The 72089-nt window shown below is 39.7% G+C and overlaps 1 long non-coding RNA gene across 1 annotated transcript; it reads left to right on the top strand.

Moving 5' to 3' along the window:
• The first annotated feature begins 13757 nt into the window (after positions 1–13757).
• LOC118146689 (uncharacterized) lies at positions 13758–28650 on the top strand. The gene is made up of 4 exons (XR_004732529.3): positions 13758–14360; positions 14461–14630; positions 15416–15576; positions 16619–28650. It is a non-coding gene; the product is annotated as an uncharacterized LOC118146689 (long non-coding RNA).
• Positions 28651–72089: the final 43439 nt, after the last annotated feature.

Raw genomic sequence — 72089 nt, 5'->3', positions numbered from 1 at the left:
GTTTTTAAGGTGTTAGGTCTTATGTTTAAGTCTTTAATCCATCTGGAGTTAATTTTAGTGTAAGGTGACAGGAAGGGGTACAATTTCTGCTTTCTGCACATTGCTAGCCAGTTTTCCCAATACCATTTATTAAATATGGAGTCCTTTCCCCATTGCCTGTTTTTGTCAGGTTTGTCAAAGATCAGATATTTGTAGATGCATGGTGTTTCCTCCGAGGCCTCTGTTCTGTCCTATTGGTCTATATCTCTGTTTTGGTATTAGTACTATGCTATTTTCTTTACTGTATCCTTGGTATCGTTTGAAGTCCAGCAGTGTGATGCCTCCAGCTTTGTTCTTTTTGCTTAAGATTATCTTGGCTATGCAGCCTCTCTTGTGATTCCCTAAGAAGTTTAAGGTGGTCTTTTCCAATTCTGTGAAGAAGGCTGATGGCAGCTTGATGGGGATAGTATTGAATCTGTAAATTACTTTGGGCAGTACGGCCATTTTCACAATACTGATTCTTTCTAACCATGAGTGTGGGATGCTTTTCCATCTGTTTGTGTCCTCTCTTATTTTGTTGAGGAGTGGTTTGTAGTTCTCCTTAAAGAGGTACTTTACATCCTTTGTTAGTTGTGTTCCTAGGTATTTTGTTCTCTTTGTAGCAATTGTGAATGGGATTTCACTCTTGATTTGGCTATCTGTTTGTCTGCTATTGGTATATAAGAATGCTTGTGATTTCTGCACATTGATTTTCTATCCTGAGACTTTGCTGAAGTTGTTTATCAGTTCTAGGAGCTTTTGGCTGGGGAGCTTTTGAAGATGGGAACTTCTAAATATACAATCATGCCATCTGCAAAAAGAGAAAGTTCGACTTCCTCCTTTCCTAACTGAATACCCTTTATTCCTTTTTCTTGCCCGATTGCTCTGGCTAGAACTTCCAATACTATATTGAATAGGAGTGGTGAGAGAGGACATCCTTGTCTAGTGCCTGATTTCAAAGGGAATGCTTCCAGCTTTTGCCCATTCAGTATCATATTGGCTGTGGGTTTGTCATAAATAGCTTTTATTATTTTATGATATGTTGCATCAGTACCTAGTTTATTGAGAGTTTTTAGCATGAAGGGCTGTTGAATTTTGTCAAAGGACTTCTCTGCATCAGTTGAGATGATCATGTGGTCTTTGTCTTTTGTTCTGTTTATGTGATGGATTACATTTATGGACTTGCATAAGTTGAACCAGCTGTGCATCCCCGGGATGAAGCCTACTTGTTCGCGATGAGTAATCTTTTTGATGTGCTGTTGCAATTGGTTTATCAGTATTTTATTGAAGATTTTTGCATCTATGTTCCTCATGAATATTGGCCTAAAGTTTTCTTTTTTAGTTGAGTCTCTGCCTGGTTTTTGGTATCAAAAATGAATTAGGGAGGAGTCCCTCTTTTTCTATTGTTTGCAATAATTTCAGAAGGAATGGAACGAGCTCCTCTTTCTATGTCTGGTAGAATTTGGCTGTGAACCTGCCTGGACCTGGACTTTTTTTGGTTGGTAGGCTAGTGATTGCTGCCTCAACATCAGCCTTTGTTATTGGTCTATTCAGGGTTTCAGCATCTTCCTGGTTTAGTCTTGGTAGAGTGCAACTGTCCAGGAATTTATCCATTTCTTCCCGATTCACTGGTTTGTGTACATAGAGGCATTTGTAGTAATCTCTGATGGTAGTTTGTATTTCTGTGGAATCAATGGCTATATTCCCTTTCTCATTTTTTATTGCATCTATTTGATTCTTCTCCCTTTTCTTTTTTATTAATCTGGCTAGCAGCTGTCTGTCCATTTTGTTGATCTTTTCAAAAACCAGCTACTGGATTTATTGATTTTTTGAAGTTTTTTTGTGTGTCTCTATCTCCTTTAGTTCTGCTCCAATGTTAGTTATTTCTTGCCTTCTGCTAGCTTTTGAGTTTTTTAAATCTAGCTCCTCTAGCTGTTTAATTTTGATGATAGGGTGTTGATTTTAGATCTTTTCTTGTTTCTCATGTTGGCACATTTATTGCTATAAATTTCCCTCTAGACATGGCTTTAAATGTGTCCCAGAGATTCTGGTAAGTTGTGTCTTCATTCTGATTGGTTTTGAAGAACATCTTCATTTCTGCCTTCATTCCTTGTTCATCCAGTTGACACACAGAAGCGAGTTGTTCAGTTTCCTAGCAGTTGTGCGGACTTGAGTGAGTTTCTTAATCTTGAGTTCTAATCTGATTGCACTGTGGTCTGATAGACTGTTTGTTATGATTTCCGTTCTTTTGCATTTGCTGATAAGTAATTTGCTTCTAATTATGTGGTCAATTTTAGAGTAAGTGTGATATGGTGCTGAGAAGAATGTATATTCTGTGGATTTGGGGTGGAGCGTTCTGTATATGTCTATTAGGTCTGCTTGGTCAGCTATGCATTCAAGTACTGGATGTCCTTGTTAGTTTTCTGTGTCATTGATCTAATACTGACAGTGGAGTGTTGATGTCTCCAACTATTATTGTAAATCTCCTTTTAGGTTGTTAAGAACTTGCTCTATGTATCTGGGTTCTCCTGTATATATTTAGGATCACTAAGTGCATGAAATACTTAAGAAATCCAGGAAAAGAATAAGAGTTGTATAAGGGTAGCTGTCATATTTAATAATCTTCTCAAGGGATATGTATTTTTATCTAGTTTTGTAGATTAAAACAACTGAAGCCAGAGTTGTTACATTACACAGTCAGTAATGAAGCGTGAATTCAATTCAAGACTGCCTGACTGCATAGCCCAGATTCATTTAACTATTATTACTGTCTACATACCCAAAACACATATCCTTCAATAAATTGTTTTTATACTGTTAAAATCAATTCACCAGACATTATTTAACATCTGCCACATAGAAGTTCTGTGCAGTTGCAAGGCTATTTTCTCGAAGCACATCCTGTTGGGTTTGGGAATAAGAGGACAAGGTTCTGATAGGGAGGAATTAGAGGAAGTTTGTGGGCTCCATAAGAGGAACAAAGAGGGAATATTCTAATGTTATATTCATAGTACACGCTGAATTGAATTTGTTGAATTTATAAATTTGACTACAAAATAATTCTAATCCAATTAGAGCATGATGAGTAGAATATATGTACAAAAACAGTGCCATTGGACATGATTGGCTAGAGAACACTTTTGGCACTTCACTCAGATGTGGTGGGGAAGGGCTGGAGAATGAACTGGGATATCCGTTGATAAGGTGACACACATGCTGGCTTATGAAACTGATATGGTTTTCAGGGACCCATAGAGTGAAATAAGAGGTGCATGACAAGCAGAAAACAATTTGAGTAAAGACCAAGAGGCTGAAAGCAAAGTACACGTTCAGAAACATCAGGTCTATAAGTGAACTGTAGTAGAAAATAAGGCATAAAAGCTACTTTGGCACAATATTAAAGCAGGGCTTGGCAACAAGGCTGAGTTTAGATTTATTCTCTATGGCTTTTAGGGTTGACAAGAAGAGACTGATATGTTTGGACTAATGCCTGGGAAAAAGCTCTGATGCCTCAGTGGAGACCGGCATGGGGATGAGAGCAAGCAGGGAGCACAGGATGGATTGGGAGGCCACTGCAAGTCACCCAGGTGAAAAGCAGACTTGTTCCAGAAGGAAATACAGAAGATAATATGGGACATGTGACTTAGATATAGTAGCAATAAGATTTAATGACTGTATAACAGGAATAAAGGAGAGATGGGATTAAAAAATGAGTAAAGTTTCAGGTTGAGAACCCGGAAAAAGTCTAGTGCATATTACTGAGGAAAGAGGCAAAAGAAAGCAAAATCTCTTTTTCCTGAATTTTGGTAGAAACAGAAGTAGGGCCAGAGATGGTCATGAGCACCATTTTGGACACACTGAGTCAAGGTTCTATGCTGGCACCTGAGCGGAGATGCCCACAGCAGCTGGGAGCATTATGGACTCAAGAAGGCAGGACAGAGGCCAGTGATCGGGAGTCACAGAAGGGTGGCAGTCAATGGAGAGAAGATAAGCCCTCAGCCAAGAGGACCCAGAACAATTGAAGATGGAAACTCTGATTTCAACATGGAACTAAAGAGGGAAAACCAGCAAAAGAAACTCAGAAGGAACTATCATGGAGATAATATCAGGAAAAAAACGATCTTAGAAACCAATGGAAGAACATTGAGAACAAATATGAAAAATGGGATTAGGGGTGGGTGGAGAACAGGAAGGAAGAATGGATTATACCCATCACCACAAAGAAGCAGAGCAGAAGAGAAACCTCTAGGTTAGTGCAGTAAGACACTGCATAGAAAGAAAGTTGAATTTAAAAAATTTCTCCAATTGCATTAATTTAAGGGGAATATAGCGCAAAAGAACTTCACAAGTATGCTTTAATTACAAATGAATGTCTTTGAGGAAGACTTAAGCAGTTTTGAATGCCTTACGGCTTAACTCACAAGAATAATAGTACGAAGTATTTAAAAGTATAAATCGAAAGGACTGGCTAAGTCCTGTTTATTCTATTTACCTATCTTCCCCGTCAAAGCAGATCAATTTATGTACTAGATGTCTATTTACACTTTAATAACAATGTATGTTTTCACCACTCTCGGGGAACTCATTGTCAAAACACTGCAGCACTAGAGGAATAGTCCTGGGTTTTCATATTTTTCTTATTCTTTGGGAACTGATTGTTTATCCCTTTGAATTTTGAATACATTGAAAGAGTAAAAAGTTGGCAATTTGTCTGAAATAAGAGTGTGACTTAAAAAAAGAAAAGTCTCCCCAGAGAGCATTTTTGTATTATTGAGCATTTAGTAAGAAAGACATTAAAAAATAACCAACATCCATGGAACTGTGGACTCAGAAAATCTTCACTGAATTCCAAAGGAGAAAGAGGCTAAATCCATTAGATGATGCATTGCTTAATCTTGCCTTCTTAATCAACTTCAGCATTGAAAAATGCAGACATGATCATGAATTGCTGCTGATAGTCAAGTGTTCACAGCAGAGTTTGTTCTTAACTGTTTTTCTACTGCCAAGTAGCGCTCAGCTGCAGCACTTTAAATTATGTGCTCCATGATGAAATTGGATGTACTGCTTCTTGGGTTTTCATCCAGCTAAGATCATGTTTAGGGAGAAGCCAATTGTAGATGCAGTTTTCTGCCTATGAATTGGAAAATCCAAGTTAACTAAAGTTCAGGAAGTTTAGAAACTGATTACAGAGGCTAGACTTGTCTGTTCAGTGGCTCAGGGCATCCACAGGACACCCTAACCTCTGGGTCAGGTCAGCGGGCAGCATGATTTTTAGACGTTAATCGTCTGCTCCCATCAACGGGGCTTCATTTCCTTTCTCACAAAAGATCCTTAATAATACAGGTTAATTCAGTTCTGTCTTCTTATGATATTCCATGTTTTAGTTCCAAAAATCCTTATTTAATGAAGACAATTCTGAACAGTACTTTGACTTTTCAAAAACAAAAATTCTTTTTAAATTTTTATCTCTTGCTTCATTGTAGAAACACCTCTGTGAGGTGCGCCGGCTTATGGACTCCAATTACTATACCAGAAACCAAAAAAAAGCAAAAGGAACTAACTTCAAAAATTAAGAGTTATAGATAGTGAGGGTGTGTTTCCTGCATAGAAGCCTATGGCCAGGATGGATGGGTGGAACTAGAGAAAATCAATCTGCCACCACTTTCTTTTGTTCATACAGTTCTGTCCATCTGTATCATCTGGTTATCTAGTCCAGGAACCAACAAATTTTTTCTCTGAAAATATAAGTATTTTAATCCCAGTACTTTGGGAGGCCAATGTGGGTGGATCACCTGAGGTCAGGAGTTCAAAACCAGCCTGGCCAACATGGTGAAACCCCGTGTCTACTAAAAATACAAAAATTAGCCAGGTGTGGTGGCAGGTGCCTGTAATTCCAGCTACTTGGAAGGCTGAGGCAGGAGAATCACTTGAATCCTGGAAGCAGAGGTTGCAGTGACCTGAGATGTCATGCCACTGCACTCCATCCTGGGCAACAGAGTGAGAAAAGATATAAGTATTTTAGGGTTGGTGGGCCATATGACAGTAATGATTATGCTCTGCAATTGTGTAAAAGCAGTCATGGAAAATATGTCAACAAATGAGCCTGGCTGTATTCAGGTAAATTTTCTTTTTGAGAGAATTATGAGCATCAGGCCTACCTAGTATGTCCATCATTAAATCATTTACACATGCCTTTCAGGCACTAATCATTAACATCTTCATTATCAGGAACATCTTGAACTGAATTTGGGAGGATCTTTAGAATTGTTCAGCTTCATAAGTCTATAACATTGGGTTAAATCCTTATTGGAAGACCTAAAAAGTTGTGATTTTACAATTTTCCACTCAAATTTAACCTTTGTCAGAGATTCTTCTACAAAATATTTTTTTCTCAGTTTAAAAAAATGGAAATTCAGTCTCAATCAGCAAGGATCAAAGATTTGAAAGCAATCTTCCAAGTGTCTGGTTTCAGCCATGTTTCCAGATCTGTAATTTCTACAAAATCTAACTGCTTGTTTTAGAACAAGAACCAAATTACCTCATGGATTTCCGTAAATATGTATAACTGATTTTCTTACGATATAATAAAGGTCTGAGTTTGTTTACTGTGGACTTCTAGGTTTACACACTTTTCCTACAATTAAAAGAAAGAGAACTGATGAGGCCTAAAGGATTAGACTTGAGCTAGAGTACAAACTTTGGTTTTTGTTATTTCATAATTTTGTTTTCCTCTACAGTTCAACTATGTGTCAGATTATTGTACTTGATATTTTTCCGTAGTCCTTAAATCTTACATTGAAAATAGATTAAATATTTCTTGTCAGAAAATGATAATCCAAAATCAAGAATAATCCTGAAAATAAGAATTTAACATTCATAAATAGCTATCTCATGTCGATTAATCTTAACCAGCTAAATGCAATTATTGTTAGAGACTTGTATACACGAAAAAGAGAGCTGCAAAGCATGAAATAAGGTTCTCAGCATTTTAGAGCATGCACCTAGTATCAACTCCCACTGCTTCTATGAGAAATTAAGTTTATCAACAAAAATATAAACTTGCTTCCACTTATTTAATTCATACCTGAAAAGTCTATTCCTTCCATTTATAAGTCTAATGAATTGACTTCCCATTGATATCAAATATTGCTTTGGAAAGTTTTCTGAGGAATATATATATATTTTAACAAAAACACTCTATGTAAAGCATTATAATATCACCAAATCAGACATTTTATCTCTAACACATAACAGACTCAGACAATTAGAAACATCCTAAATTAGAGCACTGGCTTTTTTGGAAAGCTTTCAAACATACAGAAAGAAATGTATTTCTCAGAATGTGTCAGTTGTAACAAAATTTATGGTAAACCTTGTAATGTTTCTTATAACTTACAGATTTTTTAAGGATTGGAAATATAAATATATATTTTCAGAAGGTTCATTTGTAAAATAATTTGAGGAGGAAATCCTAAAGTATGTGTGATCTACCTCAAGTACCTAATTTCAAGCCATGTGTCTGTATTTCCTGCAGGTAAAACCCCGTTACTTTGTTGTGTTGACTGATTTCTTCCTACACAAATTTTCTCCTTTCAGGGATCTTTTCCTTCCAATGTCGATTGCAGAACAACATGATATGCAGGCACAAGTTTCATCCCTATGGATCCACACTGAGATGGAGCCATTTAGAGGGATGAGGTAGGGGAGGGGCACCAGATCCAGTGTCAGGCACCCTGAGTTCTAAGGATGCACTGCAGCCTCTTCCTACTTATGTCAACTTGGACAAGTACAATGTTTTGTACTTCAGTTTGTTTTTCTGTAAAACAAAGATCAAAATACCTACCTTGAAGAATTAGAATTGCAGTCACTCAAAGAGCAATTGGTATTTTCTCACTGATGTCCTGCCTCCACCACTTTCCTTCCTGTACTTCCCTAGTTTCTCTATATTTAGTTTCCTCATCTGTTATCTCTCATTGAGAGAGAGGATTAATGAGAGATGCAGGCAAAGCATTTCTAACAGTACTTGACAGATGGTAAAGACAGGAAATATCAAATATTTTTGTTACGATTACTATATTTAAAATATTCTTAATGGTGGCCAAGAGATAACTCTATATCAGGTTTATATACTGCTAGGAAAGGACAAAAAAATGACTGTGTTACTGTATGACTTGTGCTGTCAAAGTGAAGAGCAGGGCAAGGTGGAAGAAAATGTCCAGGGCAGAGTTGGAAATCTGGAAGAAACCCTCCTGATCTGAGACCTGGGACAAGCAGGAGCCTGCTAAACCCAGGTGGAGGGCGTGAGGGTGTATCACAGGCACAGACAGAACATATCAAACTGTCCATGGAGCCTAACACGATAGAGGAACTGAAAGGCATTTGATGTGCTTTAGCTGTGTCCTCACCCAAATCTCTTCTTGAATTGTAGCTCTCACAATTCCCACGTGTTTTGGGAGGGACTGGTGGGAGGTAATTGAAAGACGGGGGCAGGTCTTTCCCATGCTATTCTCATGATAGTGAACAAGTCTCACAAGATCTGATGGATTTATAAAGGGGAGTTTCCCTGCCCACATTCTATTCTCTTGTCTGCTGCCATGTGAGACATGCCTTTCATTTTCTGCCAAGATTGTGAGGCCTCCCCAGCTATGTGGAACTGTGAGTCCATTAAACCTCTATATTGGTAAATTTCCCAGCCTCAGGTATGTCTTTATCAGCAGTGTGAGAACAAACTGATACAGCATTCATTCAGTGAATTTGAAATGTGTTGTACAAGGGTTCAGGGTGAGGAGAAATGAAACTGGAAGGGTTGGTAGAGGCAGGCTCATGGAGGCCCTGCAAACCTTGTTAAAATGTTTGATATGTATCCTGACGGCAGTGGAGAGCTAGCAAAGAGATTTAAGCAGGAAACTAATGAATGTCCTTTGAGAAGCATCATTCTGGCTGCATGTGAAAGACTTCATTGGAAGAGCAAGCCTGGAGGCTGGGGGTGCAGACAGGAGGTAGAGATGTGTTCCCCTGTAGCCAGGTAACCAGGCATGGGGAAGAGTAGGTAGATTTGTGAAATATGGAGGCAGCGACCCACAGGATAGCTTCATTTGTACTGATCAGAAATATTCATTTATCCAACCCACTAAATTAGAGCTGTATAAAATGACTAAGTGGGGGAGGCATGATCTATTATGGTGTTATGTTACTGATAACAGTAAAGAAGCACAATACTTCACTTAATGCACAGAGAGCCCTGTGAATGATGAAGGTTCCAGTCAGTGATGTCTTTGCTGATATTTTTCTTCACCAAGATGCTCCTTGGGCCCCCTGCAAGGACTTAGGGAGAGGCTTGATATTCAGATCTCAAGAGGATGGGAGGCCCAGGGCTGGGGACTCTGCCAAGTAAAGGAGGCTGAGGAGGCCCTGAAGCTTATGATGTCTGTGGGAATAGGGCATGAAAGAGGGACAGGAAAATGAGAAGACCTGGGGCTGCTGAATGGAGCCAGGAGGCAATGTGTAGAACACCCTTGACATAAGTGACTCCATCTTGGAAAAGCACTCCATCTTACATTTCAAAAGGTGTCAAGCCAAAAGGGTCCAAATGTTCACCTAATCAATAGAGACAATACCCAACCAGATTAGGGTATAACCCTTCACTATCAGTCCTCACCAGAGGACTCAAAGGCTATCAAAAGAGCTGGAATTCACCAGCTAGACACAACCATCTTAACAGACACATTCCTGCTGTCACTTATGATCACTCTTCTTAAACTGGTTCATTAACCCTTTTTCCTGCACCCTTTTCTCTTGATGTTAAATTATGTTGACTGAAAGCTGTGTTGGAGCTCACATTAACTAGCTCTATGAAGTATTTCAACAGGTGAGTTTTGGATTTAAATGAGGCCCATCAATGATTTGCCATCTGATGACTGCAGTGCATGATCTGTAAAACTGTCACTCAGTGTGATGTGAGGTAATTCTCCATGGGTTTCTTGGGTTTCTGCACACCTCACTGATAGAAGCACTGACTGCTTTTTTATTGTGAGCTACTTTTCCCAGAATGTTTTCCTAGTGAACAGCCTTTGAAGATTGAGATCATGTTTTCCAGGAGCAATGGTCAATCATGGCTACAGCCCAGTGCCTAAGGTCAAATTCCCATCCTGGAATGCAACCAGTGTGTGTACTGCTATTATCCGGTCCTGTTTGGGTCACCCTAGAAGAACTGGGACTCAATGAGTGACAAAAGCTGGTTATCTGGGTATTGCCGTTTCTGTGAGTAATAAAGTCTTAGTTTCAGGCCTGGCAGTCTGTGTCTTCCACCAGCATCCATGAACCCGTGATCTGCTAAGTTGTTATCTCACAAATAGTGTAACACCTCAGACTTTTCACAGTTCTTAACAGACACTATACTCCTCGTTTGGGCAGCCACATGTGGTCAGAGAATTTATTGCCTGCAAAATTACTTTACTACCTTTCTTGACAAAATGATCTAATTTTTGAATTCAGATCACTGAATTATGCAACCCTCATGATTCTTATTGTTTGCCTTAGTTATAGAAAGCTCAACAGTAAATTAATGTTCAACAAAATAACTGTGTAAGCATAATTATCTTTCACTTGTCACATGCCGTCTTCATGTTAATATAGCTATTTTCTTCTGGTAAACTGGTAAGTAAGGGTAATAAAAGTCCATTTTCTTCTTCTTTTTTTTTTTTTTTTTTTTTGAGCAAAGTCTTGCTCTGTCACCCAGGCTGAAGTGCTGTGGCACAATCTTGGCTCACTGCAACCTCTGCCTCCTGGTTCAAGTAATTCTCATGCCTCAGCCTACCAAGTAGCTGGAATTACAGACATGCACTACCACATCTGGCTACATTTTCTATTTTTAGTAGAGACAGGGTTTTACCATGTTGGCCAGGCTGGTCTTGAACTGCTGACCTCAGGTGATCTGCCCACCTCAGCCTCCCAAAGTGCTGAGATTACTGGCTTGAGCCACCGCACTCGGACAAAGCCCATTTTCTTCTGATAAGTACCAAATGAACGACTAGTCCAGAATGTGGCCAACCTGGACTACCACAGTAACTAACTACTATTTAAACAGTCATTTCAGCTGGCTATGGTGGCTCACGCCTGTAATCCTAGCACTTTGGGAGGTCGTGGCGGTTGGATTACCTGAGGTCAGGAATTCAAGACCAGTCTGGCCAACATGGTGAAACTCGTCTCTATTAAAAATATAAAAATTAGCCTGGTGTGGTGGCAAGTGCCTGTAGTCCCAGCTTCACAAGAGGATGAGGCAGGAGAATTTCTTGAACCCAGAAGGCAGAGGTTGCAGTGAGCCAAGATCGTGTCACTGCACTCCAGCTTGGGCAACAGAGTGAGACTCCATCGCAAAACAAACAAACAAACCCCAACAAAATGTCATTTCTATTGAAAGATCCATCCCAAATGTTACAAGCTCTCTCACTTGAGAACAGGAACCCCCAGGGCTGCCAGAGTCTTCAGTGAATCCATGATGAAGGGTCAAGGGAGAGCCCAAATGATGACAGTGCCCTGTGGTGTGGAGGATCACTAGTGGCTCTCTGAAGCTATACTGGGGTGGAAGGTTACGGATGGTTCTCAGACAGGCGGGTGTCTGTGACTTCTTCCCTAGTGGAAGGGCTGGGTTCTTGGTGAGGTACCAGGCACAGATCCTGGTGTAGGAATAATGAGGGTAGAAGCTCTCAGGGAGGAGAGCTTTCAAACATGGACTTCAGCAAGGCCCACAGACATGGGCAAATGCTCCTGTAGCATCCTGAGTTGGGCTCCCTAGAAGTAGAAGCTGGCCATGGTTTTGAGAGTGTCTGATTTTTGAAGGAAGTCCTGTTCAAGGGAAGCAGGATAGGGCAGGGGAAAGGGTTGTTAAGAATGTGGTGTTGGCCGGGTACAGTGGATCACACCTGTAATCCCAGCAGTTTGGGAGGCTGAGGTGGGCACATCACCTGAGGTCAGGAGTTCGAGATTAGCCTGGCCAACATGGTGAAACCCCATCTCTACTAAAAATACAAAAATTAGCTGTGTGTGGTAGTGGGCACCTGTAATCCCAGCTACTCGGGAGGCTGAAGCAGGAGAATTGCTAGAACCTGGGAGGCAGAGATTGCAGTGAGCCAAAATTGTGCCATTGCACTCTAGCCTGGTGACAGAGTAAGACTCTATCTCAAAAAAGAAATATAGGATCTGATCTTCGGCTCCTTGGTGCTGGAGGTGGAGAGGAGAGATGGTATTACCTGTAATAAGGCATGTGTGCTAACTTTAGGGGAGATGTCCCCCAGCAGTGTGGTATCATTGGCTAAGGACTAGTTCTTCAGGAGCCAGCACTCATATCAGTGAGTGTGGGGTGGATGTCCCATCTCAGTAAAGGAGCCCGGGAAGGTACCAACAGCCTCCACCACTGCAGTGCTGACAGGGTGAAGGTGTCAGCCTGCAGTGACTGCACAGAGCATGTAGGGCTGTACTACAGGGCTGCCATAGCAGCTTTCCTGGCTGGAGACAAGAGCAGTTCATTACTAAGCTTGAGGTTGACCGTTTGTGGACTCTCTCCTAAGGATTAAAGTCAATTATCACCTTATCCCTTTTTTACGCTTTTTACAACTCTGGAATTCTAACTGAAATGGCATTGTACCATTTCCCTTCAAAAGGAACAGAAGTCACTGTTCTCTACAATCCAGGAGAACTTGCAGTCAGATCTTCTCATCAGGCACTGCAATGCCATTCACCACTGAACAGGGAAGGTTGAAAGGTGCCTACCAACTTTCTCCTACTGATGGAAAATACAGATTAAGAAATGATATTACCTCGTTACAAATTCAATACAAACGGAACAGCATTTCACTAAGTTTCTTGACCACATGGTTTATCTTTATAATTTTGTCCATAATGTAACCACCACCATGTCTCTGGAGAGGTCGTTTCTTCTTAGTCACACAGTTGTTTTCTTAGTGAGTTCTCAAGTGAAACTTGGCCTTCAATTTATACACACAAGACCTCTGGGAGTCTAAAGGAAGTAGCATTTTGCATGTCACAGGTCAAAAGTTCCATGTGAAGGGCAGTTGAGATTAAAGCCCAAACCATACAAGCAAAAACTTGCTTCTTTACATCCTGACATCCTTAGACAAGGGACTCACAAATAAGTCCCCATGGGATTGAGTTTCCTATGAGAAGTCACCATTCCCAGTGCCCTCCAATAAGTCCCTAATAATGGAATTTACTAATAATAAGTTTATGTTAATTGCCCACTTGATATTTTATAGCCGTATAAACAACATAGCATAATAGAGTAGATAGGCCAGCAACATCCTCAACCCACCTGGACCCTTCAAAATTAGACCAAAAAAGGGTCCGGTATGCAAATGATCATGTCCACAATACAGGTGGTACCCCTGAGTGACAATCAGGAAGTGTCACTGGGCCTAAAAGGCAGTGAGGGAGATCCCAGATGATCTGGAGATAAAAGATAGTTTTATGTGATTTTGAAATGTTTGGGTCTCACATTGGAAGTTTGTGTAATGCCTGCCACACCTTTATTGGTCTCCCTGTTCTCTCCTTGACTGTGTATCTCCCTATCATCCTAGTAAAAGAGGGGGTAAATCACTGGGCAGGTAAAGTTGAACACCTACTTCCTCTACAATAAAAGACAAACTATGTCCTCGAGAGGCCTATTAAAGGAATAAAATATTTTGTAAAGGAAAAAAGAAAAAAAAATAGTCCTTCTTTGTTATACTAGTTCTTATTTTATTTTCTATAAAGAGACAAACATTCATTATAGAATCACAAAATCTATATAGTAAGTGGTGCTGGTGCCCTGAAGGAAAATGTAAGGCACTGTAATTACACTTAGCAAGGGCATCAAATCCCATGAGGAGCACAGGGGAGTTTCACTAAGGAATGACTCCCAACCCCCAAACCTGGAGAATGAATGGAAGTTAGTGACACCCTGGGGCCTGCGGAGGAGTTCCGCAAAGGTCCTGAAGCCAGTTGAGAAAATGGAAGCCGGCTCGCAGGCGGGAGGACGGAGGGAGAGAAGGTCCACGCTGAGACAGAAAATGTGGCAGTTGCATCAGTCCTTATAGGATTTCACCCTTAACAGTGGAAAGAAAATGGAAAATTGGAAGCAAGAGGAACACATCATCAAATTTGAATCCACACCACGGCAGTTTGGAAACCAGAATAGTGAGGGAAAGAACAAATATGGAGACTACCTAGGCGGTAATTCAGGAAAACAGAAAACAGTGATTGGAGTTGGTGTAAGGTGGTGGCAATGAAGATGAAACTTTTAAAAAGCAGGCTGACCCAAGAGCTGTGCTACACTGGAGAGACCCTCGGTGAGAGAATCCAGTCTTCCTTATCTGTGTAGAAATTTCTACTTTAGGCCCAATAACTCCTTAAAGCTCTTGTTATTTACGTGTCTTTGTTTGACTACAGCTACTGGAGGGCAAGAGTCCTGTATATGGAGTCTGTATCCTCAGTCATTAGCACAGTCGTGTGGAACAAAGGGAGACTGGTGAATCTAGGTGAATGCAAATGAAAGAAGACCTGCTTCACCAGAAGAGCAACATGCAAAGCATCCACATGTTGGCCACAGTTGGGCAAAGGTAAGAGTAAAGCTGGCAGATGGAGATGGTGTCCAGAGAGAAGAAAGCATTGAAACTGAGGAGGCAAAAGTAACCCTACATTTTTTTCTTAATAATGTAGTTGTGTGGTACTGTGCTTGGTACCCCGAATTAACGTGATCATTCCCAGGAATGTTCCCTTTCACTGAATGTTATCTCAGAGCCACCTGCTCACAGTGGTGCATGTTATCATTCTTGGCCCTTGAGCAGAAATGTCAGAAAGAGTCATCATGCCCTTTGTTCAGGACAAAAAATAAAATGCTCTCAAGATGAGAGAGCTCACTCCCTTCCTTCCTCCCTCTGACATGTTTGACTCATTGGGCAATATCTGTGCCCGCAATTCTCTCTGAATACTTTAGCCAATGTGCAGACTCCTCGCCTGCATAGGAATTCCCAGTTCAATCTCTCCCTCTTATTGGCCCCTGTGACCTCTTGTGGTTAAGCAGCTCACAGATCCATGGACCTCAGAGTACAGGCATTGTCAGCTCCACTTGACTGCCAGTGCCTTCCAGGGACCAAGCCTGGATGAAGCTTCGCTGGCATACAGCCCGCACCATCTGCAGCAGTTGAGAGGTTTGGGCTTTTCTCTCCCAGAACTGGGGACAAGTCTCTTCTTGAAGCATCCTGTAGGCAGAACTGCGTTAACTGTATGAAGTCATGGGAGGGAGAGGGCTCCATATTAGGTCATTCTTGCATTGCGGGAAAGAAACACCTGAGACTGGGTAATTTATAAAGTACAGAGGTATAATTGGCTCATGGTTCTGCAGATTTTACAGGAAGCACGGCGCTGGCATCTGCTTGGCTGCTACAGAGGCCTCAGGAAGTTTGCGATCATGGCAGAAGATGAAGCCAGAGCAGGCGTGATGAAAGCAGAAGCAAGTGAGAGAGTGGGAAGGAGGCACTACACACTTTTAAATGACCAAATCTGGTAAGAACTCACTCACTGTCGCAAAGACAGCACCAAACCAAGAGGGATCACCCCATGACCCAAACACCTCCCACCAAGCCCCACCTCCAGCACTGGAGATTTCAATTCCACATGAGATTTGGGTGGGGACAAATATCCAAATTATATCAGAGGGGGCCTGCTATCTTGGGAAAGCTAGCATCCAAATTTATTAGATTTTTTTAATTTCCAGGAAAATCAAACTGGCATAATATACTGACAGGGATGTGTGTAATTGGCTGTATCAGCCACTTTTTTTATTCATGCGATGTTTTGGGGGTGGTCAGCTATGAAGAAGGAACACAGAACTTAGGGAGAATAAAGGCATCCATGGCCTTCTCTGTGATGGTCACAGCAATGTTTCAGCCATCCTGGGACTCTGTTCCAGGATCGCTTTGATGGAAGGGAAGGGTGGGGGCCAGTGAGGGGAGTCTAAGTCACCCCTGGTCACTCTCTTGGCCGCTTCCCCACCCCCATGCAGATGCTTTCTGCCTGCCTTCAGGCAGACTTCGGATGCTCCTCTTCACCCTCTACCTACTTCATCATCCTCGCCTCCACACCCTTGACACCAGCACATTCCCAGTCCCCAGTGGCGCTGGACACTTCCCATGTGGAAGTGACGCAGCCATGGCCTTCTAGAGGGTGGGAGCAATTTTAGAAAAGAGGCCTTAAAACTGCATCTGCAGAGGAAGTGTTTGGTCTTTCCTAGAGGGAAGGAAGGGTGAGGGAACGGAGGAGGATCTCTGGTCACCCTGGAACAATGCAGCTATCTTTGGGTGAGATATGGGTAGCATGTGGTCCATATTCCAGTGGGATTTCTGCCTGAACAGCAGGCTGAGGCCTCTAATTCCTAATGTGTATTAATTCCTAATAGCCAGCCCACCCAACTTCCTTCCTGGCCCATCTCCCCAGCTGAGGTGAATCTGGGCCCTGAACTGGTACAGTCAGCTGAGAGAAGTTTTGATTGATTGCTTTATTTCATTCATTCACTCCCTCAGTAGTAACTTGTTAATTTTTTCCTTAGGTGAGATGCTAGAGATACTAAAATGAACACGCAAAATCCTTTCCCTTCCTCGAGGAATCAACAGTGCAACTGGAGAGAGCTAAGTAAACAGTTCTGATGGAGGAAGACACATGCTCTGATAGAGATGGCCAGAGGGTGCTGGGGAGCCAGGGGGAGAAGCCCGACTCAGCTTTGGGGCCTCAGGAAAGAATTTCCAAAACTGTTGGTTTTCTAGACAAGCTCCCGTTACCTCCCATCCCAAAGGTGGGACCTTCCTTCTAGTACTCTCAGTGCCCTACTTCGTTTCTTAAGCATCCACTTCTGACATGATATAGAACATTGCTGTTATGGCTGAATGTTTGTGACTGCAACATCCATATGTTGAAACACTTCACCCTCAAGGAGGTGAGGTCTTTGGAAGGTGATTAGGATTAGATGAGGTCATTTGAGCTGAGACCCTATGAATGGGATCAGTGCCTTTTTAAGGGTCCCAAGAGAGCTTGCTTCACTCCGCTCTCTGCCATGTGAGGACACTGGGAAAGGGCTGCCGCCTGCAACTTGGAAAAGGGCCTACACAGAACCCACCATGCAGACACTCTGATCTCAGGCTTCCAGCCTCCAGAACCATCAGAAATGAATTTCTGGTATTGATAAACCACCCAGGCAATGGTAATTTACTGTAGTGCCCAAACTGACCAGGACACTGGCCATAGAAAATAATGCTTGCTGCGGTCAGATCACAGTCCATGGTCATCTTATTGTTAGAAGAGAGTTCTCCAAGAGGTGCACGTGTTTCCCCAGGGTGTGTAATCTGGAGAGCTGGGTGAAAGTATTCAAACCTTCCCTGTTTATGTTTATCTTTACCTAAGAATAGAAGTGGGTTAGGCTCTCCTCACACTAGTGTGTGGGCCACTTATTTCCACACTATTGAAAGGTGGCAGGGTGCATCCCTTCTAACTGGGTGCACCACACATGATGCACTGCAGGCTGCGTACGTGTGACCACAGCTTAATGATGATCTTATCTACACTCAACCTACCCAAAATCCAGAATAAACCATAGATCCAAGAAAATTCTCATCATACAAGTTCAACAGAACAAGAAAGTGAAGATGCTAACACGTCTACCAGCAGTCACATTTGCAGGCGAAAATAGTTATTTCATTTTACTGTTAACCTTTGTATGTTTCTTTTTTATTTGCATATTTTTGACATAGAGTTTCACTCTTTTCACCCAGGCTGGAGTCCAATGGCACGATTGTGGCTCACTGCAACTTCTGCCTCCCAAGTTCAAGTGATTCTCTTGGTCAGTCTCCCTAGTAGCTGAGATTACAGGCACTGACCACCATACCCAGCTAATTTTTGTATTTTCAGTAGAGATAGGCTTTCACCGTGTTGGCCAGGCTGGTCTTAAACTCCTGACTTCAGATGATCCACTTGCCTTGGCCTCCCAAAGTGCTGGGATTACAGGTGTGAGCCACTGCTCTGGACCTATTTGTATGAATGTATGGGGAACAAGTGTAATTTTGTTACATGCATAGATAGCACAGTGGTGAAATCAGGGCTTTTAGTGTATTCATCACCCAAATAATGTACATTGTACCCAGAAAGTAATTTCTCATCATCCATTTCCCTCCCACCCCTCACCCTTCTGAGTCTCCAAAGCCTATCATTCCACTCTCTACATCTTCGTGCTCCCATTGTGAATAGTGCTGCGATAAAGATAAACATACAAGTTCTGGTACCTTTCTGACATACTGACTTTTTTCCCTTGGGTAGTGCATGCACCTGCCAGTGGGAGACCTTTGCGCAATATTGGTCAGTCCAGCTCCGTCTAGGTTTGCCCCCGACCTCCAAGACACAGCATGGATCCAGGCTCCTGGGGGTCTCATGTCCCATAACCTTTATACATTTCTATTCTATTTTAAATGTAGAGTATGAAGAAACAAGCTGTAAAAGAGAATATTCACAAAAATATAAATACATACATTCACCAAATGCTTGTAGATCATTGATTTAGACTGTAAGCGTCCACCATAAGGGAGGCAGCTCATCTGTGCAGGCAGCTCCTCTTGCCCTGTTCAGCTGGCTTTTGCTTGCCTCTCCTTGACACCAGACCTCTGGTGTGTGCATATTCTGACTGCAGCCACGCTAGCAATGGAACAAGGGGACAAAAACAATGTTTAATTAAGTACATTGTGACAGTCCAGAAGAACATTTCTACTTTCTGACTGAAATCCCACACAGGAATGAAAGCGACAGAAAACTCTACCCCTCCCTGCATGTGGCCAGCCCCTGTGGACCCTGGTGACAGGCACTCTGCTCACCTTCTGCTCGGAAGTTTTGCCAAGCCCATGATGGTTTTATGAAATCCTTTCTTTGATTTGGCTCCTGGCAGTTTGCAGTTTGAAGTCATACCTTGTCCTGGATGGAAACCACGTAAAACTATTACATTCTATATTGTTCCCATCCTAGACTGTGAACTCATTGGGCTCCGTCCAACCCAAACCTCAGCACTGATTTCCTCAATATTTGGCCCACATTTATAAACCTCAAAGAACCTCCCAGCAAACCTGGCTTGAATCTAAAGTCTCTTTACCCGCATTTACACAGGCCTGCTTTTAAACCAGTAAGCCTGCAATAGACTGCCCTAGAACTTCATAGCTTCCTTCCAGCCATGTTATATATAACTTCAGTATAATTTGTTTAAAAAAAGCACAAGAAAGATTATTTGGAGATTCAAATTAAGTGTAATAGAACTGTAATGATTCTGGCAATCATTTTAGAAGCTGCAATAACTAATCATTGTAGATCTAACTATATATACTGGCAGACACATGGAGAATATTAACAGAATCTTCCCACAGGGCTGCTTTTAGAGCTTAGCACTGCAATTTGTTGAACAGTCTCCATCACTTTCTGTACAAAACCCCATGGTTCCTTTCTAAATAAGTACTCAAATGCTTCCTATATATTGCATTTGTAAAAAAATACATACATGTATGCGACATCCTAAATGGGAGCAATATTTGTATGCAACAATGTGTGACATGATTTGCATCCTGACATTGCAGTTAACACTGCCTGTGAAAAATGTTGAGTCTGCAATGAATGCTTATATTGTATGTACCATAGAAATATGCCACGTCTATTATACTCTATAAATGTAATACAGGAAATTAACATAAAGGTATTTGCAAAGTAAAAGTTTATATATCTTTATCTCACAGATGGTCACAAGACTTGCCTCTGTCCCCCAAACGCCAGGCAGGGCTGCTTTATAAACTCACGTGTAGACTCTTTCTCAGTCCTGTGAGGGAGGGAGCTGTATACACCCCAAACATGTGCAGAGAAAAAGGATCCATTTGTTTTCCTTTCCTAATATTTATTATAGTACCTGGTGCCCATAAGCAGGAGATGCCGGTGGTCAGACCTCCAGCCAGATTCAGAGACTGGGCCACAGGAAAGCATGTGTTGCCACCACTCCCTGTGTGCCAAGCCTAACAGAAGAAAGTGAGAGCAGTTCCACTGTGGCTTCTTGTGCTTGTACAGCTTACTGTGACACATTTGTAACTAATCCTTGCAGTTGAGTTTAGTCTGCAGTTTAGATTTACATGGATGGGATAAACAGAAAGGAGCAATGTGGTGGTAATTTTCGGTATCAGTGCCTACCAGGACATAAGGCCAAAGAAGGGAGGACTTAAACCATGTGCACGAAAAACGAGGGTAAGGTAAAACAACTATATGTATATTATAGGCTAAAAGCAAACACCTCTCTAAGATGAGGTTTAAAAACCAGAGTGAGAGTGGGTGCATGTCTTAAAATATTCAGGTTGTTTATGTAAACCCCCATCTTTTTCACTGCAAGTTACACAGTCTTCCACCTCACTTGCTGATGTAAACCATAGACGCAGATAGTCTGTCTGTTCCTCTGTGTGAAGTTCTCATAAGACCTTTGTCTTTATCAAGGCCGTTGTCTATTTTGAACCTGATGTTCTTATTCACAAATCAGACATAAAATTGAAATACTGATTCCTAAATTTAAGAAATTATCTCCTGGAAGAGGAAGGGTTTCGTCTCCTGGAAGATGAATTGGCATGTCTCATCGTTGATTCAGGGCCTTACCTCACAATCTTTATTTACTTAACAAGTGTGGTTGTTCATCAACTTTAAGACGTCATTGGTGGCTGGGTGCACACTTATTTTATGTATGTCTAAGAGAAAATATGCTGCCAATTACAACTGTAAGAGCCATCAATTGAAAGATGCACCCTGGTTTTAGGGCATTAAATGTGAAATTTCACACAACTCAAAATTGATGAAATAGTGTGTTCACTGTGTGCCTGCTGGGCACCAGATACTGTAGTTTTTGTTTTTTTTTTTCCTTTATTCATGGAATTTATTCCCTAATCAGGTGAGGCAAACTATGCCTGTAAGGCTTTCTATTTTTCTATAGGACTGGCTGCAAGGAAGTCAGACTCACTCTCTCACTCTCTCTCTCTCTCTCTCTCTCCCTCAGGTGTTTTATTTCAGAATGACATGTTAGTCCTATATACTCACTAGGTTTAAATATGAGAAAGCAAGTAAATAAAAAATAATGCCAGGTGTGGTGGCTCCCACCTATAGTCCTAGCACTTCGGGAAGCTGAAGCAGGTGGATTACCTGAGGTGAGGAGTTCGAGACCAGCCTGGCCAACATAGCAAAACCCCATCTCTACTTAAAATACAAATAATTAGCTAGGCCTGATGGTGTGTGTCTGTAGTCCCAGCTACTTGGGAGGCTGAGGCAGGAGAATTGCTTGAACCCGGGAGGTGGAGGTTGCAGTGAGCCGAGATCGAACCACTGCACTTCAGCCTGGGTGACAGAGTGAGGCTCTGTCTCAAAAAAAGAAAGAAGAAAGAAAAAGAAAGAAAGAAAGAAAGAAAGAAAGAAAGAAAGAAAGAAAGAAAGAAAGAAAGAAAGAAAGAAAGAAAGAAAGAAAGATACAGGACAGTACAAATCTTCAAAATGACAAGCACTTGAATTGCACAGCACTGGACACCTTATAGAACCTAATTGCAATGAATTCCCATCGATTCCTCTTTTGTTTGCAAACACATTCCTGTAGTTTTTTCTTGTGAATCAATAATGACAAATTAGTTCATTTCTAGAAAAATAAATCTATTCTGTCTCATAGAAGGCAGTACACTGTGGATGGAAAAGTCAAGGGTGCATATTGAGCAGAGTCCAGATGGGCTCACACACTTTGATGTCAAATTTTGAAACTAGATAATAAATCACCTATCTTCCTCAGAGAGAGGCCTAACCCAACTTGCTTTACAGATAGTGCTTGAAGGAAAGTTTTGTTTTGACTGGATTTGGTTGCCCTTTTTGCCCTGAAACCCACACCTTAAAGTAGTTAGAATAGTTATTTAAAATAGAACAAACTCTGTCTAGAGACTAAGCGGTTGGTGCACACATCCTGGAACGGGTGCCTGGGTACACACATGCCTCTGACCCCAGAGTCCCCGAAGGCTCCACATGGTGCCATTTATTTTAGTCACTGTTATGGCTTCTTAGTCTTTGAAACCCAAACTATTGTCAAGCCATCCAATGAAAAAGAATCAGTTTCTTTATCCCACTTCTCTCTCTCAGGAATACTTTTCTCATACACACAGATTTTAGCTTCATTGAATTCTTTGAAATTAATTTTCTCTATTAAGACTTTATAAAAGTCCTCAAGCTAAAAATGTCTCCTTAAAAATGATGTAACTGGTTGCTGCCATGCCCCACCTTAGTGAAAATAACTCCTTTGGAAAGCTTGTTTGGAGTATTTTGAGTAGTAAAACAGTCTGTAAACTAAACATATAATGTAAGCTCAAGGTGTCATGTCAACCTCCCTCCTGCAAAGCATTGGTTGGAATAGCTCCTTTTTAGTTGAATCCTAAGAATCCTAAGCTATATTTTTACATTTAGATTATTTCATTAGCTTTTAAAAAGCATATTCAATGATACTGGCATTGCAAAGTCAGAAGCTTACTGGATCTGTCTTTCCACAACGTAGTTCCTTTGGTACTCAGCCCGAGTGCTGGTCTTATTTCTCAAGATCAAGACTGGCTACCTTGTTTTAGCCTTTTTCTTTCTCTTTACATTATATATGACTAATAATGTCTTACATTTTTATTGTGCTTTGCAGTTCCCAAGACACTTTCTCATACATTATCATATTTGAAATTCACAAAAATCTTTGTTAAGTAACCCACCAAAGACTTTTATTTTAGGCATAAAATTTTTTGTTTTATTCCCTTCGGTAAGGAAAGGTAATATAGATTCATTAGTTGCTATTCCAGTCTATCTTCAAGTTTAACATGAAAAAACATAGGCTTAAATTTTACTTATCCCTATAAACATCATATAAACATTATGATCATGACACATTATAACATAAAGTCTCTTGTCCTTCAACTATGCAAATGACTAGAAATAAATTCCTTTCAAATGTCTAAAAGCAAAATATCAAAATAAAAAGTGATATTTAGAGTCTGAATGTGGTAGCATGAAGCTTAAATTTACATCTTTTTTATTGGAAACTACTTAATCATCAAGAGATTAAAACACAGAAATGCAAATTCTATTTCCAATGAAACTCAGAGAAACCTGGAACCTCAAACTTCAGACAAGACTTTTCAGCAGGGTCAGGTGGAGGTGCACATGCAGAGGATGCAGATCTCAGAAAGATCTGGCATTCAGAGATGAGGGGCCCTCAGGCAGCTGGCAAAAATATCAAACCATTTATAGACTTTTCCATAAGAACTAACACCTACAAAATCCTAAAAGAAAGGAAGTTCAATTCAAAGAAAAAATAAGAAATGGTAAAATAAAAATGACCACAGGCATAATTTAAATAAATAATTAAAATAAGCCTAAGAAACTATTTTCCTTTATTCTATGTAAATAAATTTAAAACTTAAATGAAATTTAAACTTCTTTAAGAAAACATAACATACCAAAATGAACTCTAATGAATGTAATTAGACCAATTACAAATATATAAAGTTTTTTCTTCATAAAGCATAGCCAGGTCAATGGCTTTCATAGGAAATTTCTACCATGCCTGTAAAGATCAAATGACTATGATGCTATTACAGAGCACAGAAAAGAAAAATAACTCTCAAATTATGTTGATGAAGTAGCATAAGACTGAACCTAAAACCTGACAGAAAACTACACACATAAATTTCTCACAATGCAGAAATTCTAAATCAGATATTCTCAGCAACACATTAAAAAATCAGCAGCACATTAAAAATTGACATGCTATGACCAGGGAGAGTTAATCTCAGGAATTAGATCATCCTTTAATATCAAAAAGCATATTAATATAATTAATCATTTTAATAGACCTAAGGTGAAAAAACATAGGATAATTCATAAGTTCAGTAAACATTTTAGTACAATTGAATTTAACTACTGCTAACAGAAATAGAATGAATTTTCTTATGTGCTAAAATAATCAGTCTCACCCCAAACATTGACTTCATGTGTAGTGGGGGGGAGAAATCCTATGGAGTTTATTAATATAATGACAATACATCAACACCATAATTTTATAACATTATTCAGGAGATCCTCACTGACACAATTAAATGACAGAAAGAAAATATTGTTATAATGATTAGAAAGGAGGTGGTAAATTATCACATTTGCATTTTAAAAATTGTGTACCTGAAAAATCCAATGGTCCAATATTTATTGCACTCACACAATAATGCACTAAGATACATGGGTACAAAGTTAATATGCAGAAAACAATAGCCTTCATGTATACCAACAGGAATGAATAGACAACACAATAGGAATAACTACCCAATTTATGGCATTAACAGATAAAATATTAAGAAATAAACTGGACAAAAATGTCAATATTCACATAAAGACAAAAGTTAAATATTTCTGAGGGAAACAAAGAAAAACTTGAAAAAATGGAAATGCATGCAATGTGCATTTCATAATTCATTCAACCACACTTTACTAAATACCGTTTATTACCATTTTCAGATATTCCTGATATTTTTGCCCTTTGGCACAGCAACTAGAATTACTTAACATGGTAGATGCTTTGCCAGCTGGGTCTCTGTGTGATTACAATGAGAAGAGCCTCTTGCTAACTAATGGAAGATATTATATGTAAGAACTAAATCTCTGTATTTTAGACTTCTCTGATGTGGTTTGTTATTGCAGCACAACCTAACCTCTCCCAACTAATATATTACCAGACGGTCTTAATTAATGTAGTGTTTTGTTTTGTTTCTTGAGACAGAGTCTTGCTCTGTCACCCAGGCTGGAGTGAAGTGGCATGAGATGGGCTCACATGCAACCTCACCTCCAGGGTTCAAGTAATTCTCCTGCCTCAGCCTCCTGAGTAACTGGGATTACAGATATATGCCATCATATTTAGCTAATGTATTGTGTTTTTAGTAGAGATGGGGTTTCACCATGTTGGCCAGGCTGATCTCAAACTGCTGACTTCAAGTGATCCTCCCACCTTGGCCTCCCCAAGGGCTGGGATTACAGGTGTGAGCCACCATGCCAAGACTAATGTATTTTTGTATTACATTCCAATACCTGATAGACCAAGTCCATGTGTTTGTACTTTAATTTTTGGAAATTTTAGCTAACTGTACCAGACATGAGTATTTTTTACATTGAAGTTCAGAACTTGTCCACTTTTCCCCAACATGAACTTCCCTTGTTGAAAATACAAGCCCTATTTCTCCCACTATACTCTCACAACTGGCTTCTGACACTAGATAGGTAGGGATTTCTCTTCAGCAGCAAGCAAGCAATCAACGCTACAGCAGAGAGCAGCTGGATGTACTCTAATTAAACCCAATTCTGATACTAGCTACATGCGGATAGCATCAGATCCCACATATTGAGGGTTCAGTCCCCAAAACTGTCCCCCCTGCCACTTTCAATGCCAGTTGAAAGCTGCCACTTCTGGCCAAATAGCTTTAAACTGGTTTCCCATGTCCTCCTCCTTGGGTTTAACTAACATGCTAGAGTGGCTCCCAGAACTCAGGGAAACAATAAAGTTTACTGGTTTAATGAAAGTGTATCACAAATGATATAAATGAGGAGATACATATGGCAAGGTATAAGGGAAGGGCACAGAGCTTCCATTTCCTCCCCAGCACACCACCCTCCAGGAATCTGTTAAGCTATCTGGAAGCTCTCAGAACCCAGTCCTTTTGTTTGTTTTCTTTCTTTTTATGGAAGCTTCATTACACAGGCATAATTCATGAAATCATTCACCATTGGTAATCATCTTAACCTTTAGCATTTCTCCTCTCCCCAGAGTTTGGGGTGAGGTTGGAAGTTTAAACCCTTTAATCATGCATTGGTCTTTCTGGTGACCACCCCTATCCTGAAGCTACCTGGGAGCTACCAGCAGGTAACTCACTAGCATACAAAATTAGCATAGAGATTCTAGGTATTTTAAGGTTTGTATACCAGGGAATGTGGTCAAAGACCAAGCATGTATTTTATAATATTCCACATGTACGACTGGTGCTTTTATGACCATCGCATTCAATTTATTCACCGAGAGAAAAATGGCATCTGTGTTATATTGAGTTTTCTCTGTCACAAAGGAATGAATTTTCAATTGATGGAACTCAGAAGACTTGCCTAGTACTAAGCTTTCTACTGATTAACAAAAGAAGCAGTAGAAATGCATGGCACAGTGATGTCTGGGAAGTCCCCATCCCACCCCTCACATTGGAAAGAATTCTGGATTTGAAGTGAATAGCTATGTGCAGCATAAATCAGTTACTTAATTTTAATGTCTCTCAAGGACATTAATGGTTCAGAAAGTCATTAAGTTTGGGTTTTTTAAAGAAAAGATCATGTATGTCCTGCTAAAAGGATGCTTTAGGTAAGAAATCATTACAAGGAAACACCCGTATTTATCCTGAAGTCATTAAATTCTAGTGGTATGTTCCCAAGGATCTAACTGAAGTAAAAATTAGGAGATAGGGACAGAGTTGCAAATCTACTATTAATTATTAATTACTATTTATAATTACTATTTACTTCCCAGAATCCAAAACTTCAAAGTTTTCTCTGTTTTGAGAATATTAGGTACTGACTTGCTATTTATTTCAATGATAAAATAGCACAATCAGAAAAAAGTTTCTTGTCTTCCCACCATCAAGTCTACTAAACTCCCCAAAATTCTACTTTGATTTCTTATAATGTCCTTATCTGGTATTGACATGAGATTACACATATAAAATAAAATTGAACACTCAAAATAAATTTGCAAGTATTCCCTCTATGTCTAGTCTCTGAGAAAGTTTTTATGAGATTGGAATTATCTCTTCCTTGAAAATTTTTGGAATTTACCCTGAAAGTTGGCTGGGGATATTGCTTTCTTATGATGTCTTAAATTGCTGATCCAAATCCTTCAGTGGTTACAAGACTACTTAATATTTGTTTCTTTTTGAGTGATTTTTGATAAAATATCTAAGTGTGGATAAAAAGAGAAAAATAAGCCTCATCTGTGTAATGCAAGCTCCTTTAAATTATCAAGTCCAGAAGGCATTGGAATGAGACAGCAGTCCTGTCACTCACTCCCCCTTGAGTTAAATAATTACCTCTTGAAGCAACTTGCTAGATGGACTCTAGATTCACTGACACCAAGAAGCCATATGCTGAATACTGTAACTCATACCCTGATGTTCAACAATCACTCATCAATGTTACCTCTGTAAACAGATGAGAATTCCTGAAGACAATTTTATATCAGCCCACTCCTTGTTCCCTTTTTCCTTGAAAAACTTGCTTGTAACAAAGGCTGACAGAGTACTCCCGGCAGCAACTTGGAAGGGTCTTGGGCAGCTGTCCTCAGGCTCAGGAGAACTCTTTTTTTTTTTTTTTTTTTTTTTTTTGAGACCCAGTTTTGCTCTTGTTGCCCAGGCTGGAGTAGAATGGCACGATCTCAGCTCACCGCAACCTCCACCTCCCAGTTTCAAGTGATTCTCCTGCCTTAGCCTCCCGAGTATCTGGGATTACAGGCATGCACTACCACGCCAGCTAATTTTGTATTTTTAGTAGAGATGGGGTTTCTCCATGTTGGTCAGCCTGGTCTCAAACTCCCAACCTCTGGTGATCCTCCTGCCTCCACCTCCCAAAATGCTGCAATTACAGTCATGAGCCATTGCACCTGGCCAAGAACACTGTAAACTATATTTTCCTCAGTCTCTTCCTTCTAGGTTGACATAAGAATTATCAAAGGCTTCAGGTTTATTGGTATAAATTTGTCAATTGAATTCATTTCTTATGTTTTGGTCTTTCATGTATCTCTGGTTGTGTCTTATTTTCATATCTAGTGCTTATTTATGCCTTCTCTCTTTCTCTCTCTCTTTTTTTCTACACCAGTCTAGCTGGAGCTATGTCTCTTGTAGTAATCCTCAAATACCCAACTTTTGTTTTTATTCTTGCTTTTCCTATCTTTGGTTGCTTTTTCTCTTTTCTGATTTTTGTTATTTCATTTCTTCTTATATCTTCAGATGTATCTATTTCTCTTTTTCTAATCTGTGAAGTTGTATGCTCATAAAAGAATAACAATATGATGATTAATTTCAAAAAAGTATTAATAGTTACTTTGTTTGAAATCTTTATATCTTGAGCAAATCTATTCAGCACAGTCACAGTAGTTAACCAAAATTCTCAGTTGTTCAGATTATAATTGTAAAAAAAATAAAGTAAAATTCTAGGAACTTCTAAATTTATTAGGCCAAGGAGGAACTGAAACCCTGGAAACTGAGTCACAGTATGCTTGCAACTTCTGCTTCTTATAGATCAACACTCTTCCCCCATTGGTCTTGTTCTATAAATGACTAGGAGACCTCCTTTCCTTCAAGTCACTGGCCTTTGTTATAGATTAACTCCTTCCTTGTTCTGTACCTACTTCAGGCCAGATGCCAAAAAGACCCTGTGACTAGCATATCTTCAGTTTAGGGTGTTAAATATACCTCTCCCAAAAGAAAAAGATTGCCTCAACAAATCAGATTATTTTAACTATGCATTAAAACTTATATGGAAATATGTTGAAATCCTGTTAGGCTTCCCTGAGCTTTGCCTGTACAAAGGATCCTGAACTTTTACACTTCCAATCACTGCCTTTCATTCTTTGGAACCTGCTTCCTGGGTAGGCTCCTCAAACTTTGCACTTGAATAAACTAGCTTTAAACTAGGTTCTGACCCTTTTGATTATTTATGATTGACATTTTGGTGACTCAGATGGGACCTAAAGTGAGCAGCCAGTGATCCCTGCCATTTTTCCAACAATCCAGGCCTTGGTACCAGCAAAACAATTTTTGTTCACCCAACCTTGCTGGAACTGGCAGGAGTCTATGGTGAGGTTCTTCTTGAGTTTCAAATCTCTGAATTTTGACTGAGATTCAGACTTTGTTCAAGTGAACCAATTCTACAGTTGACAGAACTGAAATTGAAGTTCTACTTTAAAAGATACAAGTTTCACTGGGCATGGTGGCTCACCCCTATAACCCCAACAGTTTGGGAGGCTGAGGCAGGTGGATCACGAGGTCAGGAGATCGAGACCAGCCTGGCAAACATAGTAAAACCCCATCTCTACTAAAAATACAAGAATTAGTTGGGTATGGTAGTGGGCGCCTGTAATTCCAGCTCCTCAGGAGGCTGAAGCAGGAGAATCACTTGAACCAGGGAGCCAGAGGTTGAAGTGAGCTGAGATTGCACCATTATACTCCAGCCTGGGAGCCTGCACAACAGAGTGAGACTTCGTCTCAAAAAAATAAAAAATAAAAAAGATACGAGTTTCACTTGTGTTTTCTAGAGATTCTCATGTCTGCAAATGCATGATTTTCACTTTGATTTGAGATGAATGGTTGTTTGTAGAACTACTTGTTAGAATTTGTCCAGCCTTTTCTCTTGTTCAAACTTTGGTCAGGGAAGAAAACAGTCTCTTTTTATTTTTTTAAAAAATATATATTTTATTGTGTTTTAGGTTTTGGGGTACATGTGAAGAACATGCAAGATTGTTACATAGGTACATACATGGCAATGTGGTTTACTGCCTTCCTCCCCATCAACTATATCTGGCATTTCTCCCCATGTTATCCCTCCCCAACTCCCCACCTCCTGCTTTCCCTCTCCTAGCTCCCCCCTACAGACCCCAGTGTGTGATGCTCCCCTCCCTGTGTCCATGTGTTCTCATTGTTCAACACCCGCCTATGAGTGAGAACATGTGGTGTTTGATTTTCTGTTCTTGTGTCAGTTTGCTGAGAATGATGGTTTCCAGGTTCACCCATGTCCCTACAAAGGACAGGAACCCATTGTTTTTTATGGCTGCAGAGTATTCCATGGTATATATGTGCCACATTTTCCCTGTCCACTCTCTTTTTCTGAATGTCTAAAGTCTGAAGCTTTGTTAATTTGGTATATCTAAAGTCCTTTATTCAGTGACCAACACCAATGGAAAGCTTTCTATAAGGACAAAGACAAATACTGAAGATAAAAGACACTGTTCCTTCCAACCAAAAGGCACTTTAGGTGAGTAAGGTCTTACAGGAATTTTTGAGCTCATTGCTCATGATGTATAATAGCCCCAGAGAAAAATCCTAGAAGAACACACAGGGACTCTTGCTTCACCCAGGGGGCACATACGAAGGGTTGATCTCCTATTGCCTTAAATGCTAGGATTACTGAGTTTCTCTGATATGCATAAGAGGAGAGAAGTGACTTGTGGGTGACATATCAAGGAGTAAAACCTGTTAAGTAACACACCAACTCCAAAACACCTTTACCTTTTAGTCTTTGTTTACTTAAAAGAAGAGCCCAAATTATGAGCAATTGCCCACCTCAGAGTCCTCCTCCTTAAGGAGAGATCTACATTTAGAAATTCTAGTTGGATTCATGTGCAGTACTGTGGTGCCACCTCCTATTAATGACTAGAAAAACAGTTTTATTTAAACTGTGAAGACCACAAACTACAATGGCCAAAATAGGGTATCACTGAAGTACCTAAATTAATTTATTTGTGTGCACAATTAGACAAATCCAAGTCTAAAATTAAAATACTTGGGAGAGTTACCTCCGATACTACTTAGAAGCCTCCAAAAGACACTGATGAAGTTGTTTCTCCAAAGGAAGAAAATAGAAAGCTCTCTAAAGCCACTAATAAATTAAGAAAAACTTCTGAAGCTGCTTCTCTTCCTTCAGCTTCCCCATGCCTTTAAACTCCCTGACTCAGACTTGCCTTCTTTTTCTACTCTTTCCCTTCCTTCCACTCCTGCTGTTTTAGCTCCATTATGTGACAGCCAGTATCTGGTAGTGAATAACCTGTTTTAGTTTATCAAGCATGATCAAAAGTAGAACTTAAAGGCATAATTTAAAAATTTCCTGATTCCCCACCATGACCCTACTGGATTGTCCAGGGAATTTGAACAAAATATTTATTTATTTATTTTTTTTTTTTAAAATTTTTTATTGGATTATAGGTTTTGGGTTACATGAGCAGAGCATGCAAGACAGTTGCGTAGGTACACACATGGCAGTGTGCTTTGCTTTTCTTCTCCCCTTCACCCACATTTGGCATTTCTCCCCAGGCTATCCCTCCCCACCTCCCCCTCCCACTGGCCCTCCCCTTTTCCCCCCAATAGACCCCAGTGTTTAGTACTCCCCTTTCTGTGTCCATGTGTTCTCATTTTTCATCACCCACCTATGAGTGAGAATATGCGGTGTTTCATTTTCTGTTCTTGTGTCAGTTTGCTGAGGATGATGTTTTCCAGATTCATCCATGTCCCTACAAACGACACGAACTCATCATTTCTGATTGCTGCATAATATTCCATGGTGTATATGTGCCACATTTTTCCAATCCAGTCTATTATCAATGGGCATTTGGGTTGATTCCAGGTCTTTGCTATTGTAAACAGTGCTGCAATGAACATTCGTGTACATGTGTCCTTATAGTAGAACGATTTATAGTCTTTTGGATATATACCCAGTAATGGGATTGCTGGGTCAAATGGAATTTCTATTTCTAAGGCCTTGAGGAATCGCCACACTGTCTTCCACAATGGTTGAACTAATTTACACTCCCACCAACAGTGTAAAAGTGTTCCTTTTTCTCCACATCCTCTCCAGCATCTGTTGTCTCCAGATTTTTTAATGATCGCCATTCTAACTGGCGTGAGATGGTATCTCAATGTGGTTTTGATTTGCATCTCTCTGATGACCAGTGACGATGAGCATTTTTTCATATGATTGTTGGCCTCATATATGTCTTCTTTCGTAAAGTATCTGTTCATATCCTTTGCCCACTTTTGAATGGGCTTGTTTGTTTTTTTCCTGTAAATCTGCTTGAGTTGTTTGTAAATTCTGGATATCAGCCCTTTGTCAGATGGGTAGACTGCGAAAATTTTTTCCCATTCTGTTGGTTGCCGATCCACTCTAGTGACTGTTTCTTTTGCCGTGCAGAAGCTGTGGAGTTTCATTAGGTCCCACTTGTCTATTTTGGCTTTTGTTGCCAATGCTCTTGGTGTTTTGTTCATGAAGTCCTTGCCTACTCCTATGTCCTGGATAGTTTTGCCTAGATTTCCTTCTAGGGTTTTTATGGTGCCAGGTCTTATGTTTAAGTCTTTAATCCATCTGGAGTTAATTTTAGTGTAAGGTGTCAGGAAGGGGTCCAGTTTCTGCTTTCTGCACATGGCTAGCCAGTTTTCCCAACACCATTTGTTAAACATGGAATCCTTGCACCATTGCTTGTTTTTGTCAGGTTTATCAAAGATTGTATAGTTGTATGTATGTTGTGTTGCCTCCGGTGCCTCTGTTTTGTTCCATTGGTCTATATCTCTGTTTTGGTACCAGTACCATGCTGTTTTGATTACTGTAGCCTTGTAGTATAGTTTGAAATCCGGTAGTGTGATGCCCCCCGCTGTGTTCTTTTTGCTTAGAATTGACTTGGCTATGCGGGCTCTCTTTTGGTTCCATATGAAGTTCATGGTGGTTTTTTCCAGTTCTGTGAAGAAAGTCAATGGTAGCTTGATGGGGATAGCGTTGATTCTGTAAATTACTTTGGGCAGTATAGCCATTTTCACGATATTAATTCTTCCTAACCATGAACATGGAATGTTTCTCCATCTGTTTGTGTCTTCTCTGATTTCGTTGAGCAGTGGTTTGTAGTTCTCCTTGAAGAGGTCCCTTACGTTCCTTGTGAGTTGTATTCCAAGGTATTTTATTCTTTTTGTAGCAATTGCGAATGGCAGTTCGCTCTTGATTTGGCTTTCTTTAAGTCTGTTATTGGTGTAGACGAATGCTTGTGATTTTTGCACATTGATTTTATATCCTGAGACTTTGCTGAAGTTGTTTATCAGTTTCAGGAGTTTTTGGGCTGAGGCGATGGGGTCTTCTAGGTATACTATCATGTCGTCTGCAAATAGAGACAATTTGGCTTCCACCTTTCCTATTTGAATACCCTTTATTTCTTTTTCTTGCCTGATTGCTCTGGCTAGAACTTCCAGTACTATATTGAATAGGAGTGGTGAGAGAGGGCATCCTTGTCTAGTACCAGATTTCAAAGGGAATGCTTCCAGTTTTTGCCCATTCAGTATGATATTGGCTGTTGGTTTGTCATAAATAGCTTTTATTACTTTGAGATACGTTCCATCGATACCGAGTTTATTGAGGGTTTTTAGCATAAAGGGCTGTTGAATTTTGTCAAATGCCTTCTCTGCGTCAATAGAGATAATCATGTGGTTTTTGTTTTTGGTTCTGTTTGTGTGGTGAATTACGTTGATAGACTTGCGTATGTTGAACCAGCCTTGCATCCCTGGGATGAATCCTACTTGATCATGATGAATAAGTTTTTTGATTTGCTGTTGCAATCGGCTTGCCAATATTTTATTGAAGATTTTTGCATCTATGTTCATCATGGATATTGGCCTGAAGTTTTCTTTTCTCGTTGGGTCTCTGCCGGGTTTTGGTATCAGGATGATGTTGGTCTCATAAAATGATTTGGGAAGGATTCCCTCTTTTTGGATTGTTTGAAATAGTTTTAGAAGGAATGGTACCAGCTCCTCCTTGTGTGTCTGGTAGAATTCGGCTGTGAACCCATCTGGACCTGGGCTTTTTTTGTGAGGTAGGCTCTTAATTGCTGCCTCAACTTCAGACCTTGTTATTGGTCTATTCATAGTTTCAGCTTCCTCCTGGTTTAGGCTTGGGAGGACACAGGAGTCCAGGAATTTATCCATTTCTTCCAGGTTTACTAGTTTATGTGCATAGAGTTGTTTGTAATATTCTCTGATGATGGTTTGAATTTCTGTGGAATCTGTGGTGATTTCCCCTTTATCATTTTTTATTGCATCTATTTGGTTGTTCTCTCTTTTATTTTTAATCAATCTGGCTAGTGGTCTGTCTATTTTGTTGATCTTTTCAAAAAACCAGCTCTTGGATTTATTGATTTTTTGAAGGGTTTTTCGTGTCTCAATCTCCTTCAGCTCAGCTCTGATCTTAGTAATTTCTTGTCTTCTGCTGGGTTTTGAGTTTTTTTGATCTTGCTCCTCTAGCTCTTTCAATTTTGACGATAGGGTGTCAATTTTGGATCTCTCCATTCTCCTCATATGGGCACTTATTGCTATATATTTTCCTCTAGAGACTGCTTTAAATGTGTCCCAGAGGTTCTGGCACGTTGTGTCTTCATTCTCATTGGTTTCGAAGAACTTCTTTATTTCTGCCTTCATTTCGTTGTTTACCCAGTCAACATTCAAGAGCCAGTTGTTCAGTTTCCATGAAGCTGTGCGGTTCTGGGTCGGTTTCTGAATTCTGAGTTCTAACTTGATTGCACTATGGTCTGAGAGGCTGTTTGTTATGATTTCAGTTGTTTTGCATTTGTTGAGCAGTGCTTTACTTCCAATTATGTGGTCAATTTTAGAGTAGGTGTGATGTGGTGCTGAGAAGAATGTGTATTCTGTGGATTTGGGGTGGAGAGTTCTGTAAATGTCCACCAGGTTTGCTTGCTCCAGGTCTGAGTTCAAGCCCTGGGTATCCTTGTTGATTTTCTGTCTGGTTGATCTGTCTAGTATTGACAGTGGAGTGTTAAAGTCTCCCACTATTATTGTGTGGGAGTCTAAGTCCTTTTGTAGGTCATTAAGAACTTGCCTTATGTATCTGGGTGCTCCTGTATTGGGTCCATATATGTTTAGGATCGTTAGCTCTTCTTGTTGTATCAATCCTTTTACCATTATGTAATGGCCTTCTTTGTCTCTTTTGATCTTTGTTGCTTTAAAGTCTATTTTATCAGAGATGAGAATTGCAACTCCTGCTTTTTTTTGCTTTCCATTAGCTTGGTAAATCTTCCTCCATCCCTTTATTTTGAGCCTTTGTGTGTCCTTGCATGTGAGATGGGTTTCCTGGATACAGCACACTGATGGGTTTTGGATTTTTATCCAATTTTCCAGTCTGTGTCTTTTGATTGGTGCATTTAGTCCATTTACATTTAGGGTTAATATTGTTATGTGTGAATTTGATACTGCCATTTTGATTCTAAGTGGCTGTTTTGCCTGTTAGTTGTTGTAGATTCTTCATTATGTTGAAGCTCTTTAGCATTCAGTGTGATTTTGGAATGGCTGGTACTGATTGATCCTTTCTATGTGTAGTGCCTCTTTTAGGAGCTCTTGTAAAGCAGGCCTGGTGGTGACAAAATCTCTGAGTACTTGCTTGTTCGCAAAGGATTTTATTCTTCCTTCACTTCTGAAGCTCAGTTTGGCTGGATATGAAATTCTGGGTTGAAAGTTCTTTTCTTTAAGAATGTTGAATATTGGCCCCCACTCTCTTCTGGCTTGTAGTGTTTCTGCTGAGAGATCTGCTGTGAGTCTGATGGGCTTCCCTTTGTGGGTGACCTGACCTTTCTCTCTGGCTGCCCTTAGTATTCTCTCCTTTATTTCAACCCTGTTGAATCTGACAATTATGTGCCTTGGGGTTGCTCTTCTTGCGGAATATCTTTGTGGTGTTCTCTGTATTTCCTGCAATTGAGTGTTGGCTTGTCTTGCTAGGTGGGGGAAATTTTCCTGGATGATGTCCTGAAGAGTATTTTCCAGCTGGGATTCATTCTCTTCGTCCCCTTCTGGTACACCTATCAAACGTAGGTTAGGTCTTTTCACATAGTCCCACATTTCTTGGAGACTTTGTTCGTTCCTTTTTGCGCTTTTTTCTCTGATCTTGGTTTCTCGTTTTATTTCATTGAGTTGGTCTTCGACTTCAGATATTCTTTCTTCTGCTTGGTCAATTCGGCTATTGAAACTTGCGTTTGCTTCGCGAAGTTCTCGTATTGTGTTTTTCAGCTCCTTTAATTCATTCATATTCCTCTCTAAGGTATCCATTCTTGTTATCATTTCCTCGAATCTTTTTTCAAATCTTTTTTCAAGGTTCTTAGTTTCTTTGCATTGATTTAATACATGATCTTTTAGCTCACAAAAGTTTCTCATTATCCATCTTCTGAAGTCTAATTCCGTCATTTCGTCACAGTCATTCTCCGTCCAGCTTTGTTCCCTTGCTGGTGAGGAGTTTTGGTCCTTTCTAGGAGGCGATGTGTTCTGGTTTCGGGTGTTTTCCTCCTTTTTGCGCTGGTTTCTTCCCATCTTTGTGGATTTGTCCGCTGGTCGTCTGCGTAGTTGCTGACTTTTCGTTTGGGTCTCTGAGTGGACACCCAGAATGTTGATGATGAAGTATTTCTGTTGCTTGGTTTTCCTTCTACCAGTCTAGCCCCTTCGCTGTACAACTGTTGAGGTCTGCTCCAGACCCTGCTTGTCTGGGGTGCACCTCTAGTAGCCGTGGCACAGCGAGGGATGCTACCAGTTTCTTTTTCTGCTCTCTTTGTCCCAGGATGATGCCTGCCTAATGACAGTCTTTTGGATATAGAGGGGTCAGGGAGCTGCTTGAGGAGACAGTTTGTACTTTATAGGGGTTTAATTGCTGAGCTGTGCACTCTGTTGTTCATTCAGGGCTGTTAGGCTGCTATGTTTGATTCTGCTGCAACACAGCTCATTAAACAACCCTTTTTTTTTTCTCAAATGCTCTGTGTTGAGGGGTTTGGGCTTTATTTTTGGATGTCCGATCAGGTGTCCTGCCCAGCTCAAAGGCAGACTAGCCACTGTTTGGCTGCGGAGGCTCCGCCCTGCTGTTGTGTGATTCACGCTTGAACAAAATATTTAATCTATGACCCTGATTTTTCTTATTTGTATCAACTAGTTTAGATATTAGTGTCAAAAAGTAAAGCTAAAAATTGGATAGCTAAGGCAAATTAGAGGAACACTTTGAAGGACTCTAATAAGTTTTCAGAAGAAGACTGCAGACATACCCATAAGGTTGCAAAGGCTTTGCTCCAAACCATCCATTTAGCTTTCCAAAGAGTGGTTAAGTGGAATAAAATAAACAATATCAACAAAGTTCAAATGAGTCTGTAATGGCATATTTTGCAAGATTTGAAAACATCTTTAAATAATATTCAGGATTATCTAAAGAGAGGTATGCTAATCATCCAAGTGATACATACCTCAATTTTTAATGTCTTAAATGAGTTAGACAAAGAATTGGCGTTAATAGTAAAAAAAACAATGCCCTAATCGGGCTACTTCTCAAACTTCTTATTTGATTAATATGGCTAATCACTTATCTTGTACCTTAACTAAAGAAGAGAAAGAGAGAAGCAAAACAAAAATATATAGCTAATAAGACTATAAATTTGCAATTGAAACAACTATTCACCCTGTCTGTACCTCCAAATACTCCAATAAACTTTAGAACGGACCTCACCCTCTGCTGTGTAATTATTGCAAGAAACCTCATTACTTTAAGAAAAATTGCCAGAAACTGGCAGGGCGCTATGGCTCACGCCTGTAATCCCAGCAGTTAGGGAGGCCGAAGTGGGTGGATAACCTGAGATCGGGAGTTTGAGAACAGTCTGACTGACATGGAGAAACCCTGTCTCTATTAAAAATACAGAATTAGCCAGGCGTAGTGGTACATGCCTGTAATCTCAGCTACTCAGGAGGCCGAGTCAGGAGAATCACTTGAACCTGGGAGGCAGAGGTTGCGGTGAGCCGAGATTGTGCCATTGCACTCCAGTCTGGGCAGCAAGATGAAAACTCCATCTCAAGAAGAAAGAAGAAAAAAGAAAGAAAGAAAGAAAGAAAGAAAGAAAGAAAGAAAGAAAGAAAGAAAGAAGAAAGAAAGAAGGAAGGAAGGAAGGAAGGAAGGAAGGAAGGAAGGAAGGAAGGAAAGAGAGAGAGAGAAAGAAAGAGAGAAAGAGAAAGAGAGAAGGAAGGAAGGAAGGGAGAGAAAGAAAGAAAAGAAAGAAAATGCCTGCAACTAAAACAGAAGGGAAAATGGGCAAAAGAAGAGAAGAAAGAATAGAGACACTCCGAGGAACTTGAAGGCACCCTTTTCCCCCCTCCTTACTAATACTCTGAGAGAAATAGAAATTATTCTAAATCGAACAAATACAAGTGCTTATTGAAACTGGAGCTACATTAGCTATAATAAACCCCACATAACCACAAGGCATCATTTCTCAGAGCAGGCAAACAATTCAAATCAGGATGTAAATCTCAGCCTGTAGCTTTTCAGTCTAGTTCTTTACAAGATACCTCTGTTTTTCCCTTATTTCCCTCAGCTTCCATCCATTGGATAGGAAGAGATTTCTTCCTTTCCCAAAAGAGGGAAATGTGTTGAGAAGTAGAAGACAAAATTGAATTATTAGATACAATAAGTTTTTCAGAATCTGATCCTCTTAATTCAAATATTGCAATTTATATTGCCATAGAGGACACTGAATTATTGAGTGATGAAGAATTACAAAAACTGCTGAAGACAGAATCTGATCAGCTGAGGTCAACGTTTTACACTAATCCCAGAAAAGCTATCTCACCTACCTCAATCAGAATTCAGATAGACTCATTAAAACCTCTTCCAAACCTTAAACAATACTCTCAAACCAGAGGCTTTAGAAGGAATAAGACCTATAATTAGAATAGAATTATGAAAGTATAAGTCTATAGTTCTAGACTATGTAAAAAGAGATCTGATTATTCCCTGTACAAGCCCATAAGAAAACCGAATGAGAGAGAATGGATGTTTTTACAGGATCTGAGGAAAATTAACAACATAGGCATTCCTCATCCAGTAGGGCCAAACCTCTATATAATTTTGATTACCATCCTCAACAAAGGTGAATTCTTTACTATAATAGGCATATGGAGTGCATTATTTAGTATTTATGTGGATAAAGACATTCAATGTATCTTCACCTTCACTTGGGAAGACAGACTATACCTATGGACAGTCATGCCTCAAGGATACACTGAGAGCTCAACTTACTTTATACCAATACTAAAAGCAGATCTCTCAGATACTGACTTTATGAAGAAATATATTCTAATGCAATATGTAGATAATTTGCTTCTCTGTTCAGAGGATAAGCATGAATCCATAGAAGATGGGATTCACTTATTACTACAATTAGCCTTAAAGAAACACAAGGTCTCAAAAAAAAGTTCACTTTTGTCAAAAACAAGTTAAATACTTGAGTACTCTAACATCAAAGGAAGGTCTTTTTATTTTTTATTTTTATTTTTTTTTGAAAGAAAGAAAAAAAAGGAATGAAGGAGAGGAAGAAAGAGGAAGAAAAAGAGGGAGAGAGAATGGGAATGTAGGTTTATTCTAAAAATGGGTATTAATAATGGCTGATCAATATTTTGTGTATTTAATGTGGAAAATGTATATTTTGTGTATTTAAAATGGAGAGCTCTATAAATATTTATTGAGTTTACTTGTTCCGGATCTGAGTTCAAGTCCTGGATATCCTTATTAATTTTCTGTCTCATTGAGTCTAAATCTCTTTATAGGTCTTATGTATCTGGGTGTTTGGATCGCTAGCTCTTATTGTTGCATTAATCCTTTTTATCCACATGAATAGGAAGGTCTTTTTATCCACATGAATAGGACAAAAGAAATACTGGCCTTCCTTACTCCCAAAACTAAGAAACAACTGAGAGGATTTGGGGGACTGGCAGAATACGCTAGAAATTTGATTCCAAACTTATTTAAGAACTTAAACTTTCTATATTTTAAAACAAGACAAGCTAGGCCCCTTGGAATTGACTGAGGAAGATCAGTCAATATTGGAAGAAATATTGACTTTATAGAGGCTCCATCTTTGGGATATCCAAATTATAATATTCCATTTCCACTGCTTGTTCATGAAAATCAAGGAAACACCTTAGCATTCTGACACAAACCCATGGAGACCAAAATAGGCCTGTAGGATACTATAGTCAGCAACGAGACCTTGTGGCTAAAGGATTTCCACCTTGCATGAAGGCAATAACTGCCACCAATAAGAGCAACCAAAGAAACAGTGATAGATCTCCCTCATGGTTTTCCTGCCAAATTCTGTGCCAGTATTTCTAAATTCATAGCACACTCAACATTATTCTGTCAGCAGATTAGCTTTTTATGAAGTTCTTTTTCTTTCTGTAGCTCATATTATAATATCTAGGTGCAAAATTCTAAATCTGCTGCTGGTGGAGGACTCAAGATGGCACTGTGAGAACAACCCAGGATTGAAGCTCTCGCTGGATGCGCGGAGAGGGTGAGTCGGCGACGCATTTCCAGACGGATCTTAGTTGCCCACAGAATGGGGAAATTCCCAGGTATAAAAGAGACGTGGGACGCCAGGCAGAGGTCTCGGCTGGAGTAGCTGGCAGCCGGTGTGGCTCCGACCCATGCCGGAGCGCAGAGGTGCTCCACAGCACTCCATACAAAAGCGCACTGTTACGGGTGACCTGTTGAACCGGCAAACTGAGACCTGGGAGGGCTAAACTTGAGACTGAACAAGACTTGGGCAGTGAGCCAGCCCAGGAAATCCCAGGGACAAAGTGTTTGGGCTAGCGCAGTGCGACAAACAAAACGGTGATTGCAAACCCTCCCTGTGTGGTTTTCTTAAAGTGCAGCTCTGCGGGGGAGGGGCGTCCGCCATTAGCGAGGCAATCAGCCCCCACTGAGGTACATGCCCATTGCTGACGTAGCCTGCCATTGCTGAAGCAACCTGGTACAACAAAGAGACTACGCTACAGGGCGGAGACCGTGGCAACAGGGTGGAGACCGTGGCAACAGGGCAGAACCTGCAGCAACAGGGCGAACCTCACACCAGCAGGGTGGAGCCTCAGCAGGCAAACAGTGATTTGACTGCCTCCTAGCTGGGCAGGACAGCGAGGCGGACACTCACAAGGAAAGCCTCAACCCCGACCCTCAGACAGAGCATCTGAGATAAAAAGAATTCTTTTCAGCCTATCAGCCCTGAATGAACAACAGAGCTCACAGCTCAGCACTTCAGCTCCTACAAAGTACAGACTGTCTCCTCAAGCAGCTCCCTGACCCCTCTATATCCAAAAGACTGACATTTGGCAGGCATCATTCTGGGACAAAGATAGCAGAAAAAGAAACTGGTAGCATCCCTCACTTTTCCACAGCTGCTATAGGTGCACCACAGACAAGCAGGGCCTGGAGTGGACCTCAGCAGTCCTAGAGCAAAGGGCCTAGACTGGTAGAAGGAAAACCAAGTAACAGAAATACTTCATCACCAACAATCTGGGTGTCCACTCAGAGACCCAATCGAAAAGTCAGCAGCTATGCAGACGACAAGTGGATAAATCCACAAAGATGGGAAGAAACCAGCGCAAAAAGGAGGAAAACACCCGAAACCAGAACACCTCGCCTCCTAGAAAGGACCAAAACTCCTCACCAGCAAAGAAACAAAGCTGGGCGAAGAATGACCATGATGAAATGACGGAATTAGACTTCAGAAGGTGGATAATGAGAAACTTTTGTGAGCTAAAAGAACATGTATTAAATCAATGCAAAGAAACCAAGAACCTTGAAAAAAGATTTGACAAAATGATAACAAGAATGGATAACTTAGAGAAGAATATGAATGAATTAAAGGAGCTGAAAAACACAATACGAGAACTTCCTGAAGCATGCACAAGTTTCAATAGCTGAATTGACCAAGCAGAAGAAAGAATATCTGAAGTCGAAGATCAACTCATTGAAATAAAACGAGAAACCAAGATCAGACAAAAAAGCACAAAAAAAAAAAATCAACAAAGTCTTCAAGAAATGTGGGACTATGTGAAAACACCTAACCTACGTTTGATAGGTGTACCAGAAGGGGACGAAGAGAATGAATCCAAGCTGGAAAATACTCTTCAGGACATCATCCAGGAAAATTTCCCCCACCTAGCAAGACAGGCCAACACTCAAATGCAGGAAATACAGAGAACACCACAAAGATATTCCGCAAGAAGAGCCACTCCAAGGCACATAATCGTCAGATTCAACAAGGTTGAAATAAAGGAGAAAATACTAAGGGCAGCCAGAGAAAAAGGTCAAGTCACCCACAAAGGGAAGCCCATCAGACTCACAGCAGATCTCTCGGCAGAAACACTACAAGCCAGAAGAGAGTGGGGGCCAATATTCAACATTCTTAAAGAAAAGAACTTTCAACCCAGAATTTCATATCCAGCCAAACTGAGCTTCAGAAGTCAAGGAAAAATAAAATCCTTTGCGAACAAGCAAGTACTCAGAGATTTTGTCACCACCAGGCCTGCTTTACAAGAGCTCCTGAAAGAGGCACTACACATAGAAAGGAACAACCAGCACCAGCCATTCCAAAATCACACTAAATGCTAAAGAGCATCAACATAATAAAGAATCTACAACAACTGACAGGCAAAACAGCCACATAGCATCAAAATGGCAGTATCAAATTCACACATAACAATGTTAACCCTAAATGTAAATGGACTAAATGCACCAATCAAAAGACACAGACTGGCAAATTGGATAAAAATCCAAAACCCATCAGTGTGCTGTATCCAGGAAACCCATCTCACACGTAAGGATACACAAAGGCTCAAAATAAAGGGATGGAGGAAGATTTACCAAGCAAATGGAGAGAAAAAAAAGCAGGAGTTGCAATTCTCGTCTCTGATAAAATAGACATTAAAGCAACAAACATCAAAAGAGACAAAGAAGGCCATTACATAATGCTAAAAGGATTGATACAACAAGAAGAGCTAACGATCCTGAACATATATGGGCCCAATGCAGGAGCACCCAGATACATAAGGCAAGTTCTTAATGACTTACAAAGGGACTTAGACTCCCACACAATAATAGTGGGAGACTTTAATACTCCACTGTCAATATTAGACAGATCAACCAGACAGAAAATCAACAAGGATATCTAGGGCTTGAACTCAGACCTGGAGCAAGCAAACCTGATAGACATTTACAGAACCCTCCACCCCAAATCCACAGAATATACATTCTTCTCAGCACCACATCACACCTACTCTAAAATTGACCACATAATTGGAAGTAAAGCACTGCTCAGCAAATGCGAAACAACTGAAATCATAACAAACAGCCTCTCAGACCACAGTGCAATCAAGTTAGAACTCAGAATTCAGAAACCAACCCAGAACCACACAGCTTCATGGAAACTGAACAACTGGCTCTTGAACGTTGACTGGGTAAACAACGAAATGAAGGCAGAAATAAAGAAGTTCTTCGAAACCAATGAGAACGAAGACACAACATGCCAGAATCTCTGGGACACATTTAAAGCAGTCTCTAGAGGAAAGTATATAGCAATAAGTGCCCATATGAGGAGAATGGAGAGATCCAAAATTGACACCCTATCATCAAAATTGAAAGAGCTAGAGGGGCAAGATCAAAAAAACACAAAACCCAGCAGAAGACAAGAAATAACTAAGATCAGAGCGGAACTGAAGGAGATTGAGACACGAAAAATCCTTCAAAAAATCAATAAATCCAAGAGCAGTTTTTTTGATAATATCAACAAAATAGACAGACCACTAGCCAGATTGATTAAATAGAAAAGAGAGCTCAGCCAAATAGATGCAATAAAAAATAATAAAGGGGAAATCACCACAGATTCCACAGAAATTCAAACCATCATCAGAGAATATTACAAACAACTCTATGCACATAAACTAGTAAACCTGGAAGAAATGGACAAATTCCTGGACTCCTGTGTCCTCCCAAGCCTAAACCAGGAGGAAACTGAAACTATGAATAGACCAATAACAAGGTCAGAAGTCGAGGCAGCAATTAAGAGCCTACCACAGAAAAAAAGCCCAGGTCCAGACGGGTTCACAGCCGAATTCTACCAGACACACAAAGAGGAGCTGGTGCCATTCCTTCTGAAACTATTCCAAATAATCCAAAAAGAGGGAATCCTTCCCAAATCATTTTATGAGACCAACATCATCCTGATACCAAAACCCGGCAGAGACCAAACAAGAAAAGAAAACTCCAGGCCAATATCCATGATGAACATAGATGCAAAAATCTTCAATGAAATATTGGCAAGCCGATTGCAACAGCAAATCAAAAAACTGATTCATCATGATCAAGTAGGATTCATCCTGGGGATGCAAGGCTGGTTCAACATACGCAAGTCTATAAACGTAATTCACCACATAAACAGAACCAAAAACAAAAACCACATGATTATCTCAATTGAGGCAGAGAAGGCATTTGACAAAATTCAATAGCCCTTTATGCTAAAAACCCTCAATAAACTCGGTATTGATGGAACGTATCTCAAAGTAATAAAAGCTATTTATGACAAACCAACAGCCAATATCATACTGAATGGGCAAAAACTGGAAGCATTTCCTTTGAAATCCGGCACTAAACAAGGATGCCCTCTTTCACCACTCCTATTCAATATAGTACTGGAATTTCTAGCCAGAGCAATCAGGCAAGAAAAAGAAAAAAAGGGTATTCAAATAGGAAAGGTGGAAGCCAAATTGTCTCTATTTGCAGACGACATGATAGTATACCTAGAAGACCCCATCGCCTCAGCCCAAAAACTCCTGAAACTGATAAGTAACTTCAGCAAAGTCTCAGGATATAAAATCAATGTGCAAAAATCACAAGCATTCCTCTACACCAATAACAGACTTAAAGAAAGCCAAATCAAGAATGAACTGCCATTCACAATTGCTACAAAAAATAATAAAATACCTTGGAATACAACTCACAAGGAACGTAAGGGACCTCTTCAAGGAAAACTACAAACCACTGCTCAACAAAATCAGAGAGGACACAAACAGATGGAGAAACATTCCATGTTCATGGTTAGGAAGAATTAATATCGTGAAAATGGCTATACTGCCCAAAGTAATTTACAGAATCAACGCTATCCCCATCAAGCTACCATTGACTTTCTTCACAGAACTGGAAAAAACCACCATGAACTTCATATGGAACCAAAAGAGAGCCCTCACAGCCAAGTCAATTCTAAGCAAAAAGAACACTGCGGGGGGCATCACACTACTAGATTTCAAACTATACTACAAGGCTACAGTAATCAAAACAGCATGGTACTGGTACCAGAACGGAGATATAGACCAATAGAAGAAAACAGAGGCAGTGGAGACAACACAACATATCTACAACTATACAATCTTTGATAAACCTGACAAAAACAAGCAAGGGGGAAAGGATTCCATGTTTAACAAATGGTGTTGGGAAAACTGGCTAGCCATGTGCAGAAAGCAGAAACTGGAACCCTTCCTGACACCTTACACTAAAATTAACTCCAGATGGATTAAAGACTTAAACATAAGACCTGGCACCATAAAAACCCTAGAAGGAAATCTAGGCAAAACTATCCAGGACATAGGAGTAGGCAAGGACTTCATGAACAAAACACCAAAAGCATTGGCAACAAAAGCCAAAATAGACAAATGGGACCTAATGAAACTCCACAGCTTCTCTGCATGGGAAAAGAAACAGTCACTAGAGTGAATCGGCAACCAACAGAATGGGAAAATATTTTTGCAGTTTACCCATCTGACAAAGGGCTGATATTCAGAATTTACGAAGAACTCAAACAGATTTACAGGAAAAAAACAAACAAGCCCATTCAAAAGTGGGCAAAGGATATGAACAGACACTTTACGAAAGAAGACATATATGAGGCCAACAGTCATATGAAAAACTGCTCATCAGCACTGGTCATCAGAGAGACGCAAATCAAAACCACATTGAGATACCATCTCACTCCAGTTAGAATGGCAATCATTAAAAAATCTGGAGACAACAGATGCTGGAGAGGATGTGGAGAAAAAGGAACACTTTTACACTGTTGGTGGGAGGGTAAATTAGTTCAACCATTGTGGAAGACAGTGTGGCGATTCCTCAAGGCCTTAGAAATAGAAATTCCATTTGACCCAGCAATCCCATTACTGGGTATATATCCAAAGGACTATAAATCGTTCTACTATAAGGACACATGTACACGAATGTTCATTGCAGCACTGTTTACAATAGCAAAGACCTGGAATCAACCCAAATGCCCATTGATAATAGACTGGATTGGAAAAATGTGGCACATATACACCATGGAATATTATGCAGCAATCAGAAATGATGAGTTTGTGTCGTTTGTGGGGACATGGATGAATCTGGAGAACATCATCCTCAGCAAACTGACGCAAGAACAGAAAATGAAACACCACGTATTTTCACTCATAGGCGAGTGACGAAGAATGAGAACACATAGACACAGGGAGGGGAGTACTAAACACTGGGGTCTATTGGGGGGAAGAGGGGAGGGCCAGTGGGAGGGGAGGTGGGGAGGGATAGCCTGGGGAGAAATGCCAAATGTGGGTGAAGGGGAGAAAGGAAGCGAAACACACTGCCATGTGTGTACCTACACAACTGTCTTGCATGTTCTGCTCATGTACCCCAAAACCTAAAATGCAATAAAAAATTAAAAAAAAAAATAAACCTGCTGCTCTTCTGTCTCTGCCTTCAAATGACATAGTACACAATTGCATAATCTCAACTGACCAGCTTCTCTCTCCTAGTACAGACCCACCAGAAACTTGCCTTGCTAATGCAGCTGTTGTTTAGTTTACAGATGGCTCTTGCTTAAGAGATGAATCTGCGACTTACTGTTCAGGTTATGCTACATTATCTTTAACTAAAGAAAGTGCTTACCTTTCAGAAGCACCGCAGCTTAACAAGCAGAATTGATAACATTAATCGGAGCCTACCAGTTGGCAACAGCAAATATTCATACAGACAGCAGATATACTTTCAGAGTAGCTCATGATTTTTGAATACTTTGGAAACAAAGAGGTTTTTTTACTTCTTGTGATTAGCCCATAAAAAATGAACACCATCACTAGAAACCAAAATATTATCAAAATCACTGGCCATTATTAAAATTCCAAGTCATTCCAAATCAGACACTCCAGAGAACAAAAGAAACAAGCTAGCTGATATTGTAGCAAAAAGGGCTGCTCTAAACATATCTAAAGAAGAAAAGAAATATCTGTATTAAGTTTCAAAGAAGCACCTGAATTTGAAATAAAATTAACTCAAATCCAGTGCTCCAAAATCCAAACAGAAAATTGGACGACAAAAGGAGGAACATATTCTCCCAAAGATGAAGCATAGTATGGGTCAAACAACTTACCTAAACTTCCCGCTGGATGACAATCATTTTCAGCCTTATGTACATGATTTAACTCATTGGAGCCCTGATCAAATAGTTGCTTGAGAAAATTTTTTTCTTCAACTATAGCTTATAAGATATAGAATTGCTGCCATATCTGCCCAAAATATAATCCAGAAAAACCTTTTCAAGCCTCATAAGGACATTTTGCTTTACCTAATGGTGTTTTTTTTTTTTTTTAACTTTAAAATTTTTCCCAATAGGTTTTTGGGGAACAAGTGGTGTTTGTTTACATGAATAAGTTATTTAGTGCTAATTTCTGAGACTTTGGTGCACCCATCACCAGTGTATACCATAACCCATGTATAGTCTTTTACCCCTCACCATCTCCCACCCATTCCCTCAAGTCCCCAAAGTCCGATGTATCATTCTTATGGATGGCAGTTAGATTTTATTCAGCTGACTTCATCACAAGAACACAAGTATGTTCCAGTCATTATTTGCATGTTTCCTCTTTGGATAAAAGCATTTTTGGCCAGGCACAGTGGCTCACACCTATAATCCCAGCACTTTGGGAGGCCGAGGGTGGATCTCCTGAGGTCAGGAGTTCAAGACCAGCCTGAACAACATGGAGAAACCCCGTCTCTACTAAAAGTACAAAATTACCCAGGCATGGTGGTGCATGCTTGTAATCCCAGTAACTCTGGAGGCCGAGGCAGGAGAATCTCTTGAACGCAGAAGGCAGAGGTTGCAGTGAGCCGAGATTATGCCATTTCCAGCCTGGGCAAGAAGAGCAAAACTTCGTCTCAAAAAAAAAAAAGACATTTTAATGCCCAAGAGTGACTGCTGTAGCAGTAAGTAAGTAAAATTCTTTAAGAATAGATTTTTCTGACTTGGAATGTTGCAAAAGAACTCATTTTACTGGACAGAAAATTCAATCAGTTTGTAAAATTTGGCTCATCCTCCAACACTGTCACTGTGCATATCATCCCCAATTACCTGGATTGGAGATGATCTTATGAAACAATTAACTAAACATTATAATCTAGGGTAAGTTTTTTATTTATTTTTAATTTTTATGGGTACATAATAGGTGCCTGTATTTATGGGGTACATGAGATACCCCAATACAGGTATGTAATTTGTAATAATCACATGATGGAAAATGGAGCATCCATCCCCTCAAGCATTTATCTTTTTGTTACAAACAATACAATTATATTTTTTTAGTTACTTTAAAATGTGCAATTAAATTATTATTGACTATAGTCTTATTTTGCACCCATTAATTATCCCTAATTCTCACCCACCCTGTAGCCTCAATATCCTTCCCAGCTTCTGGTGATCATGCTTCTACTCTCTATCTCCATTGGTTCAGTTGTTTTGATTTTTAGCTCCCACAAATAAGTGAAAATTTGTGAAGTTTGTCTTTCTATGGCTGATTTATTTCACCTAACATAATGGCTGTCAGTTCTATCCATGTTGTTGCAAATGACAAGATCTTATTCCCTTTTATGGCTGCATAGTACTCCATTGTGTATGCACACCACATATTCTTTATCTAATAGTCTGTTGATGGACACTTAAATTGCTTCCACATCTTGGCTATTGTGAAAAGTGGTACAACAAACACAGCAGTGCAGGTAACTCTTTGATATGCTGATTTCCTTTCATTGGGTTATATACACAGCAGTGGAATTGCTGGATTGTATGGTAGCTCTATGCTTAGTTTTTTGAGAAATCTCCAAACTGTTCTGCATACTGGTTGTACTAATTTACGTTCCCACCAACAGTGTCTAAGGGTTCCCTTTTCTCCATATCTTCACCAGCATTTGTTATTTCTTGTCTTTTGGATAACAGCCATTTTAACTGGGAGAAGATGATATCTCATTGTAGTTTTGATTTGCTTTTCTCTGATGATCAGTGATGTTGAGCACTTTTTTATATGCCTGTTTGCCATTTGTATATCTTCTTTTAAGAAATGTACCTTCAAATCTTTTGACCATTCTAAAATCAGATTAGATTTTTTCCTATAGAGCTGTTTGAGCTCCTTACATATATATTCTGATTACTAATCCATTTTCAGATGCATAGTTTGCACATATTTTCTCCCATCCTGTGTGTTGTCCTTTCACTTTGTTGGTGGTTTCTTTTGCTGTGCAGAAGCTTTTTAACTTGACGTGATTCCATTTGTCCATTTTGCTTTAGTTGCCGATGCTTGTGGTGTATTACTCAAGAAAGTTTTGCCCAGACCAATGCCCTGGAGAGTTTCCCTAAGGCTTTATTGTAGTGGTTTTACAGTTTAATGTCTTAGATTTAAGTCTTTAAATGATTTTTATTTGATTTTTTATATGGCAAGCCATAGGGGTTGCCATGTCCATAATCCCTACTTGTCCTCCACTTACTGAAAGTTGGAGTAAATTAAATCATGGGGGTGATTTTCCCCATGCTGTTCTCTTGATAGCAAGTAAGTTCTCATCATATATGCTGGTTTTATAAGTGGCCCTTTCCCCTTCCCTCACCACTCTCTTTTGCCTGCTGCCATGTAAGAAGTGCCTCTTCTGTTTCCACCATGATTGTAAGTTTCCTGAGGCCTCCCCAGCCTGCAGAACTATGAGTCAAGTAAACCTTTCTTTATAAATTACCCATTCTTGGGTTTGTATAGGAGTATGAAAAGGGACTAATACAGGGGACAAGGTTCATTCTCTCTCATTATAATCTAGTGAAAGTTTTTTTAATTTATTTTTAACTTTTATAGGTACATAGTAGGTGTCTGTATTTATGGTGTACATGAGATCCCTCAGTAAGGTATGTAATTTGTAATAATCACATCATGAAAAATGGAGTTTCCATCTCTTTGTTTGATTGCTCTAGCTATGATTTCCAGTACTATGTTGAATAACAGTGGTGACAGTGGGCATCCTTATCATGTTGCAGATCTTACAGGAAAGGCTTTCAGTTTTTCCCCATTCGATGTGATACAAGCTGTGGGTCTATAAAGTATGGCTTTTATTATATTGGGTATGTTCCTTCTATGCCCAGTTTGTTGGGGATCTTTATTATGATATGATGGATTTTCTCAATTGCTTTTTCAGCATCAATTGAAATGATTATATGTTTTTGCCATTTATTCTGTTGATATGATGTATCACATTGACTGAATTAGGTATGTTGAACTATCCCTGCATCCCAGGGTTAAATTCCCATTGTTGAAACGAATGATCATTTCAATGTATTCTTGAATTTGGTTTGCTAGTATTTTGTTGAGGATACTTGCATCAATACTTATCAGAGATAATGGCCTATAGTTTTGTCTGGATTTTGTATTAGGTAATACTGGCCTCATAGAATGAGTCTGAACATATTTCCTTCTCCTCTATTTTTCAAAGTAGTTTGAGTAGCATTGGTGTCAGTTCTTCTTTAAGTATTTGGTAGAACTCAGCAGTGAAGCCAGTGTGTCCTGAGCTTTTCTTAACTGGGAGAATTTTTAGTACAGTTTCTATCTCCTTGCTTGTTACTGGTCTGTTTAAGTTTGGATTTCTTCATAGTTTCAGTGTTGGTAGGTTATACATGTCTAGGAATTTATTAATTTCCTCTAGATTTTGCAACTTGTTGCTCATGGTAGCTACTAATGATCCTTCAAATTTCTGTGGTATCATTATAATGTCTCCTTTTTTTTATCTCTGATTTTATTTATTTAGGTCCTGTCTCCTTTTTTTATTAGTCTGGCTAAATGTAGAGCACTTTCGCCCATGGTGGTGAGGCTTGCTGAGAAACTCAAGTTGTGACCACTGGGATAGAAAATCCCCCTCTGGTTAGGTCTGGTCCAAATGTTCCCTCTGTGTGCAGGCACTAGCTGAGCCAGTGTGGTTTTGCTCTCTGCTATAGCAGGGCAGGACTGAATTCAATATAAAGTGTCACAATTGCTGTACTCCCCCTCTCCCAAATACACCTATTTCTCCATGCTGTATGGTTGCTGCCAGAGGGTGGGGAGAGTGGCACAAGCACTCCCTTAGCCATCTCAACTGGTGTCTTGGTACGTTGTGTGCCTCCCCCCACACCCCAGTTCACTGACTCTGATCTCAGCACAGCCCTAGAGCTTACCTAGGAATTGCAGTTTTCATCGCCTAGCTTGCCCCTGAAGCTTGTGGGTGTCAGCTGGGTATAGCCCAGTTCTTTCCACTATGACAAGGCAGTGCTGAGTTCAATGTAAAGTCCCCAGTTGCTGTACTCTCCCTCTCCCCAAAATACAGGTTCTCTGCATTACTTGGCAACTACCAAGGGATGGGGGAGAGGTGGCTTTGAAAATTCAAGACTATCTCTCCTACTCCCTTTCAGTGCCTCTTTCAGCAACATGAAATTAAAACCAGTTACTGATTGCTCACCTGATTTTTAGTTCACTTAATCATGCTTTTTGGCTGTAATTAGTTGTTAAAATTTGGTGTTCGTGCAAGGGGAATTAATGGTGTAGGCTTCTATTTGATCATCTTGCTCTACTCCTCAAAAGATTATTTTCTTAATGGGCTTCCCAGAGGCAAAGAATTCAAGACCCACAATCTTCAACCCAAAGACTTTGTTAACTGGAAACATTTAAAAAAGACTTTCTCCATCCAAAGTGGAAGATCCCTTATCTAGTGTTTCTTAGTAACCCTCATGCTGTTAAATTAGAATAAAAGGACTAGTTAAGAGCTAAAATTAAAATATTACTGTGGCAGGTGTAGCTGTTTATTGAAAATATAAAGGTAAAGCTTCAGGTAAAAAGTGTGAATGTTTTAGCTAAGCAGTATGTTAGCAAAGAGGTGTTTGTAAATCCCCTAAATAGAAGATTTGGTTAAAAATAGGTTAAATAATAGACTTTCACTCATAGTCATATTCTCAGCTTATTCTTTATATGGGCTTATATGCCCATGCTTCTTAAATCATGAAAACATACAATGTGAACACAGATATTTGAAACAAGAACTTTCCCAAAAAATTTGAGATACATGACCCTAGACATCTACCTTCAATAGTTGATACATGCACAAAGTTCCACTGAGGAATCTTCTGTTTGATTTCTAAATCTATTAAAATTATTTACATTTTATTTCCTTTTTTATTTTTAGACTGGGTCTCACTCTGTTGACAAGATTGAAATGCAGTGGCAGAAACATGGCTCACTGCAGCTTGACCTCCTGGCTTCAAACAATCTTCCTGCCTCAGCTTCCCATGCAGCTGGGACCACAGGCATATGCCATCATGCTCAATTAATTTTTATCTTTTATTTTTTGCAGAGACAGGGTCTCACCGTATTTCCCAAGCTAGTCTCTAACTCCTGGGCTCAAGTGTTCCACCCATCTTGGCCTACCGAGGTGCTTGGATTACAGGCAGGATCCACCATGCGCAGTTGAACTTTCATTTCTTGGAAGTCATAGTTACCTTTTCCTTTCAGGATCCTGATGACTCTGTAGTAGAACACATACTTCTGCCTTTTACATAAGAAAGGCTGTGTTCTCCATTTTGGAATATAGCCACCCCACATTCACATGGGAGATTCTCCATCTCCACCATTCCCTGGGGTCAGCCAGCCCCCTCCCACCACCAGCTCAGAACACAAAATTTTTAAACAATAGTTTCCAGATTGTCATTGTCAATAACAAAACATATAGGTCTTGCTGGAAGAGGGCGAGGGCTAGTGGTGTGAATAAACTTGTGAACTTTAGAAATGGTGATACCTTCGAAGTTGAAATAAAACCTTCTGAAAATAAGATTTTTTTCCAAAGTTGGCTCGATCCACTTTCAATAAACAGAAAGAAACAAAAACTCTGAATATGAACAAGCAACTGAAGAGAAGAGGTGAAACTTTCTAATGGTGCCAGATGGAGTCAAAATCACTTTGTCAATGAGGTAAGAAATCAGCAGGACTTGTTTTCTGAGCACTGGTCACAACCCTGGTTATGACCCTGATGATCAACGTAGGATCTGGTTGAAACAGTGCAGTAAAGAAGCCAGCCAAAACCAGCAAATGGCAACAAAAGTGACCTCTAGTTGCCCTCACTGCTCATTAGCAGAAACCTGCTCCCACTGACACCATGACAGTTTACAAATGCCATGGCAACTGGGCATGACAATGACCCAGAAGTTACCTTATATGTCAATGAAAACTCCCTGCCTCTTTTCCAGAAAGTTCTAAACAACCTGCCTCTTAATTTGCATATAATTAAAATTAAGTATAAATACAGCTAGCCCCCAGCCAATATGTTGCTCTCCTGGGCACACTGCCTATGGAATAGCCTGGCTCTGCAAGGAACTTCTGCTGTACACTGCCACTTCAATAAACAAGTTGTTACCTAACATCACCAGCTTGTCCTTGAATTTTTTCCTGGGCAAAGCCAAGAACCCTCTTGGTCTAAGGCCCACTTTGAGGGTTTGCCTGTCCTGCATTATCAACATAAGAAATAGAAATGCATTTCTAAGTAAAAAGATTTTATATGAGAATAATACAGAAAAAGTAAGATTGCAATTCGGGACCTAGAGACAGACCAGAGTGGCCTCTGGAACAAAGGAAAAGGCGAGAGTTTATTGGGGAAAGAGGAGGTTATGCAAGTCATTTTGAAAGAAAGCTTATTGGTGCTGGCAGCACCCTGCAAGAGCTGGTGACTCTACCAGCATCGGCAGTTGCAAGCTAGAACTTCTAATCTTGGGGTTTCAGTTAGGCCTTTGTAGTTTCGGATTGGGTTGATGAGACAGTTTTGAAACAGGCAACTGTTCTTGTATTGTGCGGCTAGCTGTCCTTATGTGACTCATGTAGTAAGCTGTGGTTTGGAAAAAATGTGATAGTTCCTGTTATCAGGCAAATCTTGAGTGAGAGCCTTCCCCACATGACCTTTGCAGCTCTGATTGCCAGGGTTTGGCACAAAGGATGCTATCCTCATTGTTCCTGAAATGAGTTCTAACTGTATCTCTCAGAATGCCAGTGTAATGGCCATTTCTGCTTTATAGAAATTAGTAGGCAAAAGAACTGAGGCAGGAAACCCCCAGAATTTTATCTCAGCCTGGGCGTGTTCTTGGTTTCACTCAGAATTCAAGAGCGAGCTACCCATGAAGGAAAATAAGTTTATTGAAGCAACAATGTACAGCAAAATGGCCACTCCATAGACAGAGTAGGGCTATCCCATAGCCAGAACAGCCTGGAGCAGCAGCAGCCAGGGTAGCAGCCCAGAGCAGCAGTCCCCACAGATTGCTGGCTGGCTATATTCATAACCAGTCTCAATTATGTAATAATTAAAGTGCAAATTATTAGAAAAGGGGCAGAGGAGTTCCCAGAATTATATAAGGTAACTTCCAGGTCATTGCCATGGCATTTGTAAACTGTCATTTTTCATGGCACTGGTGGGAGTGCCTTTTTGCTCAGGAGCAGTGAGGACGACCACAGGTCACTTTTGTTACCATCTGCTGGTTTCCGCCAGTTTTTCTGTTACATCCATTTAGATCATCAAGGCTGTGATCGGAAAACAAGTTCCGCTGATCTCCTACCTCAGAACTATTTATTTGGCTAGTATTCTGCTGTAATGAAGTATTTTAGTTACTGTGATGACCCAGTAACCTTCAGCTGGCTGACCTTTCTGTGGTCTCTGGACACCTAATGGAGATGTGTAGTAACAAGGGCATGAAACCCCTAGCAGGTGCACATAAGGGCTTTTCAGGAGAGTTCCACTGTATTGATGTCTTTATTGTTTTCTCCTCAGATATTGCTATCATCACCCTGACAAAGCCCAAAGAAAATGTGGAACGAAGCGTTCCACTAAGTGATGTGAGAAGTCTGTCAGTCCCATTGCAAGCCAATATAAAACTGAATAATTCAGTATTGTACGGCTAAAGTTCTAATTCTTCATTAGGAAATACACTTGGAGAAATCTCCCATAACACACCATAAAGGAAAAAACAATAGATGAAGTAAAAGAAAAACTTGAAAGCAAAGAGGATCATTACAGAAAGTCCAATGTTCATCTAATAGAACTTTTAGAATTGAAGCAATAAAGAGGTGAAATTATTTTTAAGAAAAGAAGAAAGATAATTCCCTGAGATGAAGATTTTTAGTCTCCAATTTTATAAGGTCCATGGAATGTCAAAAAGGAAAAGTTGAAAAGAGACAGATACAAATTTTTTGAATTTTAACAAGGTAAAATGCTTAAAACTCCCGCAATGAAAGAAAAATTGGTATCAGACTTTTATCTACATCATAGGGTTCTAGATCTAAGGCAAAATGATCACTCATATATTGAAGTCTGAAAATATTTACAGACACGCAAAGACTCAGAAAATTTAGCATTTAAAATAACAACCTGCTATGAAATAAAGAAAGAAAGGCAGAGTTTTGTAAATTAAAAACTGACATACATTCATGCATGCATGCACACACACACACACACACAGAAATATTCTTTCTGAAAACAAAATTACTAAATGATAAATTTAAATAGAACAATCAGATAAATGAATCAATTTAAAAAGGTATGGGCTACATGAAGAATAAATTAGCCAGAACACAGATTTTATTTTTACAGTGAAAAATGTGAATAGTTTATATTTATTAAACAAATGAGATAAAATCAAATTCATATAATAAAATAAAATAATTTGTGTGCTTGATAAAAGTATACTTAAATCAAAATTAAGATAAAAATGAAAGAATGGGCAAATATATACCAGGTAGATGATTTTTTTAAAAAAATAAGTGATGATTAAATTAAAATCCTATTGCTTGCTTAGCACTTTTTACATGATGTGTGAAAGATTAATTTTTAAATGTGTTTACGAATGTGTAACAATTGGACAAAAATAACCAAGATATATTTTACAAAGAAATAGAATTAAGGTAATGCTAGATATTAAATCTCAGTCTCTTGTTTGTATTCCATTATTAAAAGTAGAATAGTGAAGTCTTTATTACTGGTAAACTGTCTATTGCTTTCCTCAATTCTGTCAGTTTTGCTTCATATATTTTTGAGGCTCTGTTGTTAGACATGAAGATATTTATATTTGTTATACCTTCCTGGTGAATTTACCCTTATGTCATTATAAAACGTCTTTTGTCTCTAGGAACAGTATTTGTCTGTTTTGTCTAATATTAGTATAGTCACTCCAGCTCTCTGTTGGTTATTCATCTCTTTCAATCATATTAATTTCAACCAAATTGTGTCTTTGAATCAAAAGTGTGTTTCTTGTATACATATTGTTGGATAGATATAGCATATATTTGTACAATGCTTTTTCATTCACTTTTCTAATCTCTGACTTTTAATTGGAGAATTTAATCTATTTCTATTTAATAGAAATAATTATAGGATAGATTTACACCTGCCATTTTACTATTTGTTTTTTATGTGACTTACGTCTTTTTTGTTCTTTCTTTTTTTTTTTTTTCATTACTGTCTTGGGTTGAAAAGATATCTTCTAGGACCACTTTTATTTTCTAGTTATTTCTTTTACTATATATTTTTGAGTATTTTATTATGATTATTATTGGGGTTACTATTAGCATTTTAACTTCCAACAATCTAGTTTGGATTAATACCAACTACTTCAATTGTATTTTTAAAAATTTTGTTTCTATATAGCTTTGTTCCCCTATCCCTTGAGGCTATTATGTCGCAAAATACATCTTCATATATTTTGAGGCTTCAATACATTGTGTGTCAATCTGCTTAGATGTACAATTATTTCATTAAGCAATTGTCTTTTTAATCAGATAGTATATTTTAAGAGGACTTATAAACAAACCAAATTTCTACTTTATTCCGTATTGATATCTGTCCCAGGCATAACCATCTTAGATCATTCAGTCACCAGTCAACCCTCCAGCTGAGTGAGCCTAACCAAGATCAGTCTTGGCCTGTCCCAACCAGAAGAACCACCCAGCTGATCCCAGGCTCATGAGTAATCATACATGCTTGTTGCTTTGCTCCACTAAGCTTTGAAGTGGTTTTCTTTATAGCATTATCTTGGAAGTAAATAAAATGTGATTTAGTACATTTTTCTGTTTGATTTGTTCCTTTTCATTCTGCTTCTTCACATGCTACATTCTGTATCATCTCCACTGTTCCTTCATCTATCCAGTCTTTTGTTGCCAATACCACCCTTTTTGATTTTTTACTTTTCTGATTATTCTTATATTTCATTTGTCAAGAAATAGGTATTAAATTCCTCTGTCACTTTTTCAACACCAACTATATTATATGTTTTTTCTTATTGGTTCTATTAATGTAATGCCACATATTCATGACTTCATAAATTAAACTACTCATGAATTTATGCAAATAGGTTTTTCTCAGGAATTCATGAGAAAGTGTCTGAAACAGATCTCAATCAATTTAGAAGTTTATTTTGCCAAGGTTAAGGATGTGACCAGGAGACAGATCTGTGTCTTTCTTGAAAGGTGATTTTCAGGGCTTTGGTATTTAAAGGGGAAAAGCGGACTAGAGGAAATGAAGGGAGAGTATGGTGACATTACAGAATCCACAAGTTGCAAGATAAAGGAGCATGTAGGGGATGCTCAATTTTGTATTTGTCTGGCACTCAGTAAATCCACACTTTATGTATGATAAGGTGGTCATCAAGTAGCTACCTGTGGAAATATTTAACCTTTTGTCTGTACCAATCTCCTTTTGTTCCAAAGGAACAAAAGGAAAGGCAACTTCCTGCAGGATGTAGCTTTCAGCCTGATTGTTACTTTTGGCAGAGTGATTTGGGGTCCCAAGTTTTATTTTCCTTTCACATTTCAAATTCAGTATTCTAAAATTTTACCAACTATTTTTACATTTACACTAACATGTGAATTTGGTCTTAATTTTGTGTGTTCTCATTATCACAGTTTTATGTGAGAATTTTGAAAGCTTAGTAAAATAAATTGGGTTTCCTTAATTGTCTATGCTTTGGGGCATAATTTATGTATCAGAAACATTATCTGTTTCTTGAAGGTTTCAACTAATTGACTCAGAAAACTATCTTTATATCTAACTTGTTGACCCCCTTAGCAATGAACACATTTAATGATCAGATCTAAGAGGAATATACTACCAATTATGTAGTCATTCTGCCAAAAATGCATTACTGAAATCTAATCATGGTAACATAGAATACAAACAAATTGAGGGACAGTATGCAAAATAAATGCTTATACTTTTCAAAAATACCTATGTCATGATAGGCCAAAAAAAAAATTAAAGAACTTTTCTAAATTCAAGGACACCAAAGTGACATGAAAACTAAGGGCAATGTATGATCCTCAATTGGATCCTGGATTAGGAAAAATGGCTGTAACAGACATTATTGGACAACGGGCAAATTTTTAATATGACTGGAGGTTAAATAATAGTATTGTAGCTGTGTAACTTACCTGATTTTGGTAATTATGCTGTGGTTATGTAAGAGAATGCCCTTGTTCTTTGGTAATGTTCTCTGAAGTATTGAGGGTTAAGGAGAAAAATGGTCATAAGTAACAACTCTTTTTTCCTTTTGGATAATCAAATTAATGCCATTGTAATTATACCAACTCAATTGGAATTGACAAAACTACTTGTCCAGACACAATAGAAACTCATTAAATATAAATTTTTAAAATTTTATATTTAAAATTTTTGTATTTCATATGTCCTTTATATAATTATTTATAGTCTCTGTATTTTCTTGCTAGAATGTTGGTAGTCAGGGCTGTAATAAGGAATAAACAATACAACTGAATTCTGCATATCTCTCATAGTTTTGGCCAAACACAAACATTAAAATCATGCTAATGACATAGTTACATTGTGTCATGTATGTGGGCCCTATCTCTTAGAAGGAACTCTAAATCAACTCAGAATGTGTGCATCTGAAACCTACAATGAATCTGGAATGTAAATAACTGTTCCCCTTACTATTTACTGGCTGTTTACACAGCTCACGAAAAAACACATGTATGTGTGCACTCAAATTTTTTTAACCCGACAAAATTGTCAGAAATAACCTAGAAGCATTTCTTCCCGAAGACAAATTCTGAAGGTGGTGGCCTATAGAGCAAGAAGACATTGACCTGTTGTCTTCCAAGTGCCAGATTCTGGGCTAATGAGGTAGCTCAGGGTGAGTTTCAGTGCCCAGGTAGCAGGCTGGGATGAGGCCTCACTCTTCTGTCAAACCCATTTGCATGCATCATGTTATGTTTACAGATGGACAGCAGAGTTAAAAAATACTCTAAGTAAGCCCAAAGACACTTAAGCAGAGTACTATATTAATTGAATAATAAAACTGAGTAAATTTCAGAATGTAAGTAGAGAAACTTAGGTTAATAAAGAAATGCCTAGGTATTAAAAATTGTTTTCACCTGACCCGGTGGTTCATGCCTGTAATCCCAGCACTTTGGGAGGCTGAGGCAAGTGGATCACCCAAGGTCAGGAGTTTGACACCAGGCTGGCTAACATGGTGAAACCCTGTATCTACTAAAAATACAAAAATTAGCCAGGCTTGGTGGCGGATGCCTGTAATCCCGGCTGCTCAGGAGGCTGAGGCAGGAGAATTGCTTGAATCTGGGAAGCAGAGGTTGCAGTGAGCTGAGATTGTGCCATTGCACTCCAGCCTGGGTGACAAGAGCAAAACTCCATCTGATGAATAAATAAATAAATAACAAGAAATTTTCAACTTGATATCTTGGAGAAAATCTCAGGATCTGCTTGTGTAAATTCATGACTTCCCAGCTCTCCCTTTCCGCATGGGCAATTGTATCTCCCCAACGTAATATGCAACTCCCTTCATGCCTGTCTGGTTCTGCTCCCTTTCCTAGAAAACCCTCTCTCTGCCCCATCTCAAAGTAGAGGCAATTGCTCTTGCCCAGTTTCTTGATATACATATAAATTATTTTAAAACCAGTTAATTGAGAAAATACTGTCAACCTGCGCATATCACTCACAAATATACAAACCTTCGCTTTTACCATTTAATAAATTATATGCAGAAACTTAACGAAATCAGAGAAAGCAGACCAGAAAACAAAATCAGTTTTTTAAAATCTTAGGGTAATCAGGAAGTCCAAGAAGAGTCCGTGAGATTACAAGTGTCTGAAAACCAAGGGTTGTGAGCAATAAAAAAGTGGAGAGATCCAGGCCAGATGCCTGCAGGGATGGGGAGAAATTCTACCCCAAATCTGATGGGGTGCAGAAACATATCTACTCATAATTTTTTGATTTTATTTGTTTCGCTCCTAGCCTTTGGTCTACCTGATGCTTTCTAACAACTAACACAGATCCTCAGTCAGCATTCCCAGTCCATTTTTCCCCTGCCCACCCTCTTTTCACCCACAGGAGAACCTCTCCTTTCAGTCCCCCAATATTATTCTCCATCCTATTCACCCTTTGAAAAGAGCGAATACACTAATCATAGTGGCATCATGACTGTTAGGGCTTGGTACAATAGCTTCCTGGGATATTGTATTTTAACAGGGGACAAGAAGCCTTCTGATAAGAGAATACATCCCCAACTGTGGCATTTCCAGTAGGATCCCACGGGAAGAGGATATGTTTTTCAAGAACAGCGTGCATCCTGATGGCTCCCATCTACCTGGTGAGCTGGTGCTCTGCCTTCCTCTCAGGCTGGCCCTGCCTGTATTCCCCCAGTGTCATTGTCTGCAATCAATCTCCCTCCTAAAATAAATTCCAGAACCAGATACATCTTTGTCCTTTTCTGACATCTGAAGTCTGACACGATCTGAAAGGAATTTATGCCCTCTCATCTCAAACATTGACTAAAGCAATTATCTAAAAATATCTAAAGTAAATTTGTGCAGCCCCTAGAAATCCACCATGGCAAAACACACACACACACACACACACACACACACACACACACACACACGGTAATTATAGGACCAAAATAAATAAACTAAGATGTTTTTCCTTGGTGGTACCCATTGGGTTAATCAAATTTCATCTAAAATAAGTCATCTTGAACCCCAGGCACAGGGAAGAAATTTAAGTTCAGTAATGATTCAGAATCAGAGGATAAACACAAACATGTGTCTCTGGCACACAGAGAAAGCCTGGGGACAGGATGTGGTTGCAAAAGGAATATTTCCCCTTTAAGCCACTGGTTTCACGGGACTTTTGGTAAGAAAAGATTAAGAGGTCGTTTTCCTCTGAGGGCTTACAGGAAAGAATTTATGAACCTAAATAGCTAGCAAAGTTACTGAAAGTTAGGGAGTGCTTAGGCTTGTTAGTTGTTATTAGCTTAATAAGAACAGGCTTACAGACAGTTCACAGTATTAGAAAGTACGTTAAATAGTCCAATGTCCTATTAACACTGCAATTCAATGTAATGTTTCCTTGTCATTACCATAACAAATAATAATGCAAAAATTATTCCTAGAGGATTTTTTTCCTAGGTTGCAGACCAAAAAAAAATGCGAGGAAGGAGCTTATGGAAGCAAAATTAGCTTAAGAAAAAAATAACTAAGTTTGTAGTTTGAGCGTTTGGGTAAATGGTGGTGTAATTTACCAAAATCTAAAGTAGGGAAGATGGGATAAGAACAGGTTAGGGAGCAAGGTGGGGAGGAGTAAGGCAGATTCTGCTTTGGACATGTTCTGTTTGAACTGCCTATAGAAAATTCAAAAAGAGAGGTCAAGTACACAGTTGGGTATACAAATTTAGAACTCTGTAGAAGTTTAGGCAAGAGACATAAATGTAGGAGTCATTCCTATATAAATAGTATTAATGTAATAGGACAAAAATAGAGACAGAGAAAGATCCTGGCCAAGACTTGGGGTTCACTGCGGTGTATCTGTATTAGTCTGTTCTCACCCTGCCAATAAAGACATACCCGAGACTAGGTAATTTATAAAGGAAAAAGGTTCAATTGACTCATAGTTCCACATGGCTGGGGAGCCCTCACAATCATGGTGGAAGGCCAATGAGGAGTAAAGTCACCTCTTACATGGCAGTAGAAGAGAGAGAGCTTGTGTAGGGGAACTCCCCTTTATAAAACCTTTGGATCTTCGGAGACTTATTCACTGTCACCAGAACAGCACAGGAAAGACCCGCACTGCCCCCTCCATGATTCAATTACTTTCCACCAGATCCCTCCCAGAACTTGTGGGAATGACGGGCATATAATTCAAGATGAGATTTGGGTGGGGACACAGTCAAACCATATCAGTATTCATATAACTCTAGAGCACAAGAAGAAGCTGCAACAAAACATTTAATTTTTTTTTGCAATGGAGTCTTACCCTGTCACCCAAGCTGGAGTGCAAGGGCACAATGTCAACTCACTACAACCTCTGCCTCCTGGGTTCAAGCAATTCTCCTGCCTCAGCCTCCCGAGTAGCTGGGATTACAGACACACTCCATCATCCCCAGCTAATTTTTGTATTTTTAGTAGAGATATGGTTTCACCCTGGTGGCCAGGCTGGTCTTAAACTCCTGACCTCAGGTGATCCACCCACCTCAGCCTCCCAAAGTGCTGGGATTACAGGCATGAGCCACTGCTCCCGGCCAACTAAACCTATTTTGCCTGTTAATGAGTTCCCAGCCACCTTCAATTCATTAGATTCATAGATCAGTTGGCATCTCAGGAACCCTCAAAATGGGTCATGGGAAAGAATTTAGTGAAGGAGTAGTTATCAGTATGTGATTTGGTTAACAACAACAGGTGATGGCAAAGCACCATGTTTCTGCAAACACTACCAGCTGGGACCTGAAGGGGCTACAACAGAAGGAAGTTGTTATCCAGGACCCAGTGAGAACTGCAGCCTCGAGAGGGGTGGCTTTCAAGGAGTGTGCTCCTCAGGGCATGAGCACAGCGACTGCAGAGCCCCTGGCCCTCCAGCTTCTCTATCTTCTCAAACCCAGCAGAGATCAGTGCATAAGGCATTGTAGAGATGGTCCCGGAAATTAGCCTCCTGAGGAACAAGGCCAGGGAGAATAGTTGTGGAAGGGAGACAGAGAATCCCCAGCATATATTATTAAAGTAAATAGTTACAATTGACCACATGTAGGTGGTTACTGTTGGAAAGTGGACACTTATATGCTGCTCAGACTTTGCCCTTCAAATGGCAAACCTTTCAAATTGGAACAGAGTGATCTAGTTCAGTTTTGCCTGTAATTATATTTCTCTCTAAAGCAGCATCTGTATCATACCTTGCTTCTCACATCCATTTCCACCCACCAGGGCAACACGGGCCCATGCCTGTTTGCCAGAGGTTCCCTTTGTGGGTATCACCTCATGTGGAGCTCTGGAGAGGGCAAGGCCCCTGAGGCTCTGAGGGGCTGCCTCTTCTCTGCCCAGAGCCCTGGGCTCTCCACAGGTTCTGCGCCTCAGGCCCATATGACATCCTGCCTCGCAGCCAGGGACTGGAAACTCCCTCAGACTAACATCGAGTTCAATGCCAAATTCCTGGGAAAAAGCCCAGGAAACATGAGTGTCTCCCAAGGTCCTGAGACTAGACAGAGTGACTCACAGAGACCCACTGTCTTTTGCTTCCACACCCCCGCCCAGGGACTTCCTTAGCACCCCAGGGCGTAATCTCCATCTGACCTTACCTTTCACATGGTTGTTCTGACTCTTACACTCTTCTTGGTGTTTACAGATTCCTCCATGACATGCAGTATTTCTTTTTTTTAGACAGATTGCTCTTTAACTTTAAATCTAATTTAAATTTAAGTAGCCCTGTGAGGCCACCATATTTAGCAGTGAAGCTTAGGCAGTCTCACTCACTGACTGTGATGTTCCTACCTGCCTTAAGAAAATCTCATGTTTTAATGGAAAGAAGTTAACAATTAACAAGTTAATCTTGCTTATGTACTCTGCTGAATGCCATCGTATAAATTATCTCATTCAAAATTCACCTCAGCTTCATGACTAAAGAAAGTAAGGTTTGTTAAAAACATTCTGGTTGTTAGTAATGAAGGTTGGATTTGAACTCAGATATATGTTATATTTTTTAAGTTAGGTTTTATTGCCCTATTTTCTCAGAATTACCTTATAGTATAGAAGTTAAGATCAGAGCTTTGGAGACAGGTAGGTCTCAATTCAAGTTCCAGTTCTGTAGATTACTTGCGTGTGACTTTGGGTTAGTTATCCAGCCTATCTAAAGCTTCCTTTCTTCATTTGCAAAGAAGAGATAAAACAAGTAGCCCCTTTACATATCATGTGTGTTATATAACATTCTAGGTGTATTTTATAAAAGTAATACTTACCTGCAAAACTTAACAATTTAATATTATTGTTATTTATATGCAAAAAGTCATTTCAAATCATTCCTTAATCACTAAAGCAGTCCCAAGGGCCTCTAACCAGCCACACTTTCTTGAACTCCTTTGAGATAAATGGTTAAGAAGAAAGCATAATGATCTCTATCTCATTTCATAAAAATCTTCAACAAGGGAAAAAAATAAAAACCTCTCTTGGCTCTCAAAGCATTTTTTCAGTTATTTAAAATTTGTGGTTCAAGGGTGGTTTGGTTTTGCCTGCCATAACAATCATGGGAGAGTGTAAGACTGCAACCACTATCTGACATGAAGGCAAACATTTTCCTGTGTGCCAGGCCCTGGGCTGATCCTGACAAGACACAGCCCTTTGACTCTCAAATTAAGAGGTCATTGGAGCTTGAGCAGTCACCTGCGGTCACTGGGAAACGTGGTATAAGAGTCCTAGGACTGGTCTCAGAGTCCTAGGATTTCTCTCAGTGTTCAAGTTCTCCCGCAGTGGAGCAACCATGGAAGGAGGGAAAATAAATATCAAAGATTAGTCTTTTCAGTCCCTCCACCCTGAAAGTCAAAGACGCAGGCATGTAACGTTTTAAAAAATATTTGGCCCTGTGTTACTGTTCTGTCAAATATCAGACATTACCAATATATTACACTGATTCTATTATTTTTTCCAGGAGAGTATATCACAGTTAGCCAGACATATATCCATGCTGGCATAAATTAATCTTGTTGACTCTTCTATTAAATTCTGGGGAATTTAATAGAATATTTCTCATGTGAGAGTTTTCTAAACTCAAGCAAAATTTTCACAGTTCATGTGTCAAGTGATTATGTGGAAGAGGGCAAGGATGATATAGCCCACAATGCCTCAGACAGGCTCACAACATATGTAGCTTTAGTATAACCCAGGGACCTTAGGAAGTTTGCAGGGTGGCAAGGGACAGTCACTGTGCTGTACAGTCTAAAAATTATTTGAGTCAAATTTCTCTTTTGTTAGTTTCAAAATGACTGGCTGGCTCATGCCGGTTCAATGAGCTAAAAAAGCCACAAAAATCTCAAAACTCTTGCTGATGCAGAGCAAAATGATGGTCTACAACCTTTCTAGAGAAAGGGCTTAAATTCATGGAACATGTCCATTTTGATGGGTGATAATCTTGATCACATTTAACATTAAAAGTAGATTTATGAGCTATGATGTAAGAAGATGCTGAGCAGGAAAGAAGCATGAGATTGGAGCTTCAGATGCTCAAGGATGAAGTGAATAGTCCTTTCATCCTTTCCCAAAGTGTCTCTTTCCCTTTCTTCACATGGAGATAGGTGACAGTAAAAGAAAATCCCTGAGGTTTGCTGGGAGCTGGAGTCAGGTGCATCTTAGATCTACCCCTTCCTGTCATCTACTGAACATCTTTTATTAGTGGAAACATTATTTTTCTTCCATACAGTGAAATCAGCATCTTAATTTAAAACCAGTGTTTGTGGTTCTGATTCAACTGCTACAGTTCCTCACACAGCTCGAGACCAAAGGAATACATGTTCCATTGCCATGACAAGATGACCAACAATGAAGAAAGATCTATTACTAACACAATGGTGGTCCAAGTAAAGGAGAAAGTTTTGCAGATTGGAGTTAAATTGAAGGAAATTTAATCTGATAAATTTTTCTACTTTACTGCTGAATATGGATCGAGTAATTTACCAGAAAAGTCAGAAAGACAGGAATAAAAAAACAAAGGTAATTGGCAGGATAAATTATCAGCTGGAACACAGGCTTTTAGTGAAAGAACAGAACAACATATGGAGAAAGTAACAGTTTCTCACAACAGTCTTTTCATGGAAAAAAATGTCAGGTGTATGATGACTATGCCAACTGTAGCTCCTGGGATGGAAGACATGCTTTAGAAACTACTGCTATGTTAAAAGATGAAGGTATTCTCAGTGATGGTGATGAAGATATCATTTTGGAAACAAACAAACAAATTACCAAAGAAATCCAGTGGCATTATTATACTGCAAATACTTGCACCATTTTTGCTAGCTGGTTTTGGAATAGTTTCTGTTTGTATCATGTTAGACCTAGTAAATCAATGAGAAATTTCAATGATTTGAGACTTCAGATGTTGAGATGAGGGCATGTAGAATGGACATAAACCTCTGGGGACCAGAGGGTGGACTGTGGTAGACAGAATATGCCATCCCCCAAAGATATCTGTGCCCTAATCCCTTGAACCTATGAATATATTACCTTACACGGGACAGGGGCCATGTAGATGTGATTGATTTCAGGACTGGAAATAGGAACATTATCCTGGATTGTCTGGATGGGTCCAGTGGAATCACAAAGTTCCTTATAAGAGGGAGGCAAAAGGGTCAGAGTAAGAGAGAAGAAGTGATGATGGAAGCAAAGATCAGAGAGAGAGATTTAAGATACTACACTGCCAACTCTGAAGATGGAGGTAGGGACCATGAGCCGAGGAATACAGGTGGCCTTGAGAAGTTGGAAAAGGCAAAGAAACGGTTTTCCCCTACAGCCTCCTGAAAGAATGCAGCCCTGCAGACACCTTATATTTAGGACTTCTCATCTCTAAAACTACAATATAGTAAATTTGTGTTGTTTTAAGTTACTAAGTTGGTGGTAACTTGCAATAGCAGCAATGGGAAATTGATACAGAAGTGTTCAAAAAAGTTACAGAAGTTTTATTTTAATTTCTGCACTTCTTATTCTCCATGAAAACTTGGAAATGGCATTGGCATCAAGATTAACTGCTGCAGTAAATGTAGGGAAGATGGATACACCCGTTGAAAAGTAAAACCTAAAACCTAAAATTGGCAGTTTGGCCTTAAAGCAGATTCCGGCAACTATAGTGGGTTTTCTTGCAGCCGTAGCAGCAATTATTTGGGCTGGATTCCAGAGGAAAAATAAAACCTTGATCATTCCATCATTTTTGCTTTAACAAAGAGAAAACTACCTTCCTTGCATCTCTTCTGCAGAGATAATAATAGTTTAGGTTATTGTCGGTTTGAAGAAGAACGATGTAAATTCTGTTAATGTCACTACAGCCATTGCTGCTAGTTTTGGCAACCTTAGAACTCTATTTTTATCTTAAATAAGTCAGAGTCTAATACTCCTGTCTTGAGACTTATTACTACGTATTAGCTGGTGCCTTTTTCTCAGCTCTAACTCCCATGTGAATTGTAATAACTGCCCAACATTCAACCACGTTGGCAGTTCTCCAGTCAGTCTGAGAGTCTGCCCTAAGAGCCGGGGTTGTAAGTGGCACTGTGCCTTACTCTGGAAACATATGTATTTGACTCAATGTAATTAGGATTATTGCTTCCATGCTATAGTATAACTACCCAATATATATGTAATATAAGAGCCACCCAATTACTACCATGCTATATGCTAATGATAGCATATACGTCCAAGCTATATACTATCATTAGCATATAGCATGGTAGTAATTGGGTGGCTCTTATAATAGCGTATAGCATGGTAGTAATTGGGTGGCTGTTGATGCTAGAAGGATTTCTACCTAACTCAATTGCGTAACACCCACAATAATTGCCTGATGAACTCAAAGACTGTTATTACCCATTTAGGGCACTTTTGGTCCAGAAGTAAGTAATAGATCTGCTGAAGTTTCATTGATCTTAATGATTCCAGGATATTTTATTCCTTTACACTTTCATTTGTTAAAAAGAAATTCTACTTCATTAACTGAAATCTTCATAGTAATATACTTATTGCTGCTGTGTCACAGGTATTTGCCTTGCTATGAATTTCTGACAGAATAGCCCATCACTTCTGAAAGCAAAGAAAGAACCTTTATCGTTTCTTCAACCCATATCTTATGGAATGGATTGGTCTGCTCGGCTCAGCTTTATAAGCCTCAAGTGTTCATTTTCAGTGGTTTGTGAGAGACCGAGATCAAGATGCTAGGGATTAATAAATCCTGCTAAACCCTCTCAGATGATCAAGAAGAAAAATGTATAGCTCCTTTCCAAAAAATTTAAGGAAATAATTTGTCTTTTCCCAGGAAAGATTTGGTTGGCCCAGATTAAATTAAATGACCTTCATTTCTTTCAAAATAAAAAAAGGAATTGATGTTGAACTAGAAAAAATAGTATTTGTGATGCCTTTCACAATATAAATTTGACATTCACAAGGATAGAAATTTCAATCTCTGGAATTAAGTAAATGAAAAAGGATACATGATTTGGCAATGAATAATTATGGAACCACATGCATAGAAGAAATGTACTTTATTATTGTTTAACTTGTAATGTAAGGTTAGAAGAAATAGAGCTGGAGTTTAATTTTCCTTATCTTACAAATATATTGTACTTCAAAGCAAACTATAAAAATAAGGAGGCCAAGCCAAACTTTTATGCCTTCATGCCAGCTGAGGATGAATTTAACAATTGCTTGTTAACCAAAAAGTAGTTAAATTTTGCTGACCTAAAAAATGTTCTGCTGAGTAAAAGATAAATTCTGTTTCACCTGCATTTATCAATTGCCATGAAAGACTTCATGGAAAGCTGCACTTTCAATTTTTTTAAAAATTGATACAGAGTCTTGTTCTGTCTCCTAGGCTGGAGTACAGTGGCATAATCATGGCTCACACAGCCTCAACCATCTGGGCTCTAACAATCCTCCTGCCTCAGCCTCCCGAGTCGTTGGGACTAAAGGTATGTGCCCTATGCCCAGCAAGTATTTTATTTTATGTAGAGACAGGGTCTCACCTGGAGAGCCCAGGCTGCTCTCCAACTCCTGGGCTCAAGAGATTCTTCTGCCTTAGCCTCCCAAAGTGCTGGGATTACAGGCATGAGCCACCATGCCTGGCTGAAAGCTGCATTTCAAATATAGAATGACCTTGAGTGATCTTAAATGACAGCAAAGGGTCATTTTTGATTATTGATTTATAAAATTATAACTGATTTTTTTTCTGAAAACTTTTAAGTAGTCAAAAACAGAAAATAACCTGAACTGTGCTCACAGAAGACAGCATGGAATGAGAAGTTGTGCACATGTGCATGCATGGATGTGTGTGTGTGCATGTGTTTGAGAAAGAGAGACATAAATCAAAAACGTTGCTTTTGTTGTAAAATTAAACCTTGGATTGATGATAGCAAAGATCATAGTGCTATTGGAATAGCATATTTATGAAATTATTTCCTCACACTTCTCATTGATAATGCTTTTGTCAAATTTGTCCAAAATTTTGCTATTGACCAGAATTTAATATTTGTCACCTATGTGATTAATAATTTCTTCTAATTAAAAAGAAACTGTACCATTTAATATAACCAAGATACAAATAAGATTTAGAATGAACAAGTGATTTGTTTGCTTTTGAAAGAAATCTATAAAACTCTTAGGCTTACCCTTTTTGAAAAGAAATATTGGCAGGCCTTCTCTATTATTGTACATGCCTACAAACATCATCTATTTTCACACACTTGCTTCCAAATGGGTCCTATCATAAACTTGTATGTTTTTCCAGTACTTTTTTTAAAAAAAACCTCTAATCTATATTCAAAACACTTGAACCAACAAGTTAATTGTTTAATAGTTGAGCATTTTATATAATGCCTGTTTTTTAAAATACAGTAGGGTTGTTTAGGTCCATTAGATATTTAACAAATTAATCAAATAAAAGAAAGAAAAAAAATTCATGTTAACTTTTGTTCTTTTGGTGCAAGTTTTGTGTTAGTGTTGGCATTATCTAAATAGTAGGTTGTTTATAGTGAACAACGTATTCCTGTTAAACTCTTTAAGGAAAATATGGTTTAGAATTTATGTTTTTGCTTATTTTTAAACTTTAAGTATTCCACTCTCTGTCTTATAGTGAAGCTACTAAGGCAGAATACAAAATTAATAATATAATTTTTCCTCTAGAAAGTTATAAAAAAGAATAATGAAGGGTGAGGATCCAAGATGGCAGTTTAGGAGCAGCTCAGGATTGCAGCTCCCAGTGAAAGCACAGAGGGTGAGTGGACACCACATTTCCAGATGGATATTTATTGCCCACAGACCAGGAGATTCCCAGGCGGAGGAGCCCCATGGGTTGCCAGTGCAGCTATTTTGTCTGGCGCGGCTATTTTACTGGCCACCCAGTGCGGCAGTTCTCCTTACAAAATACACTGGTCTGGTTGCCCTTTTAAGCTGGTGATTGGAGCTCTGGGAAGGCAGAGTCACCCACTCATCTGATTAAACAGGGGACAGAAACAGGGAGCCAGGCCAGGAGATTCCTGGGCAGTGCCTTTGTTTCAGCCAGTGCAGTGGGTCACAGCATGGGAAATCACACAGGTCCCAGTATCTTTTCAACAGGCAACTGGAACACCTGGGAGAGAGTCAACCATTCAACTTTAAAAAAGGCTCTGAGGCAGAGAGCCAGGCAATCAGGCTCAGCGGGGCCCACCCCCTTCCCCCCCCCCAAATAAAACAGCAATTGGAAAAGCCCTGGGTTGAGAGTTTCATGGCAAGCACAGCTGAACATGGGACAGTCCAGCTCTGTGGGGAAGGGGCGTCTGCCATTACCAAGGCATTCCACCCCTATTGAGGTAATCTGCCATTGCGGAGGCAGCCCGCTGTTGCCGAGGCAACCAGCCACTACAGAGAGAGTCCACCATTACAGAGGTGGACCACCATTGGAAAGGCAGTTCTAACCACACCCATATAAACAGGACTGCAGGGAGTTCATGTGGCAGTAGGGCGGAGCCCACAGCAGCCCAGCAAAGCCTCTGAAGGCAGTAACTAGGCTGCCTCCTTGCTGGGCAGGAGAGCTCTGAAAAAAAGGTAGCAGCGCCGGGTGCGGTGGCTCACGCCTGTAATCCCAGCACTTTGAAAAGCCAAGGTGGGAAGATCATGAGGTCAAGAGATCGAGACCATCCTGGTCAACATGGTGAAACCCCGTCTCTACTAAAAACATATAAAATTAGCTGGGCACACAGGTGCATGCCTGTAATCCCAGCTACTTAGGAGGCTGAGTCAAGAGAATTGCCTAAACCCAGGAGGCAGAGGCTGCAGTGAGCCGAGTTAGTGCCACTGCACTCTAGCCTGGGTGACAAGAGCGAAACTCCATCTCAAAAAAAAAAAAAGCAGCAGCACAAGGGAAACTCATAAATAAAGCCCTAACTCCCCAGGACAGAGCACCTGGGGAACAAAAAAGGGGGTTTATGAGTTCTGCTGCAGCAGACATAAATGTACCTGCCCAGCAGCTCTAAACAACAGAGCTCACAGCTCAGCACTTGAGCTCCTATAAAGGACAGAGTGTCTCCTTAAGCAGCTCCCTGACCTCCATATATCCAAAGAGTCACCTCACAAAGGACTGATCAGACTGACATTTGGCTGGCATCATTCTGGGACAAAGATAGCAGAAGAAACTGGTAGCAACCCTTACTGTTCTGCAGCTGCTGCAGGTGATCCCCAGGCAAGCAGGGCCTGCAGTGGACCTCAGCAGTCCTACAGCAGAGGGGCCAGACTGTTATAAGAAAAAAATAAGAAACAGAAATAACTTCATCATCAACTGGACATCCACTCAGAGACCCAATCTGAAAATCAGCAACTACAAAGATGACAGGTGGATAAATCCACAAAGATGGGAAGAAACCAGCACAAAAAGGAGGAAAACACCTGAAGCCAGAACACCTGTCCTCCTACAAGGGATCACAACTCCTCACCAGCAAGGGAACAAAG

The sequence above is a fragment of the Callithrix jacchus genome, chromosome 13 (assembly GCF_049354715.1).
Source record: "Callithrix jacchus isolate 240 chromosome 13, calJac240_pri, whole genome shotgun sequence".
In the NCBI taxonomy this organism is placed as follows: Eukaryota; Metazoa; Chordata; class Mammalia; order Primates; family Cebidae; genus Callithrix; species Callithrix jacchus.
This window is presented reverse-complemented; position numbering and strand designations above follow the sequence as displayed.